General features: G+C 38.5%; 2 protein-coding genes across 4 annotated transcripts in view; one reads left to right on the top strand and one right to left on the bottom strand.

The window, feature by feature from the left end:
• Window positions 1–11,324, bottom strand: part of LOC121315803 (interleukin-20 receptor subunit alpha-like) — a 14,559-nt gene extending 3,235 nt beyond the window's left edge. The window contains exons 1-5 of the mRNA XM_041250235.1: window positions 11,049–11,324; window positions 3,244–3,379; window positions 2,546–2,730; window positions 1,546–1,721; window positions 616–754 (exon numbers count right to left, since the gene is read on the bottom strand). Coding sequence (XP_041106169.1) covers window positions 616–754; window positions 1,546–1,721; window positions 2,546–2,730; window positions 3,244–3,379; window positions 11,049–11,103 — 691 coding nt within the window. The 5' untranslated portion in view covers window positions 11,104–11,324. The remainder of the gene's footprint in view (window positions 1–615; window positions 755–1,545; window positions 1,722–2,545; window positions 2,731–3,243; window positions 3,380–11,048) is intronic.
• A 10,325-nt stretch (window positions 11,325–21,649) lies between these two features.
• On the top strand, window positions 21,650–58,859 carry LOC121315804 (mediator of RNA polymerase II transcription subunit 23-like). 3 transcript variants are annotated; one of them, XM_041250236.1, is made up of 30 exons: window positions 21,657–21,881; window positions 22,319–22,350; window positions 22,816–22,903; window positions 26,390–26,514; window positions 33,222–33,333; window positions 33,676–33,774; window positions 35,120–35,221; window positions 35,580–35,649; window positions 35,962–36,074; window positions 36,365–36,460; window positions 37,065–37,082; window positions 39,549–39,749; window positions 40,349–40,492; window positions 40,816–40,961; window positions 41,768–42,013; window positions 42,135–42,277; window positions 43,827–44,001; window positions 45,558–45,721; window positions 45,892–46,016; window positions 46,705–46,910; window positions 48,079–48,259; window positions 49,499–49,669; window positions 50,629–50,845; window positions 51,115–51,351; window positions 51,819–51,984; window positions 52,496–52,568; window positions 55,991–56,205; window positions 57,151–57,271; window positions 57,956–58,087; window positions 58,455–58,859. In XM_041250236.1, exons 1-30 carry the CDS (start codon window positions 21,843–21,845, stop codon window positions 58,623–58,625), a joined length of 4,128 nt encoding a protein of 1,375 aa, XP_041106170.1. In that variant the 5' UTR covers window positions 21,657–21,842; the 3' UTR covers window positions 58,626–58,859. The 3 variants fall into 3 exon arrangements, 2 of the variants coding, with proteins under 2 accessions (XP_041106170.1, XP_041106171.1); XM_041250237.1 differs by lacking the exon at window positions 37,065–37,082; XR_005950320.1 differs by lacking the exons at window positions 57,151–57,271; window positions 57,956–58,087; window positions 58,455–58,859 and having other exon boundaries at window positions 21,650–21,881; window positions 52,452–52,568; window positions 55,991–56,017.
• The last annotated feature ends 13,230 nt before the right edge of the window (window positions 58,860–72,089 follow it).

The raw sequence follows: 72,089 nt of genomic DNA on the forward strand, positions 1-72,089 counted from the left end.
AGTCATTCCAAAAGAGCTAGAAGCAGAATAGTTTTTAGTAACTCCTTTAAAAAAAAAGCATGATATGGTACTGAAGCTCAAATATGCACTTACAAACTGGGGAACATGTGATGTTAAATGAAAATATACCACAACGTCACGATGTCTCGTGTGGTTATTGTTCTTTCAGACTCTCTGCACATCTGCTTATTTGAGTGTTTAAACTTTCATTTTACTTGCAGTAGTCCCCCCTCCCTTTCCCTATGCTTATTGACATAATGTCAAAACCACACATTAGTCAGAAATGTTGTGAGAACAGAACAGAATAGAAAACCTTATTTTACGTGTAAGAAGGAAAGCCCCCAACAAGTAGTTCAGGCATGACTTTCTGGATTACAAGGATTGCCATGGAACAGTTACAGACACTCAGTGCTGGCACTGTCCAGCAATACAGAAAATTTTGTCAAGCTAATATTTAAAAATATTTTAAAACCACAACCTGTTTGTGGGTGTTTGTGGCTCCTTGTGCGTTGAGCAGCCTGAATGAAAATTACACTAACGCCTCTTAGTGTGTTATTACAGTATTTCCTAATAAATACAAAAATAGATATTGCCTCTTTTTTGGTTCTGCCTTACCCTTTGGTGTGGTCACACAGAGCTCTGTGGAAGGTTCACTGTTTTGTCCTAAGACCGTTGTCCTAGCAGACACACAGTACTGTGTGTTGTGGTCTAACTTGTCAAATGTTTCAGACTTGTTTTTCAGTTGGAAGTACAGCTAAAAAAGAAGTAGTCACAGTTTTTAAACCCACACAGTACATTATTTGAAAAACAATAACCTTACAGCAGAAACATTTTCCCTTGCTTTTGTTTAGGTTTCCATAGATAAAGGTAACAGCCTGTCCTTACAGAATTGGAGACTGATTCAGACCTAGCAGGTGCTCATAGTTACAAATCTCAGAAAGCAAGACATGTGTCGCAGAGCTTAAGTTTTCAAAACTTACATTCACTTCTAAACCCCCTCTCATCTTAGAAACAAGACATGGCAAGGTAATTGTTTTCTTATTTTTGTCTCGGTTTCAAACACTGTACAGCCCAATCCTGCATTAAGACTGCTGGTAGCTTCCTGGTGTAAAAGGACAGTCAGGTTGCAGCTATAGATAGATACTTCATATCATCGCAGGGATCAGAATCTATAAAAGGTCTGCATCATGTAATGCTGCCTTGCCCAGTATATGAAAGACCAAGTAGTTTCAAATATCAAATGTGTACATTTCTCTTACTATTTGATGGTGTTTCCAAGCATTTTTAGTTGTTCTGGGTTATGCTGCACCAGTACTGAGTTAGTCCAAGATAAGTGCTAATCTAGATCTGTGAAACCATCATTAATCTTCCTGGTTGAAAGTTTATCGAGAGAATCCTAAGTACTTGGACTTAACTGCCTTCCTCATTGAATGATTCCATTCTTTACCAGAAATTTGAAACAGACACATTTACTAATATATTTTAATATTTCAATGTCATCTTCTCAGTATATACAGATATTATACCTCCCAATACTGTACTTACCAACTGTTTAGTTTTTTCATTGTACAGAGACACATTGTATTGCAGGCTTTTGTAATATTTAGCCATTGACTTTGCTTTGGTTTTGTTATCAAATTGCCATTTATTTGGACCCCATAATCGGATAAAAATTGATCTTTCATCAGCTCTGACTTTCAAGAATGGGGGCCCAATTTTGGCTGAAAAAAAATCAAAATAGCACGTTAGAATGTCCCCCTTCCTGCCTTGGTAAAACATAATAAAGCAACAGATATCTCTGTAAACATATTCCATTAAAGTGCTCAAGCATGAAACAGGCATTAACAAAAAGACTCAAAATATGTTTTAAATGCTCAGATTTCTACAATATGACATATTTCATCACCAGTTATGAGGTAGTACTTCATGTCACTGTGGTAACCCTAAGGTTCATAAATATATTCATGTATACATGGCAACATAGCAAAGTACAGCTATGCATCAGCCTATCAATTAACTGATTTTGCTTCATAAAGTCTAATAAAACCTGCTGAATAATGTTACGCTAACATATTGAATTACATTCCTCTTGTAGTTGTCAATATACTTAACAAAAAACTGACAAAAATGTTGTAATCCTGTACTACTATTATGGCTTTAACAAAATAACTTTGTAGTTTCTGTGATTACATGTTGTTAAATAAATTATGTTCATATAGTGTTTTTTTTTTTGTTTGTTTGTTTTTTAATGTCTCAATCCTAAAATGCTAGGTGATGCAAAACGTCCTCAAATTTTGACTCAAACTCAATCCTTTGGCATAATCAATCATATATTATCACTATTTGCACTTTGTATACGCTTATGCTATCTGTTGAACAAATGATTACTGCACTCACTTATTTACATACACATCTTAAATGTGCCAAAGAATCATGTGCATGGTTATGTTTTTATGATACTAGTCTCATATCTTGTAAAGCGCTTTGTGATGTTGGTCCACTATGAAAAGCGCTATATAAAAATAAGGATTATTATACCACTTACTGTGCAATTTTGGATTAAACCTTGTAGATTCTGTCCAGTTTGAAGAAATGCCATTTGAGACAGCCTTAACTCTTGCATAGTATTCTAACAGTAAGTCACTGGTCTCTTTGGAAAGGTCACACCACGTTCTGATGATATTTGTACACTGCTCTTGATCATGCCAAATGTCTTTCTCCCCGCCATAACTAAGTAAAGAACATTAAAAGAAAGTAGAAAGGATGCCATTACATTTTTTTTTTTTTTTCTTTATTTAATACAAATATTTAATGCATTCTGTGAATTATATTTTTACAGATTAGTCTACGCTGTCTGCTTCTTATGTTATATGACTAGTCAACTTTGATAGGGGTCATGTGTACAGACAGCTGTCTGTGACTTGCACTGTTTTGGCTTCTATCTGTTAACACCTTGTCAATTAAAATAAAAACAGAGGTCTCCATTTATACATGTACAGGAGACTGAAAAGAGGAATTGCTGCTTTACCTGAACTGAACTGTGCTTACACTTTGATGTTTGTGGCTGGTTTTGACATTTCTCTAACCGAAATGAAAAGCGGTAACTTAGTAAAACATAAACTACCAAGACTTCCTTTCACTTTAATTAACCACTACACCACCTCTGGAATATTGACTAAAACCTGGACTGCTTGAATACAATAATAAACAATATTTTAGGAGTTCTGAAAAAAAAAGTTCTACATTATATGCTGAACTGTATAGCGAGTTCCATTGTTGTTTCCTTTCCCTGGACTCCATTGCAAGACATTCTTCAGGTTAAAGGATTCAAAGTGGACATCACATGGTTGTTGGGGTACAGCAGTTCCATAAACCACTTCTGAAAAAAGGTCACATTTCACAGTTTAATATGAGTAACAATGTAAATCTGAAAGGTCATATGTCAACATTATACTGTGTTGCTCTTCTTTTTAAATGCTTTATCTAATGCTTGAAGAAACAAATAATATATCTGGTATTCTAAAATTGGTATAACCATAAACAACTTCCTTTCATTTTAATATACTGAAATAGTAAACCCTACTTAATCAATTGAATCAATCAATTCATATGTAAATGTACCTGTTTCAAAGCCATTTGTACATTTTAATGCATAAAGTGAAAACACTTCCTGTATTTAGTTTGGGGTCTACATTTTAAAACAGGAAATGTTTACTTCTTGATAGCGTTCAGTATGGTTTATAGAATGGTGATTGAGGTTTTCAGCGCACATTTAGCTGCACATATTGTGGCAGAACACTTATCGAGCATCTCTAACCATTATCATCAAAGCTTATCTTCAAGAAACTTTTCTGGGGGGGCGAGACAGTATTTCTATTTATAACAGCCTTTTGCTCAGTGTATAACAGCCTTTTGCTAACTGAGAACATGTTTTATTTGTCTCAATTAGATTTTAAAGTAGCAATCTGAAATATACATATCAAAATATATATGACAAGGCACAGGAGTCACCATCTTTATAGATAAGAACATGCACCTGAGAAGAGAAACATGAGGAGAAATCATAACCTGAAACAGAAATGACTAATCCATGTTTGACTAATTACATTTCTTTCTTTTTCATTGGAGGGGTTTTGCTTTTGTTTGCCTTTGTCTGTAATGTAATGTAATGTAATGAGTAGCAAGAATTCCAATTTGAACTAGTAGTAATAGTTTCCACTTTCCTTTAAATAAAACAGAAATATACAACCCTTGTTCTCATTGCAGTCTGCTCAGAGGTCAATGCATTGTGTAGAATGAACTCTGTAGAAATACCCAGATTATTTGTATAGGTATTCCTTTATATCAAATTTCAATATATTGCAATACACCAAAAAAACTCTCACTTATTTTATACTTGTACAGATCATGTTACCACTATTGACCTTTTACTATAGCCTCCCAGCATTCTCAAAAGAAAATAATAAAATGGTTTAGTTAAGTCCAAAGAAGTTCAGTAGTTTACATTAAGTTGTATTAAAACATATCTGTGAAAATCATATTTTTGCCTTGTTATTTAAATACAGTTCCTGTAACTCATGCCACAATAGAAACGCACAATGTAAAATATGATCAAATAATTAACTTTTCCTATCTATGTTTTTCTGGTAGCATTTTACATGAAGTGTCTCTAATTACTGGGTATTACAGTGTTATTGTTCATAGTTACAATGTACTTCATGTGTAAATCTTTTTGCACTATATAAAGTATGTAAGTTTGCAATTGTATCAAAAAATGGTTGGGGTTAGGGTTCTTTTTATAGTGTGCAAAAAGGTTTACACGTGCATTGTAACTAATCAGAACATTGTAATTATGTGTAAGTACACATGTATTTACTAAGTAACTAACACGCAAATACACAGTAATTAGAGACACTTAGGCCTCGTACAAACACACACACACACTGCGATTAGTGCGACAAATGTGTTAGCAAACTGCAATCACTGTGGTTGTTTGTTGTACACATGCCTTTCATTACTGAAGTTAGTGCTGTTTAAACTAACAACTGAACTCGGACACTATTACATGACATTCGTTAGGTTTGTGTGGCGGCAGAGACTGTGTTTTGCTATTTCTGCACTGCTATAGTGGTGACAATCTGCAGTGCCATGACAGTAGATCGAAACATTTGGCCGATCTTCCAACCAAAAGGCTGGTGGGAATGACTTGAGTTGTCTCCATATGACTGGATAAAAAATGTCCGCATGTCTAAGGAGATGTATATGCATCTTTGTAATTTACTGAGACCTTTCCAGGAGTGCCAAAACACACAGATTTTACGTTCAGTATCAGTGGAAAAATGGTCGCATTGTGGCATTTGGGGACACAAACTGTCCCATATAGTTTTATTTAAGTGCATACATTTTTTTTTTCTTACAACAGAATATTATACAACTGTACTTTGATTAAATAAAATAAAAATTATATGATATGTATGCTATATAACCAACTCTGGTCTGCTTGCAATCTCCAAGTAAAAGTGCACCGCACTTGGATAACGCTCATTTAGCTTCATGGCTCCGACTCTTTGGAACTCTCTCCCAGCTGTGGTGCATGATGCTCCCACCGTCGCTCGCTTTAAATCAACTCTCAAGACCCGCCGGTTCTCTTTTGCTTTCCATGCTCTTTAAGCCTGATATCTTTGTTTTTACCTTCATATCTTGCCTGAGCCTAATTCTGGTCCCCTTAATTTTATTTCAAACAGAGCTGACAAATTACGTGACTTGTTCATCCCCGATCCTACTTACTCACATTTCATTTTTGCAGTCACCTCAGTTCATGTTGTTCCCCACTAGTTTAACAGAGATGTTATGGCGGATTATGTTTTTTAAGCATAAAAATCAATACTTAGTGCAGAGTGGTTTGAAGAGTCATCAAGGGAGAATGAAATGCTTGAGGGAGAAGGGACAAGGGCCTCGCATTGATCAGTGCTTCTTACGAAGTCAGTCAAATAAGTCGAATGAAACCCACCACAGTTTGCAGGATATCAGCACCCCTGTCATAGACGTGAGGAAGACTTGCATGGACACAGTTAGTGATAAACCTAATGATCCTTGTGAACCCGGTCAGACAAACCAGCATAAGAGAGAAAAGAACCTCAACGGGCACAAGCCTGGAGTTAAACGGCCAAGAGCTTGTGAAAAAACTGCATGGGACACATTTGCATTGGAAAGGTTAAGTGGAACAGTTGAAAAGAAGCTGGATAAATTTGGGGACATCATCTACGCATATGGAAGTGAGAGGTTTGGAGTTGAAAAAAGGAAGGAAAAAGTACAAACTATTCCTGGAAAGTCTAGACGGCAGCAGGAGATTGAACGCTTAGTTAGAGAAAGGAGACAGCTGAGGAAGCAATGGAGAAGAGCAGAACAAAGTCAGAAGGAGGGACTCAATCTCTTACAAAGGGTCATAAAAGATAAGCTTGCAACATTGCACAGAGCTGAGCACCTACGGAAACGCTTCAAAAAGAAAGAGCGTGCGAGAGCTAACTTTTATAAAGACCCATTCAAATTTGTAAAGAAGTTATTCACCAGTGAGAAGAATGGCACACTAAAAGCATCTAAGGTTGAGCTGGAGAGATATTTGGAGGAAACACATACAGATTCAAAAAGGCAGGAGCCTATGTCAATTCCTTCAGACATCCCACCTATCAATCCACCAGAATACCAAATGGAGGACTGTGCACCTAAGTGGAAAGAAGTAGAGCAAGCTGTAAAAAAAGCAAGGGCTTCATCATCACCAGGGCCTAATGGAGTTCCGTACAGAGTGTACAAGAGTGCTTCAGGAGTTCTACGAATTCTGTGGAAATTGATGAAAGTGGCATGGGAAAAACAGGTTGTACCAAGAGCATGGCGCCGAGCAGGTGGAGTCTTTATACCTAAAGAAAAAGATTCTACAAGCATCAGTCAGTTTCATCCTATTTCCCTATTAAACGTAGAAGGCAAGATTTTCTTCAGCATTATTGCTCAGAGATTGTCAACTTACCTATTAAAGAACTGCTTCATTGACACTTCAATACAAAAAGCGGACATTCCAGGTTTCCCAGGATGCTTAGAACACATCAATGTGATCTGGCGACAAATTCAATCAGCTAAAAAGGAGAGGAAGGAGCTCCATGTGACATTCCTGGATTTGGCTAATGCATATGGTTCAGTGCCACATGAAATTCTTTGGGCAGCATTTGATTTTTTCAGTGTACCGATGACAATAACAAATTTAGTGAAAGCCTACTTTGGAGATTTGCAATTTAGTTTTTCAACTTCAGAATTCAGCACTACATGGCAATGCCTAGAGGTTGGAATAATGGCAGGATGCACCATTTCTCCACTGGCTTTTACCATGGCAATGGAAGTAATCATTAGGGCATCAAAATGGGTAGTGGGAGGAGAGCGCTTGGCTTCTGGAATGCGACTACCACCAATTCGAGCATACATGGATGACATGACAACAATGACTACAACAGTAGCACTAATCGGTTATTGAGCAAATTAACCAATAACATTGAATGGGCATGAATGCAATTCAAGCTCACTAAATCAAGGAGCATCTCTATAATTAAAGGCAAAGTAGTAGATAAAACATTCTTCATTAATGGTGAGGCAATACCAACAGTCTCTGAGAAGCCAGTGAAGAGTCTTGGGAGATGGTACGACGGGGATCTAAAGGACACAGTTCATGTGGGAGAAGTTAGACAACAAGCAGTGGAAGGGTTGAAGAGCATAGACAGCAGCGCTTTACCAGGCAAACTAAAACTCTGGTGCTTTCAGTGTGGTCTACTGACGAGGTTGCTGTGGCCACTGACTGTGTACAAGGTTTCTTTGACAACAGTAGAGAAGCTGGAAGCTTTAATCAGTTTATACATCAGGAAATGGTTGGGAGTTCCACACTTCCTCAGCAGAGTGGGACTTTATGGTAAAGGAATACTGCAGCTACCAGTCTCCGCTCTAACCGAGGAATTTAAGTGCGCCAAGGTCAGACTGGAAATGACATTAGTAGAGTCACGCGACAAATGCGTAAGGGAGGCAGCACCTGTGTTGAAAACTGGAAGAAAGTGGGCGGCAAAGAAAGCTGTGGAAGATGCAAAGGCTGCCCTTTGAATCAGTGATATTATGGGGCAAGTTCAGCATGGAAGAGGGGGTCTTGGTCTCAGTTCAGCTCCTCCTATGTGGCACAAGGTAGCCCCAGCTCAAAAGAGGAAGCTGGTAGTCAACGAAGTGCAAAAGCAGTAGGAGAGGATGAGGTGTATAAAGGCCATTTCCCAGGCCAAGCAGGGAGAATGGATGAGATGGAAGAGTGTGGAACAATGCAAGATTGGCTGGCAAGACCTATGGTCAATGGAACAGAGCAGGATCAGTTTCCTCATCAGGTCAACATATGATGTTCTCCCATCACCACAGAACCTAAACCTCTGGGTAGGAGAGGATCCCTCATGTCCTTTGTGTTCATCACCTGCAACATTAAGGCACATTTTGACAGGATGTAAGGTGGGTCTTAGCCAAGGTCGGTTTACTTGGCGCCATGACCAGGTGCTGCGATGTTTGGCCTTAGCAATGGAAGACAAGCGTAACCTGACCAATAAGTTGCCACCTATTCCATCAAAACATTACACACAAAAGACAACATTCCTCCGCCCAAGAGAGCAACCACCAAGAAAAGGTGTTAAAACCAAGCCTCGCCCAGGACAACTGGAAGCTGCTAGAGACTGGAAAATGCTGGCAGATGTTGGTCAACGGCTTATTTTTCCACCTGAGATTGCCACCACTAACCTTCGACCAGATATTGTCTTGTGGTCTGGATCAGCAGGCCTTGTTCACCTGGTAGAGTTAACAGTGCCATGGGAGGATGCTGTAGATGAGGCGTACGAGAGGAAGAAACTGCGGTATGCTCAACTAGCCACTGAAGTGGAACAGCAAGGATGGAGAGTTCGGGTTTACCCAGTGGAAGTGGGTTGTCGAGGATTTGTGGCACACTCTACAACCCGGCTTCTCAGAGACGTCGGATTCAGTGGTGAAGAGTTGCGTCGCACAGTGAAGAACTTATCTGAAGCAGCACAGAGGAGCAGCAACTGGCTGTGGTTGAGACAGAAAGATTCTGGCTGGGGATCTCAAGCACAACAGAAAGAAAGAAATGCTGATGTACAGGTAAGTAAGCTGGACTGAGTTGAGTGGGGGACGGAGGGGGGTGATGCTGGGACGCCAGAATCACCATCGAGCCCTCTTGAGGTGTTGTGGGCTAGTCGACGAAACACTGAGGATGGAAGGTGCCCACTTGAAGACCCCAGAGATGTACCCTACTTAGCTCAATCCAGACGGTTGTCATGCTGATGCGCTGGGGAAGCCGCACTGTGGTTGATCCCCGGAGCCAGCATCGCAGCCTTTGTGTGTGCTGATGTGCCAGGGAGGCAAATAAGCTGATCCCTGGAGCCAGCATTACGCTTCAGCCATTAACACCAGACAGAAGGATATCTACATCATTATATGGAAGGAAATGCAAATGGATGGAGACACATATGGATCACATTAGTTTACTGTAAAGCTACGTCTTAGTATTAACATCTACTCTCGTGTAATGGAAATCATGACAGCAAGTCCTTCAGGCACCTGCTCAGAATATTTCACCAAACATTTCATAACTATAAAACATAGTTGTTTGGTATTACAGCACCACACTTCTGAATAACCACACTACCTGATGTGATCTAATTTAGAACCTGACTCAAGACTACCCCCTGAGGTGGTCTCGAGTACGGTTCTCTGGTACGGTATTAAATGTTGAGTAGTCGATCAGTTGCGTGAGACCATAGCTGTTTAGGGTTACGTTGCCCAGGTCGCCACCTTGCTGGCCATTCAAGCCACAATGAACAGCCCTATCGTGTGGCACATGATCAGGGTGCCTGGGACAAATAATTTAAATGTTTTTTTTTTCTCTCTTTTTTAAATTTTTTTTTTTTATTTGCACATTTTCAATTAATCAGTTTTTTGGTTGCTTTTGGCCCCTTTTGTATATATGGCCATTGTTCCTTTGTTTTTTGTCCAACAATGTACATGTCCTCTACCTGTTGAAGTGTGATTGTGCACTGTCAGATTTCAGCTGGCCATGCTAAAATATTTTTTTTACAAACAATAAATAATGTTTTTTTTTTTTTTTCTTTCTAAAAAGCGTCTCTCCTTTTCTGTGTTTTTTGTTATCTGTATTGAACAGGCTTAGTTTCAGACTATTTCACTTTTTCATAAAATGTATGTATGGCATGTACCTGTAAGCTTTATAGTTAAAGAGTTAAAGCCACAAATCTAACAACAGTAAAAAAAAAAAAAAAAAAACAGGTGATAATAGCTCGGACCCTAACCAGGAGACTGTTTTGTTAAAAAATAAATAAATAAGTAAGACTTACGACTTAAAAGCCCATTTAGTTCAATTAAATCAATTTTACAATTAACGTGTTTCTCAGTTGTGATTGAGATACACAAAAAGATTAACAGGAATCAATTACATTTTTAAAGGAGTAGAAATCAGAAATCAGAACCCTACCTATAATCCTGTGTAGACCTTTATCCTGCCCTGCTCACCAACCACAGGCCCATCCACAGGTAACCCTCTAATTTTACCAACTTTTTTCTTTTTAATTTTTTTTTAGTTAAAGACTAGAACAAAGACTTTGAAAATATGTCCATACCAATGTAAACTATAAACTCAGTTTTATACCATTTTACTGCTTAAACAAATGATCAGATGTGTGTTTAGTTGCATATTTCTTCATAAAAGGCAGCATTGTGCAAACATATTGTGTCTTTTGAACTGGGTTCAAATCACTGGAAAGATGCAAACCACCAACGCAAATTTAATAAAAGGCAATAACTGACAAATCACTTAAGGAACTAATAATACCACCATGCGCGCCAGTGCAGTTTACCGTCTTAAAATTCTTGACAGTAGTGGATTTATACAGTAAATTGTAGACAATCGCATTTGTAACGTGCATTCCTTTTTAGAATAATGGAGAAATATATTTTACCTGTAGCCTTTAGTGTTACAAGGAAAATAACAGACAGTCTTCCTGGTCCAAGCATTTAGATTTGAAGTGTGTAATTTACTTCATCGGGGTCGCTGGCGATTCGCTTCAGAATCAGAATGCTTTCATTCAGTATCTCTAGGTAGCCGCTACAACAGCTGTGTTGCGTACTATCGATAAAGAAAAGTTATTATCGTTATATCTGTTTAACGTGGTGAGACGTCCATACAGCAACAACCTCAACTACTATCAGCACTAAGGAAGTTGATCTTAAGTCACTTTCAGATACTATCATGTGGTACAATGCAGACCTTTCTGTCGGCGTACCTTGACAGGGGGGCGTGGTGTACTGTAAGTGCTGCATTGTGCTGAGGTCGAGCTACCAGACAGTTCTGAAAAGCTATCAGATAGTTTTGAAATGCCAGTCAAGCTATCAGACACTCATCTCGCAGTAAGATACTTCTTGTATCGATAGTTTCCCTGTTTCAAGCAGGAAATTCTTCACTCTGAGAGAGTTAGAATTGCACTGGAATACAACGAGCGAATAAATACACTTTCATACATTTGAAAAAAAAAAAATGAAAAACGTAATATTTAGTAAGTATAAAATACATATCACTAATAGCTTGTTGTAACACAGTCAAAGGACGATTCTATGTTGTTTCAATTATTGCGAACAGACTCTTTTGCTACTTACTATTAAAATGTATTTGGCCAAAAGCGTGTGTGTATGCGTGTACCAGTATATGTGTGTGTGTGTGTGTGTGTGTGTGTGTGTGTGTGTGTATGGACCAGTGGGCTTACTGTAAGAAATAAAAAAGGAAAAAAAAACTACAGTAAAATGACATCACACTTTGATATATGAGAGAGGGACATGTGTACACACATCTGCAGTGAAATTAGGGAGGTCCAATGGAAGGGTTTTTTTTTTTTGTTTGTTTGTTTGTTTTTTAATACTGTAGGTGCCTATCTCAATAATTTAAACAACTCGGAATTGTCCTTTGACTGTTACAATAAGCTATTAGGGAGATTTCTTTCATACTTATTAAATATTACATTTTTCAATCTTTTTGAAAATCTATGAAAGTGTAGGTCTTCACTCGTTTTATTCCAGTGCAGTTCTCAAAGTGAAGAATTTCACTGCTGGAACAGGGAAACTATCTATACAAGTTAAGCGTCTGATTGGGAGCTAAGTGTCTGATAGCTTGACCGGCACTTCAAAACTGGCTGATAGCTTTCAAAACTGGCTGTATTGTCAGCTTGGAAATTGAAGAGTGTTTGTAATTTAAAAGGGTGCTGTAGCTTGCAGAACAGGTACCAGTTTAATTTGAACTTAAATGAATAGTCTTTGGAATGTAACACTTTTGGCAGAGCATAATAAAATGGGCTTGAACCAGGTCTGTCTACTTTTGTGGCCCCTGTATACTTATCCATAAAAACTAGTTACACTATTGCTGTGCATATTAAAGTAATATCCTTCCCCTATTTACACCACTATATGAATCAGTCACCTAGTATGTTCTGAAAATGAAATATTACAGAATACTAGAAACTGGGATATTAATTCTGAATATCCTGTGATTTTCTTGGTTTGATGTTAAATGTTGCTATGTTTAGTTTGTTTGTTTAGTTTGTATGACATGGTAAAATTGTACTTTTAAAATCTGCAGTCCAAATGTGTTTTTTGATTGTTTATTTGTTGTTAAGCAAAGGGAGAAAGTCACAGGCATCTAGTGAAGCCTTATTTTTTAACCTTAGCCCCTGATCAGCTTCTAGGAGCAACCCCCTCTTGTGGATCTAGCTTTCACTTTGACTCAATAAAGTAGTTTATCCAGTTTTCACTTTGACTCAATAAACTAGTCACCACATAATTTCACTTCTGGTGCAGCAGATGCTAGATGCCACATATCACACCACTGACTTCACTAGAGACAAAAATAAAATAAAGTTCATAAATTAGGTTTGTCAAAAGTTGTATTTGTTCTGATTTTCAAAACTTGGGTTATCGCCCCTTTAATTTACGGTTTTCATATTATGTCTTTAGTTTTGACGAACATATTCATTAGGTCAAGAATTATGGGAAATGTTGGTTTGTTACATTTACTGTATAACCTGTTTATGACCATAGAGCAGTTATCATCCACTATATAAAATAGGATATAATTTTAGAGATAAATAAATAGATGCAAAGAACACAAGGACTGTGGGAGACAAAAAAACACAGGGTTTATAAAAATACAAAGTGTTATTTTTGATTTGGACACTCAAGAGACTAAATTATATTGAGGTAAAAACATATAACTATAACTAATTAAGTGATCAATAAATTATATAAGAAGCAATCACTGTTTTTATACAGATATATCAAATAACTCCATTACAGTAGTGCTCATAGCAAACAAATACTGTACAAACTTAAATTCTGTTGTTTTATTATTGTGTTAAGGACGTCTTCAATACAACTTTAATACAATTTAAGGTAGACACCTGAAACTAATAACCAATATTGAAGTGAATTATTTCACCCAGCTACATACTATGTTGGATTAGCATCTATAGTTTTTTAGTCTATTTTTCCAGGACAATACATTTTTATGCATTTTAAAAATGTAATTATATTGAACAGACTTAAAAACCCGATCTGGTACCTTACCTCACCCAGTACCATGATAAATGTATCAGATGTAAGTCTTTATCAGCCATTTGCCAGATAAAAGCATGGAATCTTAACTGGTTCTGATAAATGTTTAAGCTTTTAATCTATTACAAGTTGCATTCATTTGAGGAACTACGATCTCATTACACACTTCATTTGCATTATCTTTTATATTTAAAATGCTTGCTTATGTTTTGTCATATCCAGCACAAGTTCATAACTTATTTGAATCCTGGCTATGGTTTCGGCAGTTCTCAGAAATCACCACACAGTATTTGAATGCTGTGTGGTGATGTGTTTGGGGTTTGATCCACAGACTTGCATCACTATTGCATGAGTAACAACTGACTGACCACTAAAGGTCACATTACAAATTTTACTCTTAGAATTTAATTTTAAATTAAGCCCGATCAGGACTCTAGATTGATTAATTTCAGTGTCACATTTTAAGTAGTTGTGTGAGATTGTACTAGTTTCACTTATTTATTACAGGAACATACAATATTTGGTCTTCATCTGTGCATGTGCTTCTCCATTTCACATAGAAACAATAGAAACAATATGTTGAAGATATGCAAATATGTTGCGCCGTACAACCTGTTCATTGTAGAGATCTTGGAATTACATTATTATATGTTATCCATGAGGTTTGTTTCCCTCTTCTTTTCATCCTTTTCATAAAGGCTGGCTTCAGTCCAATAGTCATTTCCTGGATGTTCACTGTTCACAGGGAACATGCAGATGATAGGTAAGTCATTGTCATTCTTGTAATATTGCAGGCCAGGTTTTGTTCATGCAAGTATCATATGGATAATGTTTGACTTCATTCAAAAATATATTATTATGTATACAGTAAGAAAATGCTTTTATTATTATTATTATTATTATTATTATTATTATTATTATTATTATTATTAAAAATAATAATAATAATAATAATAATAATAATAATAATAATAATAATAATAATAATAATAATAATAATAATAATAATAATAATAATAATAATAATAATAATAATAATAATAATAATATTAGTGATTGAAATTTGTTGTACCTGTCTGAAGAGATGTTTGTAAAAAGGGCTTATAAAAATCTGTACTAGACTTAAGTTAGTAGAGTAATTTTCTTTGCAAGTAACAGCCTCTCTCTGATAATATACTATAGTTATACTTAAAATTCCTAGTTTTTTACTTTCTAATATTTTGCATGTAAACATACATACCACATATTACATAATAATGGATATTAAATTAATCACATAGCTTGTGTCATACAGAGCAAACTAACTGCAGCCCTGGCCAGCAGAATCCTTAGAACCAGGGTTTTCAATTAGTTTTAAGGTATGTGGCACTTACAAGGCAGTAGGGGGCATCGATCTCACTGTGGCACGCATTGCTGATGAGGGAGTGTGGGACGGGGGTGTTCCCCCTCCCACTGCGACAATTTTGAAAAAAGGGATTACAATTGTGAATTTTGGTGCAATTTTGGATGATTTAAGCATATGTTAGACTAGTAATAGTCAGCTTGTAGTGTCTGACAAAGTACCCCATTAGTGCAATGAAGGAGTTTTATTTCAGCACTACTCACAGCAAGGCAAGATCATCCAGAACAATTGACTTTGAGCATCAAGGCCCCTGCAATACAAGGCTGGCTGAAAATGTGTTGAATTGGTGACTGCACCTTTAATTGTGTGCAGTAATATGGGAAACAGCATGCTGCAGCTCACATGCTCAGTGTTATAGCAAGTCATGATCTGACAGCATGTAACACAGACAGCACTTATGATTACATGTTCCTGTTTATTTTTCAGTAAAAAAAAACAAGTTTAAGTGTTAGGTCTGCTATTTTGTATTAAATACACCACAGCAAGCACATTGTCATATATTGTCAAACAAGCTGAAGTCAAATAAGCTGAAGTGTAGGACCATAAGAGTATTTAAAGGGTTAAACTGTGTTGTAATGTTCTAGCACGATAAATAAAGCGAGAAGTTTCTAATATAGTCTGTATATCTATATACAGTGGCTCTCAAAAGTATTCACCCCCTTGGACTTTTCCACATTTTATTGTGTTACAACATGGAATCAAAATGGATTTAATTAGGATTTAGTTTTTGCCACTGATTAACACAAAAAAAAAAGTCCATAAGGTCAAAGTGAAAAATAAAATATACAAATCGTTCTACATTAATTACAAATACAAAACAGAAAATAATTGACTGCATAAGTATTCACCCCCTTTACTATGACACACCTAAATAAGCTCTGGTGCAACCAATTGTCTTTAGAAGTCAACCTGTGTACAATTAAGGTGTTTCACATGATTTTAGGTTAAATACACCTGTCTCTGGTAGGTCCCACAGTGGTTAGTACATTTCCTAACAAAAACTACATTAGGAACAAAGGAACATTCAAAGCAAATCCGGAATAAGGTTCTTCAAAAGCACCGATCAGGGGCAGGATATAAGAACATTTCCAAGGCATTGAATATCCCCGGAGCACAGTAAAGTCCATTATTAAGAAAGCTGTCTAGAACAGGCCATCCTCAAAAAGTGAGTATCCAGGCTAGAAGGGAACTAGTCAGGGAGGCCACCAAGAGGTCTATGGCAACTCTAAAGGAGTTACAGTCTTCCATGGCTGAGCTGGGAGACACTGTGCATACGGCAACAATAGTCCTGGTGCTTCACAAAACTGGCCTTTATGGGAGAGTGGTAGGGGGCAGCCTGCCCTGGGATTTTAATAGGGTTTCCAGCATAGTTTGCGGAGCCCTCACAGTCTCAGCCAGCTCGGCGAAGTGCCGGGAAGGGGAGCGGTACCTGCGCGGTGACCGACTGTCCCCTGGTGAGCGTCCCCTTGAGTGGTATCGCCTCGGCGTTGACCATCTCGCCTCCCCTGAGAGGTGCCTGTGCCTCTGTACCGGTGGTGGGGAAGGGGAGGGTGACCCAGTTGTGTGGGAGAGTTCCCTGATCACTGTAGCAGGGGGGTCCTGGAAGACCTCTGCGGAGACCCTTGGACCACCAATCTCATTCTCCCCTGGCTTGAGGAGACAGATTCTGCTGGGGATAGGGCTGCTCTCCGTCACTTTGTCCTCGAGAACTTCCTACAGGGAGAGCAGTCCAGCTCACCTGCCAGTGCCTTGGCCGCGTGTTCTGGCCTGAGGCACCTGGCGCAGAATCTGTGTTCATCCTGCCTGGGCAGCTTGGCTGAGAACTGGTCACACTGGTGGAAGCCCAGTGATCCAGTCGACTGCACCAACATGTTTGCAGTTGTTGCTATTCCAAACTGCTATGCTCAATGAGCAGCCTGCAGACACGTTTTTTTTTTTTTTTTTAATGATTCACCGGTGCCGAATCAGTAGGTGCCGGGATCGGTGTCGAAGTGAGCGCTGTCGGTGCCAAGGTCGGCATCGAGATGCGCAAGGTCGGTGCCGAGAGGTCGGTCCTGAGTCGATCGGCGCCGAGACCGATGCCGACGTGTAGCGTGGTTGGTGCCGGGCTGTAGACGGCCTCGAAGCTACTCCCCGGTGCCGAATCAATCGGTGTCGGGATCGGCGTCGAGAGAATGTGCTGTTGGTGCCGAACAGTCGGTGCCGGGTGGACCTGTTCCAAGGCCGGTGACGATGGTAGGCACAGTCGGGGCCAAGCTGTAGGCGGCGCCAAAGATGTTCACGCCGACTCTGGGTCAACCGGGGCTGGGTGGGCACTGTTTCTCTCAGCCTGGCAAGTTGGCGGGAAATCGCGGTCAGTGCGGAGGTAAGCAGCCGATTCAATCGCCATGGTCGTCACGGGCAAGCGGAGCCGCGCTAGGATAGTCGAGGCTTGAGAGGGGCGCTAGGCCCAAGCTGCTTTTTTTTTTTTTTTTCTTGGTTCGCTGACCGATTAAATCAGCGTAGAGGACGATGCCGCAAGCCTGCAGGGTCTCGTACAGCACCACAACAGCTCTCACACGTTGCATCAGCTACACGAAGCCTCGTGTAGTGAGAGTAATGGCTGCTTGCTAATCCCTGAAGAAGGGTCGAAACCAGTTTTAGCCAGAAAACTAACAGGGAACTATAACGAGAGCAGTTTTACTAATGCTCGAAAGCGTGATACCGTGGTTTAGAATTTATTTGGAGCACCAAATAAACAAGCCAAATTTGGACGCAAATGCCGAAGCAATTTACGACCTGTCTCAGAGATGAGAGAGAAAATGGCGATGGGCTACTGTGAGGATATCCCTCTTCAGCAGGAGGTGGGCAGGACCCTCACAGCAGGGCCCTGATAGGGCAGCTTTTGTATATTTGCTCAGAGATTGATGGTCAGAGAGTCTCTTTCCCATTTGGTAATTGTTGTCATTCGAATTGAAAGGGAACTCCTAATTAAATCTATTTTGATTCCATGTTGTAACACAATAAAATGTGGAAAAGTCCAAGGGGGCTGAATACTTTTGAGAGCCACTGTATATCATTGAAAACTAGACGCTGAAAGTCTGATAAAGGATGTATCATTCTGAGTGTAAATGCAATTCCTAGTTATTATTTGTGAAAGGGGATTTTTATTCTTATGCACATTAAAATGTAGTTAACATGACAATGCATGATGCAATACTGATTTGAATCCAGCCCCCTCTGTAGCATCAAGTGGCAGGCCAAAGAGTATCTTAGCGGGGTTCTGTCAAGGAAATTCATGGTTAAATAAATTTTAATATAGTATTTGTCAGATATTTAATTCTGTTGTCTGTGTGACATGCTGTGGGGGTTGGGTTGTCTTAAAAATCATTTTTAATTACATAACTTGTAGAGACAAGTTTAATAGTTATTTTAAGTAAGTTCCCCAGTAAATCTGAAGTTCTTATTATGTTTTAAATGAATATTATAAATAACTTTTTTTGAATTATCCTTTGATTGTATTATGACGTGTTTTATATGTTTGTAATCGTAATTTTGTATAGAGAATGAAATTGAAATTCGTACGCTTCTCCAATGAATTTATAAAGTTATATTAAATAGGAGGTTTAAATAATAAATGGAAAATCCTTTGATAACAAAATAGGTGGATACATTCCATTTCTAACATACCCTTTTTGTGTGACATGCAACTGTCTATCAAATACTGTGAACCAATGGAAGGACCAACAAGGATTTGTTTACAGTACAAGGGAAGACCTATACATTGTGTTATTTAAACTCAAAATAAGGATTTTCACTCTCTATGCTCTTCCCTCTGGACGCTGGACTCTCTATGGATTCGCTTATCTCATAACTCTCAATTCATCAAACTCTAAAGTTTTTCACCAAAGACGCAATGATGTAATCTTCAAAGCTGTCCCGGAGAAGATGGGCTGCCTCCGGAACTACGAAAGCTTTGCTTACAGTACAGACTTCACAGAGATACTGTATTGTGCTGCTGCACAGCTAACTTCTACAGAGAGGACAACCATGTTAAGAAAACTTTGTTTTAAACATTGCACCAATAGAATAAGTATCAAACTTATATTGTGTGTTTACAAATAACTGAACTGAAGCCATGATATTGATATCGTCACATGCATATTTAGTGGAAGCTGGCGCATGTATACATAATGCGTGACTGAACCGAACAATGCATGATGAACTATTAAGACTGTTTCACCAATGGTAATGCAGAACTCTATGACCAGAGAGCACATCAAGGATTTATTAAAACTTTATGACCAGAGAGCACATTAAGGCTTTATTATGAATATTTAACAATGCATTACTTTTCCTTGAATGTTTTGTTTCTTCTTTATAGATAAGTTTTTAACTATGAAGCCTAACCTTTATTCTTCTACCTTTGAGAATATGAATAAATGTAATAATAATTTGGATTGTTAGGTTTATTTTTGTCTTATAACAAATACACATTTATGATTGATTTGAAATACATAATATTCATTGTTAATCTCTTTTCATAATGAATCTAGGGATAATTTAGCCAGAATCGTTAGTTCTTATTGAGGTATTGTGTTTATTATGGTTAATAATTACATTATGCGCTACAATGGGTATTTTCTTTAATAGTAATTGGCGAGGACACAATTGTGACATAAACCCTAGATATACAACGTAAATATGCATGACAGTTCTGATCTCCCGGTTGAGGATCAACAAAGCAGGGGTGCAGCTGGTACTCCTGCACGGCAGTACGGCAGGCTAACAGGACCTGGTGCAGCTGTACATCTCAGGCTTTCTGGTAGCTACCAGTGACAATATCAAACTGGGCAGAAGGTACAGTTAAACTGCTCCACCAGCCCATCACTCTTGGGGTGCAGTGGAGGGGTGCAGGTCTTATGTATCCCCAGGCGACGGCACATCTCTGCAAAGACCTGGGACTCAAAGTTGCGCCCCTGCAAGTGCAGCTCCTGTGGTACTCCAAACCGGCAGAAAAAGCCTTCCAGCAGTACTTCCGGCACTGTCTCCGCTTCTTGATCTGGGGTTGCATACTCCTCTGGCTACTTTGTGAAGTAGTCCACAGCTACCATTGGTTCCCCCGATCAGACCACAGAAAGGGGACCAGGATATCGAACCTTATCCGTCCCATGGGCTCCCCGGCTGGAAACTACTACAGTGGGGTGTGCGACCAGCCTAGAGGTCCTTTCCGTGCGACACACCCATCACGGCACCTGCAGAAATCCTCCATGTACCTTCTGCTCAGAGCTGTGTATTCTCCCAGACAGTCGGGGGTAGGGGAGGAGGGGTCCCGACTGAACAGGATTAACTGTGGATTGCCCCCTCAGCACTTCTCTGCCTCGCGCCAGCCGTGCACCTTGGCCAGTCTCTCCAGCTGCACCACAAAGGCTTCCCAGCTGCCGGTGCCATCAAATCCCAGGATCTTTATTCCGTCTGTCTGTTCTCTCGACTTCCCACTTGTTCTATACCAACCACTTGGGTCTTGCTGCTCTCCACTGGTCTCTCCCTCTGCAGTGCCCGCTCTCGCTCTGTTCTCCATCTCCCACTCAGCAACCCACTCCCGCAGCCAGTCTCGTGAGACGCCCTCTCTTGCTGCTGTTCTCCGTCCAGACAGTGGCGGTGTGTCGGCTCCGGTTGCACCTTCCACCAGCTCCTTCTTTACTTTCCATGGTGTTCGATCTATCCTACTTCTAATCACCAATGTAACAATGGATGAAATGCTATTGGAAAAAGAAGAGTCTTGCCAACAGAGCACGGTTCAATAACTGACAGGCTCTTTATTTGCAGAAGCAGGTTCACAACAAGTAACACAGCTCACAGCAAACAATTCTCCGCTCTGAATCCTTTTAGACCCAGGCACAGAAAACGCAAAGTTACAAGTATGTGAGGCTTTGACCAATCAGCACCCACTGACCTTCAACTAACAGCAATGTAATAGATTATCATGTTCCTCACCCAATCAGTGTCCTGTACAGCCGCATTGGTGTTCATGTGAACAGCACCTGGTGACCCCCATGTAAACTGCATGATCCAGCCCTAAGTCCCAGCACCCCGTCACATGGTGTAAACAATCAAGTTAACAGTTCTGGAATGCAATACAGCCAGAGACAAAGCCGGTCTGCCTGCATCTGCTGCTACAATATGTACAAAAAATATGAAAGTTGATACAATATTAAAATAATACAACATCTAACAATCCCCATATTAGCCATATTTAGAAACAATTACCACTGCATCATGTTTGCACCATTAAAAAAAAAAAAAGTTAATATTACATAACTTGTAACACGTGCATAAATGTGGTGAATGTAGTAGTCCTTGTTAGCATCCTCTTGCTGAGGATGCGAAATCGATTTTTTTTTTTTTTTTAATCGAGCCGTCCCTTGACGGCTGGAGTAGTCCCCTAACGTGTAATTAAATAGGACTACTACGACGACGACTAATAATAATAATAAATAATAATAATAATAATAATAATAATAATAATAATAATAATAATGATGATGATGATGATGAACTGAATGTTCTAAAAACAAGACAGACTCGCGGAACCTATTTACTCACGGTATAGTGTTCAGTTCGGAATGTTTAGTGCCTTCCTGTACGCAGCAGCTAGATAAAAACAGAGATGCAAAAGAGAAATAAAACGTGATTACTTCGTATGGAAGGATTTTTTATTTAATTTTAACATTTTAACGAATACTCAGACTTTTTTTTTTTTTTGGCCATTTCAATGGAAACCCAGCTGCAGATCATATTTGAGGAGGTGGTTGTGAGTAATCTTTTTGTTCTCAAATGTGGTACAACAATGATAAAGTCTAACGTTTCCTAGTAGTGTGTGTGTTAATTTAATTTCCAAATTTAGCATTTGAAAAATAAAAAAAAAGAAGTATACTATTACTTTTAAAATACCGCTTTTCTGAAATGGTAGGCTAAATCTTATCTATTCGATGTATTCAAACAGTAAAAGTAACCTATTAACGTTTTTACTCCATATGTATGTTGTCTTGAGTAGCGATGTACTGGTATGTAATATTTATAGTTGTTGTATACAACATATATAGAAAAAATGGTAATATATTTTTGGTAATAAAAAACTGGAGTACATCGGCAAATAATAATGGGGGGTTGGTAATGTAACCTGCATGATGTACTGTAGGGGTGTATTGAGTTATTTAACTTTTATTATTCATACTCCCTCCCTCTTAGAAAACGGAGATCATAGAGGAAGCCTTTGCTGGGTAAGTGTAGACCGACTAGTTCCTGGGTTTAGCAGTTTGTTTTAGAAATTGGCAAGGTTATATGATTGGAGATGGGCAGCCACAATTTAGTGCTGTTTTTGTCCATAGACAAATACAGCACAAATGTATGCATTTACCACACTGTCATTTTCATAGAAATGCATATGCTAGTTTCCTATCAAGTGTAAGCACATTGGAGAAATCTGTTTGTAAAACCTTAATTTTAGACTACATTAATTACACTGTGGAGAAGATTAGCTAAAATGTAGATAATTGCAGCTGTTAGGCTATATTACAATTATAATAAAAGTATGTTTCTGTTGAATTCTGTGTAATAAAATAGTGAATTAAAATAAGGGCTAATAACTGCAAGTCATTTATATAGATATATAGATATTATACATTTAAGCTTTTTCTCATTAGTACTTATGTGTTTGTTGTACATATTTGTTTAAATTATCATAGCTTGTTCATGGATACACCTGAAGATGAGAGGACAAAGCTGATCAGTTGTCTTGGAGCATTTCGACAGTACTGGAGCACTCTTCCTCAGGTGAGAAGTCAAGTCTTCTGTTCCTATTTTTTATTTAGCCAATAGGTTAGGGATACAATGGTACTGATTCTGATAGATAACTTTTCACTCCGATTAACAATACTTTAGGGATGCACCGAATCCAGGTTTTTGACTTTGGCCGAATACCAAATCCATCTCAAAGATTCAACTGAAGGAAACTGTTGAATGAAAAATAGACTGGCAGCTACTAACAAGCGATGCACACAGTCTATTGTTTTGAGCCTTTTAGTTCATAGTATTTTTTATTACCGAATGGAAAAATATCCATGAATAAGATTTCAGTTTGAAACTTACAAGTTAACGCTACCCCCCTATCCTCCCCCCCTTCCCCACAATAGAAACATCAAAATACAGAACTGTTTACTTTATCTTTACATGCAAGGAGAGCTGCAACTTTGCCATAACCCACTATTTTCTTTAATGACGTTTCAACCTGTGTCACCTGATCTGGGAGTAGGGTTGCCAACAGGCTCTAGAATCTCGGGACACTAAGGAAAGTCAGGATTTGTAACTCGCCTCTCTAAACTGCAGTGTATTCAGTGAATTGAGTGTGAATTGTGCGAACTGTCGCTAAATTAATTGAATTGTTTTACGTAGTTGTTACCAAAAGCACACACATGCTTGGGAGGATTGTTTACGTCAATCAGACCTATACAGCAACTGATTGGCTTTCTGAGACACTGGCTGGGCAGGACTGTGTGAAGCAAGAAATATTAAACAAATACAAACTTTACCTGCTATCACAAGGTTAATTGAAAGAGTGTAGGTCGGTGCAACGTTATCTGTAATAATGGTGTTGCACTATTTTGGTAGATATTGTTTACCTTATAAACAATTCAAGCATTACAATTAATCGTTATTACAAGGCTCTCAGGATAGAATCGCCACCACAATTAAACAATTAAATACATTTATTAAACTGCTGAAGCAATGCACACTCACTTTTTAATGTCAAATGCATTGGAGATTAGAGGTGAGTTTAAAAAAAACTGACCTGCCTTAGTGTCCTGAGATTCTGGAGACAACCCTATTTGAGCGCTGTTAGGAAAAAAGTTACCGTGATGAGTGACCTGAATCTCCCTGCGAAGTAAAACCCACGTTGATTTAAATGCACTGTGCGTGTAACACGTATCAAATAGGCTACAAAATAGTTTACAAATTATTTTAATAAAACACAGCAGTTCCCAAACGTTTCGACTCGTATTGGCACATGACGTAACGTAAAATTGTATTTACTAAATCATATTGTTCAACAACATTTTGCATATCTGACAGTTGTAAAGTTATAAAAAAGTATATATTTCTGTGCACCGATTTTTTTATTTTTTTTCTGTATGATCTCTAGAACACGTCTAAGACAAAGCAACAAAGCACAAAAGTGTACAACAGTTTGCAATTGCTATATATTACAGATTTGTAACGGCGTCAAGCTCTAGGGTGCCAGATAGTAATAAATGTCCTATCAAATTATTTAACTTAACCACATTACCAGGACCAGAAAACCCATCATCCTAATCAAGTCCTATATAATCAACCAGAGAAAAAGGGGACCATTAATTAATTGAACAACCAAACAAGTTGCTTATGAGGTAAAATATATATATATATATATATTATAAGTATATACCCATTAATTAAACAAAAATGTACAAAATAAAGAAACAAAACATACAGAACAAAATATTGGAGAACCAAAACATAATAATAAAAAAAAAAAAAGTTTTTGTGGACCCAGCTTCAAGTCCATTTACCCTGCTATTAATTAAACAAAAATACAAAATAAAGAAACAAAACATGCACAGAACAAAATATTAATTAAACCAAAAAAAATAAAAAAAGACAACTGCAGTTAATTGCTATGGTAGTAACAAACAGTACAAGACAATGAAAAGCTTTTCATCCCTATTGGAAACCTGCTTTAAATACAGTCCTTCAAAGAGACAAACTAACTTTACCATTGTGTTACCAAAGACACCTCTTTAGTAATCAACGCTAGTGGTTGCGGGAATATACCCTCACGAGCCAAATTACACTATTAAACTGCAAGCCGGGTTTCAGTAGTCTCAGCAAACGCACACAACGCAATATACATACCCAACAATTAATCAACAAAGCAAAAAGTTAATTAACAATTTACTAAAATAAAATACAGAAACAAAAAACACCAGTATACTATAAAGCAATATTTAACATTATTTACTGGTCAAAACAAAATAAAGGGAAAAATAATAAAGTAAAGAAAACAACACACGAGTCTGTAATACACAAGGATTGACGGTAATACTTTAGCAGTTCTGATAGACAGAGTAATGTTCATTTAATATGCTGCAAGTCAGTTATGTTAGAGTTATTTTCTCTTCCTTACAGAGATTGTATTGGATATTTAACCAGTCACAGAAATGTCAATTTCCCTTTAGTAATCGAAACAACGATGCGGGAATCCTTTCAATAACTTAAAACCAAACTACCCATGTTCAAAACTGTACGACCTGTTCTGCTGGAACAAACAGGTTAGTTAACCTTGTTTGTTCATCTGCCTCCGGCACGTAGTTTGTTCCAAGTACTTGGCAAGTAGTTTAGTTAACATTTTCCTCATACAGCCGCTGATAATATAGAAAACTTTCTTCTTTTCAAATTGTTTTCGTTCGAACACACCATCACAGTCACAGCCCTCAGCTCCAAAACTTCCTGATGACATCACACAATGCCTTCCATCCCAGACTACATAACAAACAGGAACCGCCAACCTCCATACAGCACCCGAAGTGACCTCCAGCGAGCCCTCCTCAACAAGCTAATTGTTCACCTTTTATACGCAATTAGTTCTCTTTTAAACGGACAATATCGATATGTCATGTTTGCCACAGGTTTACTGCATAACTTTACTCCATGAAAAGTGTGATATGTCTGTGCTGCTGCATTCAGGGGTATGTTTGCATTCAGCAGCTGCATGACATGTTCAGTGCGTGCTCCACCAGTAATAGGGAGTTGAGAGCCTTGACATAGCTCGTCAAATGTGTTCTCGTTATTAAATACAAAAGTTACGTTCAATACCGGATTTGTGTCTTTTATTTAAAGAACTGCACACATTGGCGGGATATATTAAAACAGGTGTGCATCTGGGCAGATGTAGGACTCGGATTCGTTTCTCAGAATCCTAAGTATTTGGCCGAACTGAACCCTGCTCAAAAAATAGGTATTTTGGCCGAAACCAAGTCCTGGATTCGGTGCATCCCTACAATACTTATAGTATGTATTTAAGAGGTACCCTAGATTGTGCTCTTTCAATCTTTAAGCCACATGCGTTTAAAATGCCCTTGTCCTACCATCCAGGGTTCCAAATGTATGTGATGGTTGTTTGCTATACACTGTGTGTACATACTATAGCAGTGAATCTAGATGTTGTTTGAGAGAAGTACGTACTGTAGTTTTTCCCAAATCACTAAACTGAAATATGTGTTTTAGGAATCCCACGACCAGTGCGTGCAGTGGATAGTTCGATTCATTCATGGCCAGCATAGTCCGAAAAGAATATCTTTCCTTTACGACTGCCTGGCAATGGCTGTGGAAACAGGCCTCTTGCCACCAAGGTAAGGAAACGCCTTGTTTGATTTGTTGTGGTAAAGGAGGGCACATTTTCATATTCCCAAGTAATACTACACTGACTGAAATTGATCGATAAACTATATGAGAGTTCAGTTATTCAGCAACAATAATGGCAAAGCTTCACAAGGAGCATTATAGTGGGTGCCAGGGTTGGGGTCAATTCCGAATGTGTTGGTAAACTCCAATTCAATTCAAGAATTGGAATTTGAATTGAAAAAGTCTCCAGAATACAAAATTGGAATTTGAATTGGATTGAAAGGAAATATAATTTAATTATGTGAAATTCCATGAAATTCCACTCATTTTAAAAAGGTCAAATGCCACATTTATTTTATACCTCACTATAAACAATATTGATTGCAACAGCGTTAATATATACTTTCAAATACTGTATCTTAAGCATGGCTCAAAGATTTCAAAACTTTCTTTTTTTGCATTTTTGTAATGAGATGTTTAAGAGCTACAGTAGTCCTTAATTATTAGTTTTTCTTTATTCATCCGTTATTTACTCCTTTAATTTCTCACTCCTATGTTGTTACATGACACTCATTTTTAAAACCCACACAAGTCCTGTAAATATTGTTATATCTTAAATATTAAAAACCCACAAAACAGTAACAATTCTTAGTTCTTTATATGGTTTTACTTTATTTTAGACTAGCATTTTTATTCAGAATTGTTACAGTTGATCATCATAAGTTCCTCTAATTTTTTATCACTTAAATTACACCTCTTTGGCCTGAATATCTTGCCTGCCACACTAAAAGTATGCTCTACAGGGGCAGATGAGGCAGGTATGGCAAGGTATTTGCAGGCAAGTTGGGTTAAGTAAGGAAAGATGTTTAGGTTTTTCCTTCCAGTATGCCAGTAGGTCAGCATCCTCTGATAAGCATGGTAAGCTCAAGTAAGATGGGATTTCATTTGAAGCAGGAATTCTTGGTGGGGTTATGGACTGGCTACTCATGGATGCAAAAAGTTTTGTGTGCTTCTTTGGTGGGGCTGAGAAATCCTTTGCCATGGCAGTCATTTTAGGAGAGAGAGCTGACCTTGTCAGTCAACATTTCCTTGATGCTGTTTTTCTCTTCACCCATGCACCAGTCCAATTTGAAACGTGGGTCAAGGGTGGTGGTCATCTGGAAACATTTCATGTTCTCAAACTTGGAAAGGTGTTTCTGTATTGAGGATTGCATGGTCACCACCAGCTTACTGTTGTAGGTTGCCCTTAAGTCTGCCACAGCATGACGGAGACCCCGAACATATGCTATGACATAACTGGCTGTGACTACCTTATCTACCTGACATTTATCAGTGGCTTCCTCAAATGGCTCCAGTGCTTCACAGAGTTGTCCTGTGAGTTTCAGTTTATATGGCGTTAACTGAATGGGGGTGTGAAGCTCCAACAAAATCTCTCCAGGGACTCGCAGGATGGATCTCATCATCTTCCACTGGGTATTACACCTGGTAGCATTTGCAAGCTTCAGTTTGAAGTGTCCTTCTAGGACCTCAGTGGCTTTTGTAGATTTGTGGCAAAATGCCACAAGTTTGTGAACCTTTGTCATCAATATCTTTACAGGGTCTGTTTGTTCCATGGCATCACAGACAAGTTGTACAGTGTGAGTAAAGCATGGACTCCGTTCAGGTGGAAAATAATTTAGCTCCTCACTTACATTGACCATTTCAAGCTCAGTTGCCTCATCCTCCTACTCATCAGTTTCACCATCTTGGACCTCTACTGGTGGGAATAAAGTGAATGCCTTCACCATGTTGGCAGCATTATCAGTCACTATCACTGATACCTTGTTTGCTATGTTGTAGCATGCCATGGTCTCCTCATACTTTCTAAAGATGTTTTCTACTTTACCTTTTAAAGTGCTGACAAGACAATATGACACTTTGAAGAGCAAAATCCAAAAGGAAGTGGCCTGTGATCCCAAAAAATGACCTTGTATCCCTGCTTGACCACAGATCTGTAGTAAGACAGATGTCTTCAGCTTGTTGCATTTGAACCCTCAAATGATCTTTGACACTGGCAATGCGCTGAGGAATAAGCGTCTGGCTCATGTGTTTCCTACTGGGCATGCTGAAATGTGGTTCAGCCAAGCTGAGCATGTTATGAAAAATTATTGTTTTCAACAGCAGACAGAGGGAGAAGACCATTGGCTATGTAACTAACAATGCTGTCAGTTAGTGCCACTTGATGACTGTCTGTAGCTGGCCATTTCATGGGTTGGGGGTGGCCATCCTCTGCAGTCTGGTTAGGTTGCATAGATCTTTTCATACTGGTATCTTCAGGCTCCTTCAGGATCTCGGGGTGTTTTTTTTCTGAAAAAGAAATATATTATGTACCAATCATTCTTCATTAAATCTTTTCTTGATGGCTAAATCATAATTAATAAAACCTTGGTCACATCCATACAAAAACCTAAACCAGAACAATTTGCAAATGGGCATTGCTTAATTATTTAGTCACCAATAACCATGCATGTAAGAGGCCTTGATTCTCAAGGACAATAAGAAAGAGTGTGCGCAGTAAGGGTTAGATATTATATTGATGTTTGTATTTAGCATTAACTGTACTTTTGTTAAATGGCTGATGTGGTGAACAGTTCACCAATGAATGATGGTACTTAATTGCTTTTGTAAAATATTCATATTTTGAGTGTTAAAGAAATTTGATCATTTGATTATTTCTAAGACATGAAAGCATTTGAGGGGGAAAAAATCATCATAACACAATGATTTCTATTAGATGTTGAACTTCATGCTGATTTGATCTCTGCTCTCACCAAGATAAGCACCAACTAAGACGTATCTTTGCAGTAAATTAATGTGATCCATCTGCATCTCCATCCATTTGCATTGTTTTCCATCAGATGATATAGGTATCCTTCTGTCTGGCGTTCGTTGCTGAAGTGTAATGCTGGCTCCAGGGATCAGCTCATTTTGCCTTCCCAGCGCATCAGCACACACAACGACTGCGATGCTGGCTCCGGGGATCAACCCAGTGTGATCTCCCCAGCGCATCAGCATGATAACCATCTGGATTAAGCTAAGTAGGGTACATCTCTGGGGTCTTCAGGTGGGTAGCTTCCATCCTCAGTTTTTCATCGACTAGCCCCCGACACCTCAAGAGGGCTCAACAGTGATTCTGGCATCCCAGCATCACCCCCCTCCATCCTCCACTCAGCTCAGCCCAACTTACTTGCCTGTGCATCAGCGTTGCTTTCTTTCTATTGTGCTTGAGATCCCCATCCAGAATCTTTCTGTCTCAACCACAGCCAGCTGCTGCTCCTTTCTGTTGCTTCAGATAAGTTCTTCACTGTGCGATGCAACTCTTGGCCACTGAACCCAACGTCTCTGAGAAACCAGGTTGTAGAGTGTGCAACAAATCCTCGACAACCCACCTCCACTGGGTAAACTCGGACTCTCCATCCTCGCTGTTCCGCTTCAGCAGCTAGTTGAGCATACAGCTTCCAGTTGTCCTGGGCGAGGCTTGGTTTTAACACCTTTTCTTGGTTGCTCTTCTGGACGGAGGAATATTGTCTTTTGTGTGTAATGCTTTGATAGAACTGGTGGCAACTTATTGGTCAGGTTACGCTTGTCTTCCAATGCTAAGGCCAAACATCGCAGCACCTGGTCATGGAGCCAAGTAAACCATCCTTGGCTAAGACCCACCTTATACCCTGTCAAAATGTGCCTTAATGTTGCAGGTGATGAACACAAAGGACATGAGGGATCCTCACCCACCCAGAAGTTTAGGGTCTGTGGTGATGGGAGAACATCATATGCTGATCTGATGAGGAAACTAATCCTGCTCTGTTCCATTGCCATAGGTCTTGCCAGCTGATCTTAAGCTGTTCCACACTCCCATCTCATCCATTCTGCCTGCTTGGCCTGGGAAATGGCCTTTACACACCTGATCCTCTCCTTCTGCTTTTGCACCTCATTGACTACCAGCTTCCTCCGTTGAGCCGGGGTTGCTTTGTGCCATGCAGGAGGAGCTGAACTGAGACCAAAGCCTCCTTTTCCATGCTGAATTTGCCCCATAATATCTCTGATTCAAAGGGCAGCCTTAGCATGTTCCACAGCTTTCTTTGCCTTCCATTTTCTTCCAGTTTTCAACACAGGTGCTGTCTTCCTTACGCATTTGTCGCATGAATCTACTAATGTCATTTCCAGTCGGACTTTGGCGCACTTAAATTCCTCGGTTAGAGCAGAGATTGGTAGCTGCAGTATTCCTTTACCATAAAGTCCCACTCTGCTGAGGCAGTGTGGAACTCCCAACCATTTCCTGATGTATGAACTGATTTAAAGCTTCCAGCTTCTCTACTGTTGTCAAGGAAACCTCGTACACAGTCAGTGGCCACAGCAGTCTTGGCAGTAGACCAAACTGAAAGCACCAGAGTTTGTTTGCCTGGTAAAGCGCTGCTGTCTGTGCTCTTCAACCCTTCCACTGCTTGTTGTGTAACTTCTCCCACATGAACTGTGTCCTTTAGATCCCCGTCGTACCATCTCCCTAGATTTTTCACTGGCTTCTTGGACACTGTTGGTATTGCTTCCCCATTAATGTAGAACCTTTTATCTACTACTTTACCTTTTAATTAGAGATGCTCCTTGATTTAGTGGGCTTGAATTGCATTCATGCCCATTCAATGTTATTGGTTAATTTGCCCAATAACCGATTAGTGCAGGCTACTGTTGTTGTGTTATCCATGTATGCTCGAATTGGTGGTAGTCACATTCCAGAAGTACTTACTTGAAGATGCCTTTTGAAATTGGAAGTTGCTTTGGTTAAATCACAGACAGGTGTACTGCAGTGGTTACATGTAGCACGATGGTTTCCTGCTGTACCACTTGCTGTTGGCTCACCAAAGTGAGTAAGGACTGAATATTTATGCATGATATTTTTCAAGGGACATCCAAATTTCACAGTAGTTATGCCAGTCCAGAGTTCACACACAAAAATCAGGTAGTCTTCCAGAGCAGAGTCAGGGAAGCCAACAGGGGTCTCCAAGCAGGCCAAGGTCATGCACAAAAAGCAATCCAATCCAATCAAAAGCACAAACCATGACCTCTCACCACAACACCAACTTCCTACTCCCCTTTTACTGAGGTACTGTTGGCTTCTCTTTATATAAGGCAAGTCATTACCCTTCATTCAGGTGTGCTTTGTTACATGCATTCTGAGTAATGTTTTTTTTTAATTTATTTTTTAATTAGTAACATAGGAGTGGAGAACTAAAGGATTAAGTAACAGATGAATAAAGAAAAGCAAATAATTAGAGACTACTGTTCCTCTTAAACGTCTCAGTACAAAAAAAGTGTTGAAAGCTTTGAGCAATGCTTAAGATACAGTATTCGAAATGATATATTAATGCTATTGCAATCAGTGTTATTTATAGTGATATAATATAAAACTGTAAAGTATATAGTATAAAATAAATGTGGCATTTGACTTTAAAATGAGTGTTATTTCATGGAATTAAATTATATTTCCTTTCATTCAAATTCAAATTCAAATTCTGTATCCTGAAGATTTTTTCAATTCAAATTCTTGAATTGGAATTTACCAACAAATTCCAATTCCATTCGGAATTGTCCCCAACCCTGGTGGGTGCAAGTGCCTGCATTGAACAATGTGTACAAAAATACTTTTCTCACTTGAACATGTGCTGAGTTTTGCATTGTGGGCTATTAACCCTTTGTGGTCCATTTATTCAGTGCCTGTCGGTCCAATTTATTTTCACACACGCCGTTTATTTTACATACGCAATTGAAGTTTTTTTTTTTTTTTTTAGTAAAACAGGTTTAAAAGGCACTGCATGACAATAGGACACACTCTACTGCACCTCCAACCAAGCTCCACCCCTTGTTCGCTGCATTTATCACATACCTCTCCATACTAATGCATACTGATAAATCATCTCGTGGTCGCTCGTTTTATCACCAAACTCCTCAATAATGTGGTCCAAGTTCTTATTTTATTACTAGAACATCTCAATAAGCTCTGCAAATGTCCTTGATATTCTTTGAGCAATGGATGCAGAAGCAGCTGTCTTCGTTGTTTGTCTGTGTTATGTCTGTGGTGCAAGGGCTGTGTGTATTGCTCAGCTCCACCCCTTTTTTTTCGGCTCCTGTCGGTCTCTCGACCATTGAAAGGTTTTCTCTGCTCTTTCCGGAGAAAAAAACGACGAGACCTGTTCTTGACGTCTTTTTGATGATGTCGGACAGGGCAATTCTTCAATTTTTGGGCCTGTCAGTGTCTAGTTGTGGGTGCTTGTTGAATACAATCAGTACTCTAGGGTCTGTATTTCTGTGCTCTTTCTCAGCAGGTCCAGGCATTGGTCACTTGCATAACAGTGTTATAGATTAAGTAAGTTTTCTTGTTCATTGTTTAGAGGCAATGCATCTAGAGAAGTGCTTACTAATTTGAGAAGAAATGGTTTGTACATTCTCTAGCACAAGTTACTGAGAGAACCTTAATGTGGAGTTGTAGGGGTATCTATCTGAGTATGTCAAACTTACATTTTTACATGTGAATAAGTGGATGTACAGTAGGTCATGGTAAGTTTCTTTTTTTTTTCTTCATGGCACTTTCTTGTTTACTGATGGCTCTTATCTTGTATTTACAGCCATGATGAGTATGGATGTTGTTGACTTGCTTATTTTTCTTATTTTCTTTCTTGTTCAGGATGGTGTGTGAGGCGCTCATCAACTCTGACAGTCTGGAGTGGGAAAGAACACATCTGTGGGCCTTGACATTTAGACTAATTCGGAAAATAATTGGTGGCGTTGATTATAAGGTATTCTTTGATTTAAAGTGATTATAGAGAGTATATTGCTGTAAATGCTGTTGTAAATTGTGTCTTATAAAAAACATAATAAAGCATGGCATGCTGGCAAAGGAAATCAATAGACTTTACCATGAGAACAATTCTGTTGATAGCCTAAAATGAATTCACAGTGTGACGAACAGTTGATTACAATGATCTACTTATTTGTTCTGTGTATGATTTAAATATCTAGACATTTGAAATATGTTCATGTTATCCTAAAATATTTATAGGTTTTTCACAAAATTATTAAAATCAGGAAATCAAAAGCAGTTTCATTTAACATGTAGTGTTTCCCTTTCTTTTATTTAGGGGGTTCGCGATCTTTTAAAAGCCTTGTTGGAGAAGATTCAGTCTATTCCCAACACAGTGAGCTCTTCTGTTGTGCAGCAGCTTCTAGCAGCTCGAGAAGTAAGACATCATTATTAACATTAGAGGGCCTGAAGTATTTATGATCTGTTTGTACAGGCAAGAATTGGATATATAAAACATCTAGTTGCAAATTCTTGAAACAGGTGTATGGAAGGGGTGTGGGTAATTCACTGACCAGGAGACAGACAGGTGTACTTGGAAACACCACACAGGTGCCCAGTTTTATTTTGGACCGGTTCTTATTTTTCTCCGGCAGAGGGCACTGTTGACCGTGGGCTGCCTATCAACGATGATAGACAGCACCACGGAAATACCACAGCTGGTACACGAACAGCAAGTGCACTCGCAGGTGCTCAAAGAAATAATACTAAAAACAGAAGGCGAAAAGAACAAGGGAAAATAAAACAGTAATAAAACTACAAATAAAAGGTGCTGCACTCGGCAGCGTTATCCCAGTCGCCGCTACCCGCACGACCCGGATCACCGTCCTATTCTATCGGCTATCTAGCCTGCTCTTTTACAATACGCCGGGGTCTGCCCAAGGATTCCCCGCTCTCTCTCTCTCTGTCTCGCTGTGAATCTTTATTTTTCTCCCAGCTGATTCCCGGTCCTGAATCAAAGCTTCCGCACTCTTGGCGCGTCTAAGTGGGCAGACCTGAGGAAACAACAGAGCGTTATTTTATAGGACCAACAATCACCCAAGACCCGCCTCTCAGCCATTCAGAGAGGGGGAAAGTCCACACACCCACTTTCCCACCTCCCCGTGTCACTGCCATGACTCACAGGCGGTTGCTGGGCGACTGCCGCCCTCTTCCTGTAGCCCGTGAACACGCCAGCAGAGTCAGCACAGATCTCTCCCTTTTACAAGGTGTTTTTCCAATTCGTCAATATACCACACTATTTATTTCTGGTTAACGTAAAAGCTGAATGTTTTTGTATAGGTAGAGCAGGTGGAATTACAAGAGTGTTTTGAGTGGGGCGTGAATAATTCTTACATTTCATTAGTGGTACAAGCTGTTATACAGTTAAGGAAGAAACGTTGAGAGTGATAATGTAGTGCTCCTTCATTATTTCATCATTTGATAATTCAGTTAGTTCATCGTGTAAGGGTCCTTCAATAATTCACTCTCGTCAGTATTCCAATATTTTTGTTGTCTGAAGTATTGAGGTATCACTGTACTTCTAAACTGAGACTTTTCAATATTATATTAATGAAGAAGTTTCCTCAACAACCAGAGGTGTGTAAGTAGTTCAATAGGGCTTATGCAAAGAAAATATCACACAGGTATTCAGCTTTACCAAAAACAAAACAAATAAAAAAAATATGTCTTTAAATACTGTGATGTGTCTCTTTTAGTATTGTTTTACTCTTTTCTCTTTTAAGGTCGTTGAGTATATCCTGGATAGAAATGCCTGTCTTTTGCCAGCCTATTTTGCTATTACAGAGATCAGAAAGCTCTATCCTGAAGGAAAACTGTCACACTGGGTAAGTGGTAGAACTTTACAGATCATCACTTGCATCTACATTTCTTGTCATCATATTTCTTTAGAATGGCTTGTAATATATCATAATCTAGCATCTTTTTGTGTGACCATGGGTAGATTAGCTGAAGTTTCAGCTGTTGCAACCTTTTGGTACACAGTAGTACTAAAGGGAAACTTTTTTTTTTTTTGCACAAGTTTATACGAAAGATAATATATTGAGACAAACATTTCTAGGAGTGTTTTGTCATTGTCTTTTGTGTTTATAAGTGTGGTGACACCTACTGGTAAACATTCTTTTGCATTGTTTATCACAGTTAAATTGAGCTTTGATAAACAAACTGTTAAACTTGTTTTTATAGTTGCTGGGAAACCTTATATCAGATTTTGTTGACAGCTTTAGAGCAACTGCAAGAATTAACTCCATTTGCGGTAAGACCACAATCTTAACATCTAGTCTAACTATTCCATATTCAATAAAGGCAAAACACAGTGATACTCCTCTGTTACATTGACTTGGATAGTGTATGCTATTCAAAGATAGTAACTAAAACGCAATCATGGCTTTATGTGCACCCTCTAGCAAACTAGACTCATACAAATTTGTAGGTGACAGCACAAATTTAAAATACTTAATATATTAATTAGCCCTGAGACACTTTAAGATTTAGATCTTGTGTCCATTTCCTAGAAATATATATTCAACTCAGATTTTCTTTATTCGTTATCTTCTTTACTGTTTAGGGAGATGTAGTCTGTTACCTGTGGTAAACAACTCTGGTGCAATCTGTAATTCATGGAAATTAGATCCAGCTACTCTTCGTTTCCCTCTGAGAGGGCTTCTGCCTTATGATAAGGTAAGTATGTTTTTAATATTGTCCTTCAGCAACCTTCAGTATAGCATTATTACATCAAACATATCAAAAGGTATGTACAGTGCAGATTTAGTTAGCATAGGTTTAAAAGTAGGACATGTTTATACTAGCCATGTAATTGAGTAAAAGCAAAAACACAGTTTTCCATTTAGTGTGAAGTACTGATTGATATTAACATAGATATAACTAATAAGTATGAGGCATTTTTCCACCATGGCATGTAGTGTTAAGAATGTAGTTACTTCAGTATGCTTTATTGTGTTTTATTCCAGGATCTCTTTGAGCCACAAACGGGTTTGTTAAGATATGTGCTGGAACAGCCATATTCAAGAGATATGGTCTGCAACATGCTAGGTCTCAACAAGCAGGTACTCTACACAACCTTAAAAGCTTTCCCCAGAAATATCTGCACTGTTTTCTTCTCTTTTCTCTTGTTGTGGCTAATTAAGAAAATAACGTTGGATACTTTGTATTACAGCATAAGGTAGTTTACAACCTAAGATCTTGCTTGATCTGTTTTTTGTTTTTTTTTAACATATAAATACAAGTTTTTGAAAGAACAAAATATGGAATTATTTTTTGTTTGCATTGCTTTTTTAAGGCCATCCTATAGTATACTCCCTGTCACAATAGCTCTGCCATTATTCCAGTTGCTTAACTGAAAAACATACAAAAACTCAAACCAGTACAGAAAAGAAATAAAAACCTTGTTTTTCAATTCTCATGTCTCTCTAGAGATTTGTCATGCTTTGGAGACGTGTACATTTTTATCACTATATAATTAGCCTGATGGGGAGTATAATATAGTTGCTTTTTTCTTTCTTTTTTTGGTTTTCCTTTATGGAGCTTGCTCTGACTATGGGGGGGACGGGACATAAGGCTGGCCTCATAGTCACTGTTTTGTCTTTTCTTGTTTTCTTTCTTTATTTTTGTTCTGTCCTGTCTTGTCCTGCGCATCCTCCAATGCTCTAGACCTTGAACATTGCTCAGGTATGTTCAGTCTTACTGTTGTATTGTGGCTTACTAGATGCTGGCTGCTTGGTATCCACTGATTCCATCTAGGTTGTAAACACCTTGGGGGCTTGACATTACTGTAACAGTGAGAGGCATTCAGCCAATAGCTGCAGGAGGCTGTTGATAAAGGCAAAGCTTGGCCTGGCTAACTTTATTTGCTGCTTTAGAGAAAAAATTGTAAAAAAATAAATAAAACACTACCCAATTCTCAAAGAAACCTACAATACTGTTCATATGAAGCGCTGCAAGATGTGAATATGATGTGAAATATACATCCACAGCTATGGCCAAAAGTGTTGCATCGGCCTATAGAATTAACTAGTTTTGCTTTATAAAGTCCAATGAAACCTGAATAATGTTACGCTGAACATATTGAATTACATACCGCTTTGTAGTTTTCCATATACTTAACGAAGAACGGACAAATTTTAAAATCTGTACTACAATTATGGCTTCCGGTAGACTTTTGCGATATCATTTTGTAGTTTCTTTGATTACAAATATTAAATAAAAGGTCTAAATTATGATTGTATGTTTTTTTTGTTTTTTTTTTGGTCTTCATCCTAAAAATCTAGGAACTATGTTTATATATATATGATATATATATTATATATATTACGTATATATAGGATATATATATATATATATAATATATATATAATATTTCTATTAATTATAAATATATAACGTAAACGAATTAAAAGTCTGTATGCTGTTGGTTTTGCGTGACAAGCTTCCAAACAGCATTTCAGATACGACATACAAACACAAAACATTTCAGAATCTGATTAGTAGTCTCGTGTCTATAGAAAGAAGCCTATTTTAATGTAGAGGAATATGTTAATTTCAAGCCCTGAATCGACTAGTTTTTGCATGCTGGAGTAGGCAGTAGACTTGAATGTTGTGCTCTGATGACAACTGTATGTGCTTTGTTTTGTTTTTCATTCTGTAAAGAATTCCCACTGCTGTCAGTCAGTTACTTGTGGGATGTGCTTTGGTTGGCTCGTACACAGTCTGTTTCTTTTTGAGGTTAGAATATTGGATTAAATCAATTGGACAAATTGGGAATTATGTGAATTTCATTATCGCTGAATTATAGCAAATGCTAACTTTTAGGGGGAAAAAATCTATTTAAGGAACAAAACCAGTATAGTTATAAAGGACATGAATTAGATCAAACACTGTGGGGAATTGGTTAAAAAGGTGTGTTTCCCACTTATAGTGCCTTAAATCCAATAAACTAACCTTCAAAATGAACACGGTAACGTATCAAAGTCTTACAGATTACTTTTTCTTTTTTTGTTGGTTTTATCTTCTATCATATTCAGATGTATTTGTTTTGTTTCTAAACTGTATAAGGGACACTTGTCAGTGTTAAAATCAGTGAAAAGCTGCAGCATATTATAGGCTCTTATATAAGTATGCATATTTAACATTTTCGGCAAAATAATTTTTGATGTTCCTTAGTAATAAAGAAAAATCTAAAGAAAAGCCGTAGTTGCTTACTAAAACTTTCTGCTGTACAACACTTTACCACAAGAGGGCACTCTTTTCACTTAAGAAGAAAGAACTAAATACACATCCAGGCAATACTATTGAAAGCAAAGGCTAGTAAAGCTTGACTGTTTGGGTTTCTTAAGTCATGCACATTATTCTCAACTAAAAGATGGGGAATTCAGTTTGATTCCTTGTTGATACTGGAGCTTTAAGGTGGTAAATACCAATTGGAGCATTTAACAATAAGCAAATAATATTTTTTTAGGTACTGGTAATATATATATATATATATATATATATATATATATATATATATATATCATATTTTTTTTTATTTATTTATTTTTTCAGGTGATCTGAACAGATGAAAAACATAAGTCTTATGTTCTCCTTAAATAGTCACACTGTAAAACCCTACATGATCCAAATTGTATGTTAGAGAAAAAAGGAACAGACTTACATGATTACTTTAACGTGTAGATGATAATGTTGTTTTTGTTCTCTCAAAAAATCAAATTTCCTTAGCACGCGAGGGTAAAATGCCATGTAATAATAATATAGTGCAGCTTTCTTAGCTCCAGGATTTTGTTTTGGGTATGAGTGATTCTGTCTTCATTTCATGCATTGTTTTCCTGTAATAGTTAGTAAATCTCCCTCTCTGTTAAAGGAGTGACAACCACAGCTTATAAAACTGTATTATTGGCAACATTATTACTGGTAATTTGAGATGACATGCCTTATGTTCTTTACTTCCTGTTGACTTTGAATTTAATTGGGGCTATGCATGTACAAAAAGCAAAGAACAAAAAAAGATCTTTGGCCCCTTGATAATGGGGAAAGTGATAATATTGTTGATGCCAACAAGAGGTAAGAAAATCAGTTCTAAAGGCTTGGTTACCACTCCTGTAAGGCTTTGGAATACAGTATGTGGTTCTTACTTTGCAGCACAAACAGCGCTGCCCAGTGCTTGAGGACCAGCTGGTTGACCTGGTGGTGTACGCTATGGAGCGCTCGGAAACAGAAGAGCAGTTTGATGATGGAGGAACCAGCCAACTGCTCTGGCAACACCTCTCCAGCCAGCTCATCTTTTTTGTGCTGTTTCAGTTTGCCAGCTTTCCACACATGGTGCTGTCCCTCCATCAAAAGGTAGATTTAAATAAATAGGTCATGGAATGCTGTACCATGTGTAGCATGTTGGAGCAAAGAACTGGATTGATTCATCATCAATCCGCATCACCCAGTGTTTTTTTTGTTTTTTTTAATATTAAAGTAATCAATATAGAGTACTGCTGGATTTAGATTAATTGCCAGTGCTGAATGGAATGGTATTTGTTTCATTCACGTTTTGTTGTGCTGCCGATACATCAGTACCAGAACTATAGTTAAACTGTTTATGAATTTTCATACATTATTTTTACTTTACCTTTTTGGTTCTGAGTCCCCAATAACACTCAAACCTTACAGTAATTACAAAATCATAACATTGCAGATTCCAATTTGGTCCCAGTTAAAAGACCCATACAGCTTAAGCTTAGATGACGCTGTGTTCATGATGTCTGCAGTCAACATACATTTTCGCGCTGCGTATTAGTAATATTTATTACCACAGCATTATCTGATACTAATAGGACCTGAGCCTGCCAATAGATTATAAATTAAATACTAACTATTTGTACTATATAGGAAAGAAGGTTTGGAAGCACTATGTAGTGTGTCACATGATTTTTGCTGTTGCTGTTTTACAGTTGGCTGGTCGAGGTCTCATTAAAGGCAGGGACCACCTGATGTGGGTGCTTCTGCAGTTTATTTCTGGCAGCATCCAGAAGAATGCATTGGCAGACTTTCTTCCTGTCATGAAACTTTTTGATCTTTTATACCCAGAGAAAGAGGTAAGAAGTTCATGTACTCCCACGACATTAAAGAGTAAGTAGTGGGGTTCCGAAAAATGTAGCGTTGCACGACCCCTTACTCTTTAAGGATTTCATAGTCATTTAAAATTCACTTTTAAACATGTTTAAGTAGGTACTACTTTAAAAGGTAAAGAAAATACAATTATGTAGCTTTAGTCCATGCAATAAGAAGTAATAAAAAAAATCAATTTACAAACATTCATGAGATATTTTTGGTCTGTTGGTTTGAGCAAAGGTTGAGATTTCAAGGGCTTAGGACAGTAAAGTAATTTACATTTGTTTTGTGTCCTTTTTCTTTCCAGTGCATTCCAGTGCCTGACATCAACAAGCCCCAGTCCACACATGCCTTTGCCATGACTTGTATCTGGATTCATCTCAATAGGAAGGCCCAGAATGACAACTCCAAACTTCAGATACCAATTCCTCACTCTCTTAAGCTTCACCATGAGTAAGTCTGTCCATTACAGTAGTTTAAATCAAACCTGTACTATTATTATAAGGGCTTCTTTGTTTGTGAGTCATTGAAGTACTTGCTGTATTCAGTTTATGCACTATAGTATGGCTGGTATGACTTTTAGTGTTAAATTAGGTAGTGCGCAGGCATATTGAAAAAGTGGTACGAGTATGAAATATCAGTTATATTAAATCATGAATTCTTATAGTTTGGCATCACGTTGTTTCATTTTCTTTTTCATTAAGTACCATTGTGGCCTAAGTAGAGCTAACCTCCAGATACATGTGGTACTCTAAATGATTTGTTGACTGAAACACACAAAATGATATACAAAGAGAAACTAAACAAGAACAATACATTAGTTACAGTAGCGCATTTCAATCGCATAACAAGGTGCTTTTTTAAGGTTTGTGAAAGTAAAAATAAAGCCCTTTTTATATATGCTTCATGCATGAATAACATTCTTGGTTGTAGAAACTATGTTGGCAAATATTGTATATAGTTCGAAGTAGTAAAGTTGTAGAAGTAGGTGAGTGGGATGCTTTTTATCCTGCGTGAAGTACAGAATGGACTGAGTCATTGGAGTTTGTGCTATAAATACTGAAACTGTGCCCAATTACATTAGATAAATGCATGTCCTACACCATAGATAAGAAATCTTATCACATCCTTAATGTAACTCCCTTGATAACATTGGACATTATATCGTAGTAGAGGACATATCTGAAAAATAAATGAACTCTGTATATTGTAGTAGCTTTTGTCACTTTTTTTTCACATTTGTTTCTAATTTAACCTAGATTTTTACAGCAAAGTCTCAGAAATAAGAGCCTTCAGATGACAGACTACAAGATTGCTCTTCTGTGTAATGCGTACTCCACTAACTCTGAGTGCTTCACATTGCCTATGGGAGTTCTGGTAGAGACCATCTATGGGAATGGCAACATGAGGATCCCTCTTCCTGGGACAAACTGCATGGCATCTGGATCAATTTCCCCTCTGCCAATGAGCCTGCTGGATTCACTGACAGTGCATGCCAAAATGAGGTGTGCAGACTATTTGATTCACAGTGAATTGATTTTTTTATATTTATGAAAATAGATTTGTATATGAAAAGCACAACCTTCAATAACATAGTTTCAAGTATGTTGTTGTTTTTACCTTTAGCCTTATACACAGTATAGCCACAAGAGTCATCAAACTGGCCCATGCTAAGTCCAGCATTGCCTTGGCTCCAGCACTGGTGGAAACATACAGCCGGCTGTTGGTTTACATGGAAATCGAATCCTTGGGGATCAAAGGTTTTATTAGTAAGTTGTGATTTATTTATTTATTTATTTATTTTATTTTATTAACCATAATACAATTGTGAAAAATATATGAAGCTATTGCAAATTTCAACCTACTGCCAGGAAATAAGCAAAACAAGCAACTTGAATGGAACTTAAGCAGTTCTGCTTAAAATTACCTTTGAATGAAAATTCAGGCTCACTCAATTTCATTTGGTAGGCTAATCCATAGAAGTAGTCATTTAAGATTTATAAAGGGAACTGCAAATTAATAATACAGATAAAATACAGTATTACAGTGGTTTACCAGTGTAGCTGGGAGCAAGGTGATTCAGTACTGTACAGAAATACTCAGGAATAAGAAATCACGCACGAAGGATGCCCTTTCTTTTTGGAAGTACGTATATCTTTGAACAAACTTTTTAGCTTGATGAAACTCATCAAGTCACGACAGAGGAAATCTTAGCGATCCCCACTTGCGGGATGTGTTGCAGTTATCAGTTAGCCAGCTGCATCCAGATGTGATGAAAATCGTGAGATCTAAGGAACAGTTTCATACATCTCACTGACAGTTATCTATCACTATTAAAATGAAAAAAAATACAGTGCTTGATTGCTTTTTAAAATATATGTTGTAAAACTATTAAACAGGAGTTTGCATGGTAAAATAGAAACATCATAAATTATATAGTTGCATATAAGGTGCCCTAAGTTGTTTTCTTTATTATTTAAATATATTGCAGAATTTATACTGAAGCAAAAGCTTAATAGAGTAAATGTGTAACGTTTCACCTGCAAATGACAGAAATAGTAATTCAGTTTTAAACCTAGTACATTAACATTGGTATGAGTAAATTGGTGAAGTATTTGGCCCTCCGGCTTCAGTATAGACTGGTAAATGGCCGCTGGGCATTAATGTTTGGACATCCCTTATATAATAACCGAGCTGGACACTCAGTTGTTCATTGCCCCTTTAAAAGCAGGACCCAGGATAGCGCTTGCGTGCTATTTTTAATATTTACACAAAAATGAAATAAACAGAACAAACACCTAGCTCTATTCGAGCACTAACTAACACACCCTGGAACCTAACTAACAACAGGACAGCTAAGCTGTTTACCTGTGAACACAAAAACACACCGTTTTTTAACGCGTTCAGAAGGAGCAGGCTGCTTCCTTTCTTTATATACCGTGCACCTGGCTCTGATTTGCAATGGTAGCCAGGTGCAGGTGACAATTAATTAATAAAACAATGAACAAAAACATCAAACAATTCAACAAATACACGTTTTATGCAGGGAGGATATTAACCCCCAACCCTGCTGTGTAACATATATATATATATATATATATATATATATATATATATATATATATATAATATATATATATATATATATATATAAATAAATTATACACACGCATACATACACACACGAGGCGAGAGCTTTGATCTTTTACAGGTTATGTATTTTGTTCAAACTGAAATAACGTAAATTAGGAATTGTGGGTGTTGTACCTAAAGAAGAAGAAAAAGTATATTAATGACTCCTCTTTCTAATTCTTGCAGGTCAGCTTCTTCCCAATGTGTTCAAGTCCCATGCCTGGGGCATACTGCACACACTGCTTGAGATGTTCAGTTATCGCATGCACCACATCCAGCCCCACTACAGGGTCCAGCTCCTCAGCCATCTTCACTCTCTTGCTGCTGTTCCACAGACAAACCAAAACCAGCTGCATCTTTGGTCAGTTAACTGTAGATTACAGTGTGTTATAAAATGGGTTCAGAAATGTATGCGTCTTGATTGGCTACTGAGTGTTCTATGCCATTGCATTATTACCAATTGGTAAAAACCAAGCCCCAGCAACTAAGCCTCATTACCAACAGACGTCATTGTGTCAACCAACTGGCATTTCTTTGCCGAAGTGAGAACCAGAGCAGGTGAACAATACTCGATCAGCAGCTACATAGGCTTGCAAGGTTTGTTTTTTTAAATTCTCCCGCTGTGGGATGCTTACATGTGCCAGTTTCAAACAAGAAAACATTCAGGTGGCATCAAAAAGGCAAATTGTAACATAACCCGCCTATATCTCAAACAGAAAAACACCTCAAGGTCATCGCCAGCGCTCTGTCCCCTTACAGCACCTGGTGTAGTCCATAAAGGACATCCAGCTAAACATGGCCAGGCATGGTAGAGAAGGATTGCAAGAACTCAAACACACCTCATTTATAGTAAAGCTAGATGGAAACAAGCTAGGATACGTAGCTTTAGTATACAACAAAGCCATGCGGAGAGAAACAAAGAGCAGCAGGTCAGCTTAAGAAGCTGTTGGGTTGCGTCTAATGAAAACAGGAAAGCCTGGATCTCTGACAAAATCAAGAGCCTCAAACAAGATGCACTACTCGACACACTGTGCCACCTACTGAACAAGCTGTAAAATTGTGCAACCAGCCATTAAATTGATTGGACTGCACATTTCCTGGCACAGTTAAATTACTCAAAATGATTTATTGTTTGTTTGTTTGTTTATTTATTTTTCCAAGTTTTAGTTGTAGCTATATTGGGATTTTTTTTTTTTTTTTTTTTTTTTTTGCATAGTAATATAGGAAAAGTTAAATATTTCATTTCAAGTTTAAAAAATGTTAGTATATCTTGATTTCTAAAAAATTGTAACCTGTTTTAGAAATCAGTAAGACATTCCATGGTTGTTCCGGTGGTAAAGTTACTCTGCCTGTGGTCTCGTGCTTTGCCCGTGGGTGTGCAGTTATCCCATCACAACCAACACCATATCGTGTCATTGCTTACTTAACAGTGCTAGGGGTATATTATAACATTTCCTGAAGCTCCCTTACTTTAGGTAGCTAGTGCAGGTCGTATTAATTGATGGTTCAAAGGTACTTTCTCAGTACCTTTGACAACCTGTGAGACCTGGATAGGAATTCAAGTTATGTAGAATACAATTCTAGGTGACTGCAAAATGTATTTGTTTATTATCCCAGGCAACAGATCCTTTATATAATGGAGGCATCTCTATGTATGCCTTTTAAACATATTTAGTGGATATAATAAGGTAAGGGCATTTATTTGCTGAAAATCTGTATGGTATCTGCAGAATCTGGATCATGCTAATCTACTCTGGGATGAGTTCTGGCCTCTGGTTATGTCATGGTAACTGCTTGCCCAAAGGATATGACTTTTTAATTGTATTTCTATATGAGGTAGGCCAGATGAGTTGGCTGAATTTATATAAAGAAGCGTGCACATTGCTATACTTTGTTTCATTTACTTGGTATTTTCAGTGTGGAGAGCACAGCTCTGAGGTTGATCACTGCCCTTGGAAACTCAGAGGTCCAGCCACAGTTCACACGTTTCCTCAGTGACCCTAAAACTGTGCTTTCAGCAGAGTCTGAGGAACTCAACCGAGCTCTGATTCTCACATTGGCTAGAGCAACACATGTAACAGGTAATTATTTTACGCACACTAGACTTTAAAATATTACTGAGAAAAAAAGATTTCCTTAATTACAGGATTACAGGTGTTACGTATGTACCTTTTAACAGCAATGTGTGTGCCGTTTTTTCTGAGCTTTTTTTTTTTTTTTTTTACATTATTTCATATTATATTTTTTTCAGATTTCTTTACAGGCTCTGATTCTATACAAGGCACCTGGTGTAAGGATATACTGCAGACTATCATGAGCTTTACTCCCCACAACTGGGCTTCCCACACTCTCAGCTGCTTCCCAGCTCCACTGCAGGTAGCAATCATAGCTCAGTAGGGGTGTCAATCATTTGGAGTTTTTTCAAAGACATGCAGTTATTTACACAAACCCTGAGCACCTGTGTTGGAATACCTTTATGTTAAAGAGTACGTAGCGGGGTTCCACAAAATATAGCCTTATACGTCCCCACGTGCTGCTACAACTGTTTAAATAATGTACATGTAATTTCTCTTTTCATTGTTAACATCCTGACAACTTTTTACACATAAAACTTTAATGTCTGTTTCAAAGCTTTTTTCAAAATAGCTGTTCTAGTGCACTGGGCTTTGAGATTTGCCCTCTAAATCACTACAGAAACAGTGATTTTAAAAATAAGTGCTGTGGGTTTTCTGTTCTGTACCACATCATGGACCGTTATTGCTGTTACCTCTTTGACTACGGGCAATAATCCTTACACTATCAATGCACTAGAGCGGCCGTTTTGAAAAGAGCGTTGAAGTTATACGTGTAAGTTGTTGTCAGGATGTTAATTTCAGTTCTTTATAATGTATTATTTATAACTTTTGCCTGGTAAATATGTTGCCTAAATACGTTTTCTGTTTGGTGTTATCCATGCTCCATAGTTGTTCACAAAAGGTTTAAACCAGCCATCTGAATTTGTGGAATAACAATAGTACTCCATGAACGCTCATGCAGATCATTACTTTCAAATTTTGTCTACCAGGCTTTCTTCAGACAGAACAACGTCCCTCAGGAGAGCCGCTTTAACCTGAAGAAGAATGTGGAGGAGGAATACAGGAAGTGGAAATCAATGACCATTGAGAATGACATCATCACCCATTTCTCCATGCAAGGCTCCCCTCCCCTCTTCCTCTGCCTGCTCTGGAAGATGCTGCTTGAGACCGATCACATTAACCAGACTGGTTACAGGTATGTTTGTACCTAATATAGTCAGCGCCGCCTAATCGGGATACTGATAGTTGGGATTTCTGTTTAAATGGGATACAATTCTGGGAGATGGTTCTTCCCAATGCTGTTTATGTCGTTTAATTAGGACGTTGCTTCATTTAATTGGGATACAGTATTTTCAAATGATGAACGGAGATCATCAGAGTAAGACAGGTTGCGTAGTGCAGCGAGTACATGATTACTCTGTGACTTGCGTAAATTGCATAAGCCATGTTGAGCTCTTGAAGGAGCTGGAGTCTCCTGTGATTTCTCAGGCTACTGTTGCAAAGAGAGTTGGCGTGTCAACATCGCAGATGCCTCTCTTAAGATTAAGATGGGATTTCATTATTTTACAATAAATAGGAAATAAAAAAACAGCAATTTTTAATTTTGTTTAGGAATTAAAAAAAAAAAAAATACAATGGCTCATATTTTAAATTATGTATTTAACATTTAATCATAATGTGATGTGATTTCATTCTTTTACATTAAGAAACAAAAAATTCTTACTAAGGTCATCTCAACTGCCTAGTTTTAATTGGGACAACCGCTTATTTGGGATATTTCCTTCTCTCGAGGCGCCCCGATAAAGTGGCGCCAACTGTAACAGACTAGGCAAGGGTGTCTAGTTTGAGTTATGCAGATGTACACTGTAGAGCTCACTATTACATACCCAGTACTAGTTTTCAACTCTTGTACGTCAGTTGTTAAATTTTAATATTGCATTGTTAACCTGGTACATATGCTGAATTAGAAGGTTGCGCTCGCCTAAACAATGTACAGTATGTAGCCTTCAATGTAATATGTTACTGTCTAAGCCCTGTTGATTTTTTTGTTTATTATTGAGTGATCCACATCCATTTGAGCTCATGACACTATTTAATACAGTGACAGGCTGTGCGAAGAAGTGATTTTTACATGCTACTTTTCTTGTACTGGCCAACCAGGCCCAAAAATGCATTTTTTGAAGTGGCCCAACAGAGTAAGTTTGTTTAGTCTGTTTAAAAACAAGTACAAAGTTTTGTAACTTTTATAACAATTTTTGTTTTATTTGACATAACATTTGTGAAACTCAGCTGTGTGGAGCACTCTTGTTTCTTTACCTTTTCATGCTATATGATGTATAACTATGACAGGGTTCTGTTTTTAGAGTGCTGAAGAGGATTGGGGCTCGGGCTTTGGTGGCTCACGTCCGGACATTCGCTGACTTCCTTGTGTACGAGTTCTCCACTTCAGCAGGGGGCCAGCAGCTGAATAAATGTATTGAAATACTCAATGATATGGTTTGGAAATACAATATCGTCACATTGGACAGACTGATTTTGTGTTTGGTAAGCTAACATACAGTTAACCATTAGAATATGTTTTTAAAACACATATTGGCCATTTTCCCCATAGTATGTGCAACACATGTTTATGTTGCAAACTAGAGGCCTATTTTATTTATTTATTTATTTATTTTTATACATGCTCTTGATTTCAGTCCCATAGTGTCAAACACACGCAATAAAAGGCATAATGTTTTTTGGTTTGGTTATTTGATTATGCTGGACCAGATTCCCTGCCTACTTTGTTTTGCAAAAAATAAATAAGCTCCAAATGTGCACTGGTTTATTTGCAGCACAACCGAAAGCTTGTAAAATATAGTACATAAGATGAGCTCATTGATATTATGGGAGATGCTGACAAAGAATCAAGCAAATTCTGCTTCAGGCCAGTCCAGACACTAGATGTACAGTAGTAATTGTCTTTCACCCATAACAAAAAAAAAAAAAAAAAAAAAAAAAAAAAAGCTTATTTTCTCAGGAACCAATTGATTGAATAGGGCTGTGTGGTGGGGTACACCCCGCCCCTGTGCATATTTTGTTTATTTAGTTTTGTGTTGTAGTATTATTATTTAAATGTACTGTTTTATTTGTGTTTTATTGTTAAAATTGAATGTAGTTTGGCAGGGACGATGTTTGCTACTCGTCTCTGTCAGAATGCGTGGTTGGCAACGAAAGAGTTATTGACAAATTGTCTGTCGGCCATGCAGATGCGAAAACCTGTGCAGAAGGTGGTCGAGGGATAAACTAGGTAATTGGTGGCCAGTTAATCCCTTGATCACAATACAAAAACCAGCAGCTTTTGCTGGCCAGGGTTGGTTGTTCAGAGGAGGAACGTAAGAGAGAGATCTATAAAAAGTAAAAATGAAAACAATTGCTACTCATGCTGGCTATAAACCAGCACATTACCAATGTACTGTCTCTTTATTTTGACCAGTGTGCCGTTTATGTTTTGTATCAGTGTTCGGTTTTGTTCAAATATTTAACTTTCAATAAATCTGCACACCAGCGCTTCCATCCGCAGTATTGTTGTCTGTCTTTTCCTGGATGTCACCACAAGCCATCCTGTTCACAGGCTATTAATTTAAATGTCTCTTATTTAGTTGTATTCCAGTTTAACATGTACAGTATTTACTACTGAGTAAGGATCTTAACTTAAATTCATTTCCTATTATTATTATTGTTATTATTATGTGTTATAGTAAATATGTTTTATTGTCCTTTTACCTTACTTGCCCCATTTAGGCAATGAGAAGCCACGAAGGGAATGAAGCCCAGGTCTGCTACTTCATCATCCAGCTGCTGTTACTGAAGCCCAGTGACTTCAGGAACCGTGTGAGCGACTTTGTGAAGGAAAACTCCCCAGAACACTGGATGCAAAATGACTGGCATACTAAACACATGAACTATCACAAGGTAGGGTGTCAAATAGTGTGCTCTTAGCGGTTTTAAAAACTGCAAAAATAAATCCTGCAGTGAATGTAGAAGTCCTTTCAGCAGAAAAAAAACAATGTGTGCATTTTAGATAATTCTAATTTCTTTGGTGGGGTGATGTTTGGTTAGGGGGGGATTGCAGAGGGAATGTTCAAAAGAACACTGTTAGTTTTCAAAAATTAAGCCTGAAGATACTTCTTTTAGAACTGGTTTATCTTAATGGAATGAACAAATTCAACTTTCAGTTGAGCATACAGTGTCAATAGCCCTGCATGCATTCATAAATGCCTTTTTGTTAATGTCCACATTGTCATAAGATTGTATTTATTCTGCATTTGGAATGGGTTTTTAAGGCGAAATAACTTTGACACCCTGTGCTTTAGAGGGTTAAAAATTCCTTAGCATTGTTTTAGTGAGCTAATTGTCTACATCAAGGCATGTGATGAAGAAAGCACCATACTTCTGAAGTCAGTTACAAGCTATGTTTAATAATGCAATACCATGCTGACATTACAATGCTTTTAAACTTACAAAGCTTTGATATGCCCATTGTTTTCTATGTCTTTTTATTAGCTACATATTTTTACGTTTTGTATATACATTTAGTATGGACTGTCTTTGGCTTAACTCAGAAACTGTCCTCTGTTCATATTCTCAGCTAGTATCATGATGTGAGAAGCTGTGGCTTTGTGCAGTTGCATACTAATACCAGTGATATTGTATCATCATTTGTTTTATTTGTCTCAACAGTTTTCTGAATTGTCTAACTCAATACTAATAACATACACCAAAATCTGATGTTGCTCTGTTCTTGAAAAATGAAGTTGTTTGTCTATATTTGGAACCATTTTACACTATACAAAATAAACTGACAGGTCTAAAAGGTGCAGTGAAGGCACTGGATCTAATGTGTATAATGTGAAATTGCTTTCACTCTACAGAAGTACCCTGAGAAACTGTATTTCGAAGGCCTAGCAGAACAGGTGAGCCCACCTGTGCAGATACAGCCCCACCACCTTCCCATCTACTTTGGAAACGTCTGTCTTCGCTTCCTGCCTGTGTTCGACATCGTCATCCACCGGTTCCTGGAGCTCCTTCCAGTGTCCAAGTCTTTGGAGACACTCTTGGATCATTTGGGAGGCTTGTACAAATTTCACGGTGTGTTCTGATTACTCCAATCTCTAGCACGTCTTGCCAAAATCATTGTTTTCAGAGCAATGAAAATCCACTGCATCAATTCACTATGACTGATTTTGATAAAACACACAGTATGTCAGTAAAAATGCCACCTAATGTCTTTATTTATATGCACATACAATTTTGATTGTTTCTGGTCTCGGTCATGGTATCCGATTGGTTGCAGTAATTAAGCTTTTTAAATTCAATGTGACGTTGGTGCAAAATAACAAATGTGTGTTTTCTCCCAGATCGTCCTGTGACATATCTCTACAACACTCTTCACTACTATGAGAAACATCTTCGTGATCGAACAAACTTAAAACGCAAGCTTGTTCATGCCATCATCAGCTCATTGAAGGAAAACCGTACACAAGGCTGGTGCCTCAGTGAGACGTACCTAAAATGTGCAATGAATGCACGCGAGGACAACCCCTGGGTTCCCGATGACACCTACTACTGCAAGCTCATTGGCCGATTAGTAGATAATATCCTTTTATTATCAAAAATTAGTATTTAACTGCTGAAAGGCTTGATAATAATAATCTTGGTAGAACAAATGTATAAAAGCTTGAGCCATCAGATATGATTTCAAAATAGATGTATTATTTATTTATTTATTTTAAATCTCCACTCCATACAGATAAATAGATTTAAATATTTTGTCCCAAACACGCACAATTGCAAATTAACCTTTCAATAATTTTCTTGTTTCAGATTTACTTCTTAATTCAGTCTTACACTGGATATCAGTCTTTGAAAGAACAATTAAAAGAATGATTTTTTTTTTTTTTTTTTTTATATATTGCCAGTATTTCACTTAGGCTTAATTGCAGGAAATGACAAACCATTACTTCCATTTTCTTTTTAAAATAAAGAATTGTTGTATTTCAGCAACTTTGTTTATTGTTACTGATTTCTAAAGTGTGTATAATGTCTTTAATATGTATATTACCAATGGCTGGAAAATCACCCGGCCCTTTCCCTAACTGCGACTGGAGGTTCAATGAGTTTCCTAACCCTGCAGCACATGCTCTCCATGTGACCTGTGTGGAGCTCATGGCTTTGGCTGTGCCAGGGAAAGATGTTGGAAATGCACTTCTCAATGTTGTGCTAAAGAGGTGTGTTTATTTTAAATTATACAGATCATTGCCTCACCTACTGTAAATTAATTGTCTACATACTGTAAAATGGGTGGCCACTTTATTGGAAACTATAAGGAACTAAAGTAGAAAAATTATGTTATGCATGGGATAGACAAATTGTGTACATGCTGTAATCTTGCTTTGCCAGCATTGATCACTAGTGTACTTCTGCAGAGCTTTTCCACTTTATTGGGAACTATTAGTGGGATAAAGTAAGCAAATCATATTGTGCAAAAAGGCTACACTGTGTGTTGTATCAAATAAACAACTGTCCAGCATAAAAAGCCACAAGCAATTAGATGTTAGTTAACTATAAAATGTGTAGAAACAAACAATTTATAACAGTTGAAAAGGTCGGAAGCATCACTATTAGTTAAAGACTACAATTGCAGTGGATTGTGACTGTGCTTATGTTTTCTTTGACATTTTTTTTTCTTTTTCAGCTTTAAATAAGGAGTTTTTTATTATTTTTTTATTTTTCAAACAGCCAACCTTTGGTACCCAGGGAGAATATTACTGCATGGATGAATGCAATTGGACTTGTAATCACTGCCTTACCTGTAAGACATTTACTGTTTATAATATGCTTTGTGGATTATTCGATTAAATGGGGAAGGCTGTTTTTTATGCTTTACTTTTACCTTGAATTGTCATTCACGTAAAATTGTGTATTTGTGTATTTTTTCAATGGGGACTGGAACTATTTTGCTGACCAAAGTCTTAAACCAACACTCCTTTCCTTCTAGTACAGGGGTACTTAATAGACGGACTCTGGTCTGAATCTGGATGGCCAAGTCATACACCAATCTGTGTTTTTACTTGCTTTACTTGCATTCACATTGGAAATGCTTTTTTAGACAACACAGTTCTTATGAGAGTTGGTGAGCGAGGGTACAGTAGGTGTTGCAGATAGTGAGAGCTATGAATGAAACAAAATGTAGTCAACAGTATTAGCAGCTCATGAAGTGAAAAGCAGTGATTTGGCTTCTGTGGCCTGTGAACATATCCCTTCTCTATGACTAATAAAACAACTGCCATTACTTCTTTTTTTATTAAGGTACTGTTTTCATACCTTATGGTACAAGTTCAGAAAATTGCAAAGATGAGGAAAGCAGTGACAGGCAGCGTTCCCTCTAAGGCTAAAATGTGCGCATTTTTCGAAGTAACTGGCAACAACCTTCGCACTCAGTTTACTAACTTTTGCAAATTATTATCATAAATCTCAACCACAATCGAGACTCCAGTCTCTCGAGGTAAACCATTATTTTGAGAGCATTCTTGCAAAGCATTAACATAAGCATATTTGTGGCTGATTTGTGGCTGTCTTGTAGCTGATTCTTTGATTTCCCTCTGTAAGAATGCACATTAAATTAGTGCAGAGCTTGCGTTTTGAAACTGGTAAAAATATAATCATATATAATGTAATCAGCACATTAGTCGAAAATACACATTTAAGTGTATAATACCCATTAATGTCCATTTATTGTTATTATTTGCGAGTTTATTCATCATGTGACTTCATTACATGTCTCTGCTGAAACTCAACATGGCGGATTACACCGTGTAACAAATTTTTATTTATTTTTTTGTTGCTGGGTAATAAGTGTTATTTCCTAATTGCTTATGCCTCAAAAGTATAGAACATGGCTATTATTCCCCACAAACTTTGCTTTTGTGACCAGGACAGTGATATTTAAAATATCACTATGTCCAGTGGCAATTTGTGTCTTCGTTCACATAAAGTCAGAAAAAAAACAACATATGAATCCAAATTAACATGTATTTATACTAAAGTAATACAAACATGACTACAAAAGATTTAGAAGTGAGTAGTTTTTTGAGATTTACGATTATACTGTAATTTGAGGATGGGCAGAAGTTGATCTTACTTTGGTGTTTGTGGGCACGCTGACTAATGCATAGGTTTTTATTTTAAACACTGCCTTCCCACAACATATTTTCTGTGTGTGTTTATATATTGATGAGGCCAAGTCTCAGGCAGTAGTTGTGCATGCTGTGTTTCTTTTTTAAATAATTTATATAAAATACGCAGTGCAAATATTTTTAAATAGCATGTTTACACAGATAGCCATGAATAAACTAAAATAAGTTTTTTGTTAGAATGCCAGTAAAACGCTAAACTTAATTTGTGGAGTACTGTACATAGGATTACTTTCACATGACATTGCTGGACTGTTACTAAAGTCATATTTTTTATTGTTCTTGTACATGCCAGCAATAAGCTAAACAGGTCTTTTCAACACACTTTTATTTGTAGACTGAACTACTGTGTTAGTGGAAGACTGTAAATATGATTCCCACAACTGTGCTGGACATTTAGTTTTCTGAACTGTTGTAATATAGTTCTTAGCAATGAACCAAGTGATGTCTATAAACATTATGGCAGGTTTGAAGTGCCTTCAGGTGCTTTACTTACTATTACAGCAACAAGAGTCTGATTGGGAGGGGAAAAAAAAAAGAACTGTGGTAATATTAAATTTGCTTATTTTAACTGGCAACATTACTTAAAATGCCATATTTAATTAATACATTGATAAAAAGTAGGAACAAATGGAATTGGCCATTTTTGAAAATTGGAATTTGGTATTCCCAAGAATGGAACAATTAGTAGCCCTAAAGATGGTTACAATTGAAGTGCAGATGCCAGTGTTTTATGCAGTAGTATAAAGCAATTTTATGCAAGCCACCAGTTAAGCATGCAGTCTATCTATGATAACAACCGACAGGGCTGCATAGGGCCAGAGAATGTTTCAAAATCAGAGGCAGAGCCACAATAAATGTCTTGTTTAAATAATAAATTAGTAATTTGTAAAGTTGTTGAGATACTTGTGTTGGAGTATTGTATAATCCAACAAAAATATATTAAAAGGGTTAATGTGTAGCTGAAGGTTTTTCACTGATAATTTACTCTTTCTCAGTCAAAATGGCAAGTTTCTCAGTATCTAAAAAGCTTAGAGGGAACACTGATGATGAGTACCGGTGCTACAAAGCCCAATTTTGTTAAGTAGCTTTTCCAAGCCGAATGTTTAAAAAAAAAACATTACTAGTAAAACATACAATATAATGCTTTTTAAAAACACATGCGAATCAACATGTATTTGTGTTTCTGTTGGTACTCCTGACTCAGGGAAAGCACACATTATGGTACCACACTGTACCACTCGTGTACGAAACTTCGCTTGGAAAACAATTGTAGCTCAACAGACAGAACCCAGGCCACGACAGATCTCTCATCATTCCACGGGCCACCAAAATGTGTGTTCTAAATTGTCAAATTCTGCAATCAAAGTCAAGCTTACAACACAGTTAAAATGTTTACTGTCACATATATGCAGATCAGATTATGTGTGCGGTTATTCGTTCTCCAAGATGAACTTTATTAATATCAGCGTTCTTTTCTGACTGATGCAAATCTTTGCGTCTCTGTATTGCTCTTGCTGAGCTCACCTGTAACTCAAGGCCCTTGAGGACCTGCCACTTCTCCCACTTACTGCAAGTATTAGACGATTATAAATGTACTGAATGTACAATTTAAATTTTTTTTTTTTTTCAGTTCAGTTTTTTTCTTATGTTTCAGTTGTGTTTGCTACAATTTGTTTTTCCAGTGGTGAAACAATGTTTGGCTCTACTAACACAGACACATATAAGAATACAGTAGTTCTACAGTTGTATGGTTATGGCCGGGAAAGAACCCATGTAGTTAGTAAAAAAGGCAGACTAGTAAAATTTCCCACAAAAACTCCTTTAAACCAACAGCATGTGTAAAAGCTATGTTTATCTAGCTGTGTGTTTGTTTATTGGTATGGGGATGGGAGTGAAAATGTTCTCCGGACCTTGACCTTGCTGTAACCAAGAATTTTGGACCTTCACTAAAATAATTGAGTACCCCTGTTCTAGTACATTTATATTAGAAGCTCATATTTATTTATTGTATTTATTTTATTTATTTGTTTGTTGTTAGGAGCCTTACTGGATTGTTCTCCACGATTGTGTTGTGAATGTCGTCAACAGCCCTACTCTGACATCAGAAACTCAGTGGGTCGGGTACCTATTCCAGCTGTTTGATTTCACAGCCTGTCACCAGTCATACTCTGAGATGTACTGTAGCTATGTCCTAGCTTTGGCTCATGCAGTGTGGCATCATTCAAGCATAGGACAGCTCTCTCTCATTCCAAAGTAGGTTGATATGATGTGTTTGTAAATGTGCTGTCCCTTTTTTTAGTTTAATTATTTGCTTTAATTATGTGTATAATGCAATAGAATTGGTATGTTTGATTTTGGTTAGTGTTGGACATATGCTTCCCAGTGAAATGCTAGACCATAGATGAAAATAAATTATAACCAGGAACATGCAGTATGAAAAGTGATGCAATTCCTGTTGGATTTTTAAGATGGTAAATAAATCTTCATACAGATGTCGGCTATATGGAAACACAAAAGAATTAATAGTGGGTTTTATGAAATTGTGATTGATTTAAAAGTAAAATAAAATGTTGCCAAAGTTAAAGCTTCTTGCTGAGTGAAGGCTGTATCATTTCTCACTGACGTATAACAGCAGCATGGAAACTTGCCCAGTTCTTGCGACAGCCTTTCCATAAACATGATGAATTATGGTTAATCTGGAGAACTAGATATAAAAATGCTCTAGGTGAAGTCTGTTCAGTTAAAAAATGATCAGAAGGATAACTTTTCATCTCCTTATTATTTTGTTTGTTCAGTTTACATACAGTATATATTCTCCTGAATACAACGTTGCATTTTAAATGTTTTGCTTCTAGTTTTAGGTGAAGTAAAAGTATTCCGTATGGAATTATGCAAGAGAAAATATTGTCAAGAGACCTAATGCAACTTGTTAAAAGCTGAATGTTCTGGTTTGCAGTGTCAGGTACCTCATTAAGAGTAGGTGTTGAGTATCAGTTGGACACACAGTCGTGCTTTACACTGCACATTTTATGTCTTTCACACAGTAGAGTGGAGTTTTAGTACTGTGCTTAAGTTGCAGTGCATGTGTACATAGCCCCCTAAAAGTTGGTTATAGCTGGTTCATTTAGCACAGTATTACCCAGACCCAGAGGTAATCGTTCACAGTGAAGTAAATATTTATTGTTTGACTTGTCACAGATTTTTGTCGGATGTGCTGAAACCATTCGTTAAGACAGAGTTCCAGCTGCTGTATGTGTACCACCTTGTGGGGCCATTTCTACAGAGGTTTCAGCAGGAGAGGACAAGATGTATGCTAGAGGTAAAGTACAGTCGTTGCATTTTAATTTTAAACTGGCTACCAGATTTTACTGATAATACCATTCAGTAATTATATTATATAAATGCTTCAACATATTGTTCCTCAAGCTATCATCGCAACATGTTCAAATGTAATATGAGTTCTTACTACTCTTTTAAATTGCTTCCTTACATACTATTTGAATTTCATATACCGGCACAAAGATAAATACCTAATTGCTTGCTTTTGAGTGTGGTTCTTTTATTCTAGTCAATATTTAGAGTAAGGAAGATGAAAACTTTCTTGAATATTAATTGCATGGTAGAAAGAAAAAAAAAAAAAACAATAACGTTTTATGAAGAATTGTCAGTGGGTACATTTTTTTAAATTTGCCTTTTGCTGTTTCAGATGTATGTACGATAGTTCTGACGGCTAAAAATATTATTTTAGATTGTTAAATCTTGAGTACTAATTCTAGTGAATTTATCTCCTGAGCTGTCTGCAGATTGTTCCAGCTCCAAGTTACAAATTAAAAATGCCATTGTGTAATTGTATTTCCACTTAATGTGCCAAACAGTGAGTCATAACATTGTCAGATACAAACATTTTTCATATGTAACCTCAAATTAAAATGACTCTAAAATAGCTTGGTTATATACCCAGCAGTCAAGTAGTTTTAAATGTTTTTTTTTTTATTTTTTGCAGATAGGTGTGGCTTTTTATGAGATGCTCCAAAATGTTGACCACTACAACAAACACTTGTACTATGTGGACCCCATCTGTGATTTTCTTTATCATGTGAAGTACATGTTTACAGGAGACGGCATCAAAGAACAAGTAAGTTGATATTATGTTAGGCATACTTTATGATCTTTGACATCTATTGGTCTTTATCTGCCTACAAGTAACAGACTGTCAAACTGTGTGCTCCTAAGTGCTTGAGAGATTTAACCGGGAATCGACTTTATACTCTTTATACATTTGCAATGTATGAGGTAGCAAGCTTGATTTTCAAAGAAATTGCATGCACACACTCGTTGGATTGATTCCCAGTCATCCTGTTTTTAATCTTAATTTTCAAACTACTGTGACCGGGAGGGGGGGGAGGTGGCACAACAAAACAAAATCACACTGTAGCTTGCTTTTTATTATATATAAAAAAAAAAAAATACATGGGATCATTTTTTCTTTTCCTTTTTACCAGGTGGAAAAAATGATTTGCAACCTGAGACCGGCAGTGAAGCTTCGCCTCCGGTTTATAACCCACATCAGCAAAATGGAGCCAGCTGCTGTCTCTCAGCCAGCTAGTGTTGCATCCCCGGCACCACAACCCCATCCAGGGACTGTCAATGTGCCCCTGACAGTCTCACAATAGTAATCTGAAACATACAATGAGGTACAGAGGAAATGGACAGTAGCCTGAAAAACGCAGCAGTATAATAAACCACTTTTGCAGGATTCACTTTTGTAGGATTTTCTTTTCTTTTCTTAACTGTACATAAACAGGAGTGCAACTGAATAATGCAGTGTACCCAAGAAAGGACATAATTTGTCCACAGCTACTGACTGTACTGATTAGACATAAAAAAAAAGCATATTTTGCTTGTCAGTCTGGTCTAAAGGTTGATTAGACAATGATCTGTTTGTATCAAATGCAATTGTATATGTGTGTATATGTATGTGTGTGTGTATAACTTTTTTGTCTGGGTAATGCACCAATGCACCTCAAGTTAAATACATTAGAAAACGGTTTAAACTAAACTCCCATATCCTCTATATAAACATCTTTAACAATGTGCACTTACCCTCAGTTTTAATGGGATTCATGGCAGTTGAGCACAAACAACTTATATTTATTTTCTTTGGAACAAGTGAAAATTTTTACAAAAAAAAAAACTTCCAAACGTTCCACTCATAACAGTATTACAGTCTGGTGACGGTTCACTGGTATATATTTGGTATACAAAAAAAATTAGAGGTTTTTGTTAAATACCTAGCAATACATCTAAGAGCTGACAGTCTCCATACAACATTGCCCTTAATACAGCATTGCCTTCATTACTAATGCTGTGAGGTGATGGTCTTGGTAGCTTTTGAGAGGTGTGAATGTTAGATATGGTTTTCTCTTCAAGTAGTCTTACTCTAGCTTGCACTGTTTCGTCAGTTGTTTAATGCTAACCAGATTTCCCTCAATAGACTTATCAGTGATAAAAAAAAAAAAAGGTTACAAAAAAGTTTATTAAATATACCTATTATTCAGTGTAATGTAAGTGTAGGATTACATTTGTTTTATTTACTGACTTTGAGACTATGTTCTAATGTTGACATTGCAATCTTTGCTTCTAATGAAGTGATAGAAAATGTTTTGTGGTGTACGTTTATGAAGTAGCCTAAAATGCGACATCAACTGCAAATACAGAAGTTAATCAAAGGCATTTTTGGATGTGCTCTCAATGAGCATATCTATAAATTGCATCTTATGAACTTCACTTAGTTATTTTAAATATTAACATGAAAATGTCAGTTTTTTACAGACAATAAGATCAGTTTAAGCGACTGAACAAATTAAATTCTTTGACTAGGTTAGTTGAGCCAATTAATGTGCTAAAATAAAACTTGTATTACTTTTTTACTAGCCACGTTTATGGAGACAGGCGGGGTAAGTGTCTAGTATTATGGCTTCTTAGTTCGCTAAAACGTGGTTGTGAGCGTTAGCTTGCTGTCATCTGCTCTCAAGCTCTTGTGTAAAGAAGCAGCAGGATTGGTGATAGTATTAAAGGACACCCATTGTCCTAGTTCTTGAACAGGTGTGAGGAATTTGAGTGGCGGGGGAGTGCACAACGACATTCTAAAAACAGTGTGCTGTCGCACAAACTACCTGTAACACACATTAATGCTACAGCAGTCTATGGATGAGTTTATGTATCAGTGTTCAGCAAATGCGGCTATAAACATGTCTTTCAGAGTGCCAACCCAAAATGGACATGTTCTTCCATGCAGCAATTTTTATTGCTGTCCCTGTACTCCTGTGTCCGTCATTAATGCTACATAAAACATTTGTAAAGTAAGAGAATGGGCCTTCATGATTTTCCTAGCAGTCTATAAATGTGTGGTTGTTTTTTTTTTTTTTATCCTGATGAACATCTGGCACATATTTAATTTGAATTCTGTTGCTCAGTTCTGAAACCTCAGTGGCATTTTAAAACTGCACATTTAAGTACATGGCTGATGAACTGCTGACTGGAATCCTGGGCTGGAACACAGCATATGATCTGGAACAAAAAAATGCATGCAGGACCAGATGCAGGACTTTAGCTGCTGGAAGAATACAATTCATTAAAAAAAGAAAAAAAATTCTAGTACTTTGGTTATGGTAACTTCTTTATTACCAGAAACATGCAATGTATATTCTTTATGCAACCTAAAATTTTGGACACAGGCAATGAAACAATAGGATGGGGTCATTATGAATATACACATACCTTTCTAAATTGGCTGTTTTTGGTAATCCTTGCAAAAACGTAATTGATTTAACTCGTGCAGAGGAATACACAAATAATGAAGATGTCACTTAGGTATACTGTGTTTCAAAACTTTGCTCGCCTTCTTTGTATTATCCAGGTAATCCATGGCACTAATCCATTGTTCGAAGTAATGACATCTGTGCAAGGATTCCTTAAAACTAGGTGGATACATGAATCTTGAATCAACTACTTTTTCAGTTTGTTATGCTGTATGAATGTATATATTGGACAATCTTTCATTTTGTGTTGGGCTTTTTCCTGCCTTCAGTATATTACCACCTGCATCACATCTGAAGAAAAAAAAAACATAAAAGGTGAGACATTTTATTCTGCTAATTGTGCCTATAGCACTCTCAGAATAACTTCCTATGTACACTCAACAAAAAAATAAACACAACATGTAAAATGTTGGTCCCATGTTTCATGAGCTGAAATAAAAGATCCCAGAAATTTTCCATAAGCACAGAAAGCTTATTTCTCTCAAATTTTGTGCACAAAGTTGTTTACATCCCTGTTAGTGAGCATTTCTCCTTTGCCAAGATAATCCATCCACCTGACAGGTGTGGCATATCAAAAAGCTGATTAAACAGCATGATCATTACACAGGTGCACCTTGTGCTGGGACAATAAAAGGCCACTCTAAAATGTGCAATTTTTTCACACAACACAATGTCACAAATGTCTCAAGTTTTGAGGAAGCGTGCAATTGGCATGCTGACTGCAGGAATGTCCACCAGAGCTGTTGCCAGAGAATTGAATGTTCATTTCTCTACCATAAGCCGCTTCCAACGTCGTTTTGGAGAATTTGGCAGTACGTCCAACTGGCCTCACAACCACAGACCATGTGTAACCACGCCAGCCTAGGACCTGCAATCTAGCTTCTTCACCTGCGGGATCGCCTGAGACCAGCCACCAAGACAGCTGATGAAACTGTGGGTTTGCACAACTGAAGAATTTCTGCACAAACTGTCAGAAACCGTCTCAGGGAAGCTCATCTGCGTGCTCGTCATCCTCACCAGGGTCTTGACCCAACTGCAGTTCGGCGTCGTAACCGACTTCAGTGGGCAAATGCTCACCTTCGATGGCCACTGGCATGCTGGGGAAGTGTGCTCTTCACGGATGAATCCCGGTTTCAACTGTACCGGCCAGATGGCAAACAACGTGTATGGCGTCGTGTGGGCAAGCGGTTTGCTGATGTCAACGTTGTGAAGTGAATGCCCCATGGTAGCAGTAGGGTTATGTTATGGGCAGGCATAAGCTACGGACAATAAACACAATTGCATTTTATCGATGGTAATTTGAATGCACAGAGATACCATGATGATATCCTGAGGCCCATTGTCATGCCATTCATCCTCGTCATCACCTCATGTTTCAGCATGATAATGCACGGTCCCATGTCGCAAGGATCTGTACACAATTCCTGGAAGCTGAAAATGTCCCAGTTCTTCCATGGCCTGCATACTCGCCAAATACAGTGGCTTGCTAAAGTATTGACCCCCCTTGACATTTTTCCTATTTTGTTGCCTTACAACCTAGAATTAAAATTGATTTTTATTTGGATTTCATGTAATGGACATACACAAAATAGTCCAAATTGGTGAAGTGAAATGAAAAAAATAACTTGTTTAAAACAATTCTAAAAAATAAATAACGGAAAAGTGGTGTATGCATATGTATTCACCCCCTTTGCTATTAAGCCTCTAAATAAGATCTGGTGCAATCAATTACCTTCAGAAGTCACATAATTAGTTAAATAAAGTCCACCTGTGTGCAATCTAAGTGTCACATGATCTGTCACATGATCTCAGTATATATACACCTGTTCTGAAAGGCCCCAGAGTCTGCAACACCACTAACCAAGGGGCACCACCAAGCAAGCGGCACCATGAAGACCAAGGAGCTCTCCAAACAGGTCAGGGACAAAGTTGTGGAGAAGTACAGATCAGGGTTGGGTTATAAAAAAATATCAGAAACTTTGAACATCCCACGGAGCACCATTAAAGCCATTATTAAAAAATGGAAAGAATATGACACCACAACAAACCTGGCAAGAGAGGGCCGCCCACCAAAACTCACGCATCAGGCAAGGAGGGCATTAATCAGAGAGGCAACAAAGAGACCAAAGATAACCCTGAAGGAGCTGCAAAGCCCCACATGGAGATTGGAGTATCTGTCCATAGGACCACTTTAAGCCGTACACTCCACAGAGCTGGGCTTTACAGAAGAGTGGCCAGAAAAAAGCCATTGCTTAAAGAAAAAAATAAGCAAACACGTTTGGTGTTCGCCAAAAGGCATGTGGGAGACTCCCCAAACATATGGAAGAAGGTACTCTGGTCAGATGAGATTAAAATTGAGCTTTTTGGCGCAAACCCAACACCTCTCATCACCCCGAGAACACCATCGTTTCATCAGCAGGGACTGGGAAACTGGTCAAAATTGAAGGAATGGTGGATGGCGCTAAATACAGGGAAATTCTTGAGGGAAACCTGTTTCAGTCTTCCAGAGATTTGAGACTGGGACGGAGGTTCACCTTCCAGCAGGACAATGATCCTAAGCATATTGCTAAAGCAACACTCGAGTGGTTTAAGAGGAAACATTTAAATGTCTTGGAATGGCCTAGTCAAAGCCCAGACCTCAATCCAATTGAGAATCTGTGGTATGACTTAAAGATTGCTGTACACCAGCGGAACCCAACTAACTTGAAAGAGCTGGAGCAGTTTTGCCTTGAAGAATGGGCAAAAATTCCAGTGGCTAGATGTGCCAAGCTTATAGATACATACCCCAAGAGACTAGCAGCTGTAATTGCTGCAAAAGGTGGCTCTACAAAGTATTGACTTTGGGGGGGTGAATACTTATGCACGCTCAAGTTTTCTGTTTTTTTGTCTTATTTCTTGTTTGTTTCACAACAAAAAATATTTTGCATCTTCAAAGTGGTAGGCATGTTGTGTAAATAAAATGATACAAACCCCCAAAAAATCAATTTTAATTCCAGGTTGTAAGGTAACAAAATAGGAAAAATGCCAAGGGGGGGTCAATACGTTTGCAAGCCACTGTATGTCACCCATTGAGCATGTTTGGGATGCTCTGGATCGATGTGTACAACAGCGTGTTCCAGTTCCCGCCAATATCCAGCAACTTTGCACAGCCATTGAAGAGGAGTGGGACAACATTCCACAGGCCACAATCAACAGCCTGATCAACTCTATGCGAAGATGTGTCGTGCTGCATGAGGCAAATGGTGATCACACCAGATACTGACTGGTTTTCTGATCCACGCCCCTACCTTTTTTTTTTTTTTTTTTTTTTTTTTTTTTTTAAGGTATCTGTGACCAACAGATGCATATCTGTATTCCCAGTCATTTGAAATCCATAGATTAGGGCCTAATGAATTTATTTCAATTGACTTCCTTATATGAACTGTAACAGTAAAATCTTTGAAATTGTTGCATGTTGCGTTTATATTTTTGTTCAGTGCATATTAGTGCATATCTGCAGTTAGCAAAGACAGAGAACTCCAGGTTTGTGTCTGTGACTGGAGCAAGGCAACATCAAGGGAGAATGAAACGCTTAAGGGAAAAGGGACAGGGGCCTCGCATTGATCAGTACTTCTTACGAAGTCAGTCAAGTCAGTCAAATGAAATCCAGCAACAGGAAGCAAACCACAGTTTGCAGGATATCAGCACTCCTGTCATAAACATGAGGAGGACTTGCATGGATACAACTAGTGAAGCACATAATGATATTTGTGAACCCGGTCAGATGAACCAATGTAAGACACAGAAGAACCACAACAGGCACAAGGCTGGAGTTAAATGGCCAAGAGCTTGTGAGTAAACTGCGTGGGACACAGTAAACATGGAAAGGTTAAGCGGAACAGTTGAAAAAAAGCTGGATACATTTGGGGACATCATCTACGCATATGGAAGCGAAAGGTTTAAGTTGAAAAAAAGAAGGAAAAAGTACAAATTATTCCTGGAAAGTCTAGATGGCAGCAGGAGATTGAACGCTTAGAGAAAGGAGGCAGCTGAGGAAGCATTGGAGAAGAGCAGAACAAAGTCAGAAGGAAGGACTCAATCTGTTGCAAAGGGTCATAAAAGATAAGCTTGCAACAATGCGCAGAGCTGAGCGCCTACAGAAACGCTACAAAAAGGAGCATGCAAGAACTAACTTTTATAAAGATCCATTCAAATTTGTAAAGACGTTATTCACCAGTGAGAAAAATGGCACACTAAAATCATCTAAGTTTGAGCTGGAGAGATATTTGGAGGAAACACAGATTCAGAAAGGCAGGAGCCTATGTCAATTCCTTCCTATCAATCCACCTGAATACCAAATGGAGAACTGTGCACCTAAGTGGAAAGAAGTAGAGCAAGCTGTGAAAAAAGCAAGGGTGTCATCATCTCCGAGTATACAGGAGTGCTTCTGAAGTGCTATGAATCCTGTGGAAATTGATAAACGTGGCATGGAAGAACAGGTTGTACTAAGAGCATGGCACCGAGCTGGTGGAGTCTTTATACCAAAAGAAAATGATTCTACAAGCATCAGTCAGTTTCACCCTATTTCCCTAATAAACATAGAAGGCAAAATTTTCTTCAGCATTATTGCTGAGAAATTGTCAACCTACCTATTAAAGAACTGCTTCATTGACACTTCAGTACATTCCAGGTTTCCCAGGATGCTTAGAACACATCAGTGTAATCTGGCAATGAATTCAATCAGCTGAAAAGGAGAGGAAGGAGCTCTATGTGACATTCTTGGATTTGACTAATGCATATGGTTCAGTGCCACATCAGTGTACCAATGACAATAACACATTTAGTGAAAGCCTACTTTGGAGATTTGCAATTTAGTTTTTCAACTTCAGAATTCAGCACTACATGGCAATGCCTAAAAGTTGGAATAATGGCACGATGCGCCATTTCTCTACTGACTTTTACCATGGCAATGGAAGTAATTATTAGGGCATGAAAATGGGTAGTGTAAGGAGAGCGCTTGGCTTCTGGAATGCGATTACCACCAATACGAGCACACATGGATGACATGACAACAATGACTACAACAGTAGCCGGTTATTGGGCAAATTAACCAATAACATTGAATGGGCATGAATGCAATTCAAGCCCACTAAATCAAGGAGCATCTCCATAATCAAAGGTAAAGTAGTAGATAAAGGTTCTACATTAAAATGCAATACCAACAGTGTGAGAAGCCAATGAAAAGTCTTGGGAGATGGTACGACAGGGATCTAAAGGGCAGTTTGTGTGGGAGAAGTTAGACAACAAGCAGTAGAAGTGTTGAAGAGCATAGACAGCAGCACTTTAGCAGGCAAAATGAAACTCTGCTGCTTTCAGTTTGGTCTACTGCCAGGACCGCTGTGGCCACTGACTGTGTACGAGGTTTCCTTGACAACAGTAGAGAAGCTGGAAGCTTTAATCAGTTCACACGTCAGGAAATGGTTGAGAGTTCCACGCTGCCTCAGCAGAGTGGAACTTTATGGTAAAAGAATACTGCAGATAGCAGTCTCTGCTCTAATCGAGGAGTTTAAGTGTGCCAAGGTCCGACTGGAAATGCCATTAGTAGATTCACGTGACAAATGCTTAAGGGAGGCAGCACCTGTGTTGAAAACTGGAAGAAAGTGGACGGCAAATAAAGCTGTCGAAGATACTAAGGCTGCCCTTTGAATCAGTGATATTATGGGGCAAGTTCAGCATGGAAGAGGAGGCATGGCACAAGACAACCCCAGATCAACAGAGGAAGCTTGTAGTCAACGAGGTGCAAAAGCAGGAGGAGAGGATGAGGTGTGTAAAGGCCATTTCCCAGGCCAAGCAGGAAGAATAGATGAGATGGGAAAGAGTGTTGAACAACACAAGATCGGCTGGCAAGACCTCTGGACAATGGAACAGAGCAGGATCAGTTTCCTCAGCAGATCAACATATGATGTTCTCACATCACCACAGAACATAAACCTCTGGGTGGGTGAGGATCCCTCATGCCCTTTGTGTTCATCAACTGCAACATTAAGGCACATTTTGACAGGATGTAATGTGGGTCTTAGTCAAGGACGGTTTACTTGGCGCCATGACCAGATGCTACGATGTTTGGCCTTAGCTTTGGCAAAACTTAACTCTGGGATCTCTAAGGATAACTTGAGCTGATCAAATAATGGGTATTTAATTGCATTTCCATAAGGAAGCACAGTAGTTTAAACAGAAATAAACAATTTATTTAGACATGTTTTTAAACAACTTCTGGCAAAAATCTTGTTTATCTAGAGTACTGCAAAAAATTTGTTATATATTTTGCTAAGTATATATTTTATTTATTATACACCACATGCAAACAATGCACATTTAGTATAACTTGCTGGAAATAAGGCTGTTTTACTGAAAACCAATAGGAAGAATTGAAAGTAGGACCTTGTTTTAAAGGCCTCAATCTCCTCTTTCCAATGACTGTCGTAAGCAGCAGGGTTGTCTCTCACAGTACCTGAGTAAAAAGATGTAAAGAGCCAGGTCTCCGAAAGTATATTTAACATTGGGCAGTCCCTAAAATCAAGCACTGTATACTGAGAGCTGGACTATAGAACAGCAGGTAAGGGAATGCTTCAAGCTATTAATGTAAACAATCTCCCCAATCTCCCAGCAAGAGCCCTGTAGAGGTATTGTGCACATGTGAATACATAACATAAAAAATATTAACAATACACATAACAATATATCCATATCTGGGACCTTTTGGATTTGACTGTGACCCTTGAAAATATGAAATTGAATTTTGCTGCCATCCTGTATCTTTACATTTGTATTTCCTTTTTAAGCCTAGGTTGCATGTTTGTAGATTCACTATTGTGAATTTGAAGGAAAAATGTTTAACTACATAAATATTATACAATAAGCAAGTATTGTACTAATGTTTTATTGATGCATGGTGCCAGAGGGAGATCTGTTGATCTTATCTTCATCAGGGTCCTCTTGTGATGCTGCTGAGGAAGGCCTTGTCCTAAAACAGACAGGCTAAAAGAATTGAATCTATTCAGTCTTGAACAAAGAAGACTATGCGGCGACCCAATTCAAAATTCTAAAAGTTATTGACAGTGTCGACCCAAGGGACTTTTTCGATCTGAAAAAAGAAACAAGGACCAGGGGTCACAAATGGAGATTAGACAAAGGGGCATTCAGAACAGAAAATAGGAGGCACTTTTTTACACAGAGAATTGTGAGGGTCTGGAATCAACTCCCCAGTAATGTTGTTGAAGCTGACAACCTGGGATCCTTCAAGAAGCTGCTTGATGAGATTTTGGGATCAATAAGCTACTAACAACCAAACGAGCAAGATGGGCCAAATGGCCTCCTCTCGTTTGTAAACTTTCTTATGTTCTTATCTTCTTCTCATGCATTTAATCAGGTGCATTTGACCTGATGAAACACTGTATACACATGTCAGCATGAATACCCAGGTTTCTTTAAACATGGTAAGAGTTTCATTCATGGGCTTCACACTGAATAGGGTATGTGGAAAACTAGTCCTTTCTTACTGAATCATTCCATAACCAAAAAAGAATTGTTGACTTGTTTTTACCCTTTTAAATATTACTCAAAAATTGTCCGTTTTTGACTGCTGCTGATGTAGAACAGACTTTTTATATGCTTGCTATCAAAATGTACAGGCTTTCATTTCTAACCATGTCCATTTCCTCCACTTCTATTTTCAACACTCCCTTCCTGTTGATAGCATTTGTAAAACAGGAACAGGAAATTGAATGTGAACAGAACTAAAAACAAAACAAAACAAAAAAAGTCTGATATTTGATAGACAACTGTTAAGTGTTTTAAAGTATTTGTACTATTTTAGTAAATGAAACGGTATTAAAATTAATAATGTTTTTTTTTTTATTATTACTGGCTGCCAGGATGTGAGTGGTGTGGGGAAGAATAGAATGTCCCTTTTTTTTCACAAAGGTTTCCTTCTACCATCAATGGACAAAATGAACAATAAACACAGTGTCCAGGGTGCAGGTGCTCATGCTCCATGGCGTTGTATCCAAGTGAAAAGAAGTGGCAGTGTAGGTGCTCCGGGTGGTTGTGCTGGCTGCGTAGCTTCAGCTCCTGTGGTCTCCGTCTGCCAAATACAAAACCAAAACAAAACAAAAGCGCTCCAGTGCGTTACTGTTTCATCGTAAGGGTCTGTACTCAAATAGCTGCACCCCCTTAATACTGCTAAACTCATCCCTGTAATCAGTGCAGTGTCATGCTCTGATCACAGTACAGCTGTTCAGCAGTCTTACAACTAAGGCCTGTTCCCAAGATGGCCGACTTCCGGTTCTGTCCAAGATCGAGTCGGCCCATCGCTGTGAAGGCGTACCACCAACCTTGCTTTGTAGATTTGCGGATTTCCTGCTCTCCCGTTCACACTGGCTCAAAAAACTTTTTCATCTTTTGGAGGTCTATACAAAAGACAGGAATGCTTTATACACCACAGAGGCCTTGTGTTTGACACATAGGTATCAAATGGTATTGTAGTGAGCACTGAGGTAATTGACACACAAACCAAAGCTCTTTCAGGTACAATGCGGTTTTTGTTGGCAGCTAACAACTACCACTATCCACTCACTTGCTCTCCCACAGCACCCAAGCCTCCCCAGAGCACTACACCGACTCCCAGGGTGACACACACTCAAACAAAGGCAAACACAGAGCAGAGTCAACCATCTCAGAATTATACAACACAACAATATAGACAATAAATGTCACTATGAATGCTAATAAACAGTGCAATAACAACAACAATGAACATTTTCCCCAAAACACTTCTTAATCCCAGCATCCTCTTTACCTCATTTGCATGCCAGCCCCCTTCCAGGAGAGACTGACTCCTACACAGCCCCCATCGAAGGGGGCAAACAGACAAGAACGCTGGCCGTGCCTGCATCAGGTGTTGTGGGGCTGGGGGTCACCAGTGGCCAGGGCACTCTGGCCCGGATCCCCAGCTGGTGATCCCGGAGATTGCTATGAGGGAGGGGTCTTTCCCCCGCTTCCAGGACTGGCCTCTGTGCCGGTTGTGGGGGCAACCAAGTTTGTTCCAGAGTAGTATTGGGCCAAGCAGTCTTGATGGAGCACAACCGCTTGGCCCCAGGTCCACATCTGCACTCAGTAGGTCACCTCAGAGAGCCTCTTGATGACAGCACATGTGCCCTCACAGTGACCGTCCAGCTTGGGGCACAGTCCCACTGGATGCAGTAAACCGAGACTTGTTCCCCAGCCTGTAATCCACTGCCCCAGCAGTGGGTGTAATACATCAGTTTCTGCTGCTGGCCAGCCGATGTAAGGTGCTCCCGAGTGAAATCATTGGCGGTGTCCAGCCGGTCCTACAGCTGCTGGAGGTACACAGGGCCAGCCGTTTCCAGGGTGTGGAGGTGGGGTGACCTGCCAAACAAGATATCCACTGGGGTGCAGTGTTGACTTTTGGACAGCAGTCCAGAAGGCCATTAGGACCAGGGGCAATTAATGATCCCAGTCCTGTTGGTGCTGTGAGGTCCACATAGAGAGTTGGCTGACAAGCATCTTGTTAAAACGCTCCACCAATCCATAGTTCTGCAGGTGAAGCGGTGTAGTCCAGGCTTACTTTATACCCATCTGACCATATATTCCAGCAGTGCCTCCGCGCAGATGGCGGTGCTCTCGTCTGGAATGGCGTAAACCTCGGGCCATTTTGTGAAATAATCCATGGGCACGAGGACATACTGTTTGACCCCCCCTCCATCTGTGGAACTCGTCCCATCGCCACCACTTCGCTCTCATTGTTTTGGAGCTGGGAGGGTGGAGTGGGGGGGAGGAAGGTGGTGGAGCGGCAGTCCCTTGTCTATGCCTCTCCACTGTTGTTTCCCGACGGCTGGACGCTTTCTGATGCCGACGGTACTGGGCAGCAGGCTCCCGCAGTTCCAGCAGCATCTCTCTCCTCCCTCTGGTATGGTTTGCCTTACAACAGCGGCACCCTCATCTCCATCGCTGTCCTCCTCTTCCATTGCTGCATGGCTGTTTTGGGAGCCCAGTCTTGCTCGCCCTCCTTGAGCATGGCTTCAACCCTTTTGGTGTGGGTCAAAGTCTGCTCTAGGAAGGTTGGGATGGCAAACCTACCCTGCTGTAGGAGTGTGGTGGAGGTAAGGCCATGGACTTCTTGTGTGGCCAGTGAGTAACCTGGATCACGTACGCAGCCAGGACCCCAAGTTTCTCCAAGTTTGCGTATGGTGAGGTGATGGCGCAGCGTTGGCGCAGGTCGACAGTAGGCTTCACCTTCCCGAAACAGCGCTTGAAGGACGTGGAGAGGGTTGAAGTCGTTCGGCTCCACCAGGTCTTGGTCGAGCAGCACTTGCATCACCTTCCCCTCCTGCACTATCGCCAGCTGTCCCACCTTCTTCCCAGGAACCCCAGCCATTTTCCAAGCCTCTAGTCAGAACTTCGCTCAGCAAAGTCTGGTCATAGCGGCCGGCCTCATCCTGACGCAACGAGGGGCTGGTCGATGTCCCTGCCACCGCCCCCCCTCAATGCCGCTTCTCCTGGGGCAGCCCACGTCGTCTTCAGCACGGGGTTAGTCAATCAATTTCTTTCCAAAGATAAAACAAAGACAAACCTGTAGGAGGCTGTGTCATCTGGTGGTTAAAGGAAAGGATTTGTAACCAGGAGATCCCCAGTTCAAATCCTGGCTCACTCACTGTGTGACCTTGAGCAAGTCACTTAACCTTGTACTCTGTCTTACAGGACAGACATTGTTGTATGTAACCCTGCAGATGATGCATAGTTCACACGCCCTAGTCTCTGTAAGTTACCTTGGATAAAGTCTATGCTAAATAAACAAACAACAAACAAAAAGGAAGACAGAACTGATATTTAGCAATGCACAACAGTGTGTGTGACATTCACCATCACAAAGTGGAGGCTGTGTGGTCCAGTGGTTAAAGGCCTGTAACCAGGAGGTACCCAGTTCAAAGCCCAACTCATTGTGTGTCCCCAAACTAGTCCCTTAACCTCTTTGTGCTTTCTTTCAGATGAGACATTATTGTAAGTAACTCTGCACTAAAAACAGATGAAGACCTAAATATCATTGCCAGCAATTGTTTTTTTCAAAAAGTACAATGTAAGTAGACTGAAGCTTGTTTGAACAAGGGTTAAAGAAAATAATTACAAATGCTGAGTTTAAATCTAATGCCCATATAATTGATGGGGATTTAATGAAAGTCAAAGGGTGACATGTTTTAAATATGTATAATCAAGATGTTATTTCAGGGTAAATTATCAGGTGGAGAAATTGGTACATTT

This window comes from Polyodon spathula, chromosome 5, assembly GCF_017654505.1.
Source record: "Polyodon spathula isolate WHYD16114869_AA chromosome 5, ASM1765450v1, whole genome shotgun sequence".
NCBI lineage: Eukaryota > Metazoa > Chordata > Actinopteri > Acipenseriformes > Polyodontidae > Polyodon > Polyodon spathula.

Bases quoted from the DNA above. Each gene is read 5' to 3' on its own strand.
- LOC121315804 (XM_041250236.1), top strand. From the start codon at position 21,843: ATGGAAACCCAGCTGCAGATCATATTTGAGGAGGTGGTT. The intron at 21,882-22,318 runs GTGAGTAATCTT...CCTCCCTCTTAG, and splicing joins TCATATTTGAGGAGGTGGTT to AAAACGGAGATCATAGAGGA. The intron at 51,985-52,495 runs GTGTGTTTATTT...TTTTTCAAACAG, and splicing joins CTCAATGTTGTGCTAAAGAG to CCAACCTTTGGTACCCAGGG.